The following is a 72,089-nucleotide window of genomic DNA, read 5'->3' on the forward strand; positions in this document are numbered from 1 at the left end:
CGTGAGCCGTCTAAAGGGAGTAGGCATAGGAGGACAAGCCCTCTCCTGGCTTGAGAGCTTTCTGTCCGGGCGCTCACAATCCGTCAGTCTGGGACCGTATCGTTCCCCCTCAAGAACACTCACGAAGGGGGTGCCACAGGGCTCATGCCTAAGCCCCACATTGTTTAATGTGTACGTGGCCCCCCTTGCCGAGATTGTGAGAAAATATGGATTCACCCCGGTGTCCTACGCTGACGACACCCAACTCCTCTATCCTTTCCACTCCCTAAACTCCAATGTCAGGGACAATTTCGCGGAAGGCATGAGGGCAATCTCCAACTGGATGGCTGTCAACCGTCTCCAGTGCAACGTCGGAAAGACGGAACTAATGCTATTTGGCAAAGCGTCCATACTATGGTCCCCCGACTGGTGGCCTCTAGATCTGGGCCCAGTACCCACCCCAAAACTCACAGTAAAGAATCTGGGGGTGAAGTTAGATCAAAATCTAACTTTGAAGGAACACGCCAGTGCAGTTGCAGGGGCATGCTTTCACACAATTGGTCTGCTAAGACGAGTCTTTCCATATTTATCTGATAACCACAGAAAGACCCTTGTGCAGACCATGGTGATAAGTAAAATTGATTACTGCAACGGGCTCCTGATACAAGCCAACGAGGATGCTATAAACCGCCTCCAGGTAGTCCAAAACACAGCGGCAAGACTGGTTTTGAACGCCCCCCCCAGAACCCCCTCCAAACCTCTGCTCCGAGAACTCCATTGGTTGCCAATACGACAACGCATCAAATTTAAAATCTGCTGCATTGTTCATAAATGCCTGTTCGGAAAAGCCCCCACTTATCTGACCCAAAAGCTACCCCTCTACAAACCTGACAGAGCATTACGTTCTAGCAATCAATTACTAATAAAAACTCCACTGGTAAAAAAACCCAGACAAGGTGGCAGAGCCTTCTCTCTGATAGGACCCAACCTATGGAACAACCTACCCCCCTGCATCAGACAAACCTCCAACCATTCCTCCTTCAGGAAAAAACTAAAAACTTGCTTGTTCCTGGAAGAATAAATAACTAGCCATCAGTCAACGACTCCACCCTCTGGTAACACCTGCCATACCTCATTGCGAGCAAAAGCGCGGAGATACCCCGTATAGGGTCGATTCTTGCGCTATACAAGAAATTAAATAAATAAATAAGGCGTCATCAACAATATGCAGGATCGCAGTTTCCGTACTATGCCCTGTTCTGAATCCAGATTGGCAATCATCTAATAATGAGAACTTCGCAATGTGTTGACTCAGTTGGCCCTGCACGCACTTCTCAATAAGTTTGGCCAGTAAAGGGATGTTGGTCACTGGTTTGTAGTTGTTCAGGTGATGTTACATCCGCTGTCGGTTTTTTGATGATGGGCACAACCTGACCAGTTTTTAGGCAGTCAGGGAGGATCCCTTGTGCCAGTGAAGCATTTATTATCTCAGTCCAGATCGGAACTAGAGTGTGGCTGATTTCTGTTACGCACTTTGCCGGTAGAGGGTCTTGGTAATGGTTGTTTGGTCTGAGCTCCGCTAGCGTTTTGGCGATCTTTTCCTGGTCGTATAATTCAAAAGTGTCCCAATTTGCCTTATTTTTTGTTTGGGGACCCTCTATAGTCACAATGGCCTCATTATCAGGAGAAGGAAGGGTCCGGAGGTTGTGAGCTCAGTTTCCAGCAGTTTGGTTTTCTCCGTGAAAAATGTGGAGAATTCTTCGCAACCTATGGGAGTTCCTGAGTTCTCTTGAACCGTTTTGGTTAGTTTATTTGACTGTTGTTTTAGAATCTCAAAGAGTTTACGTGGTCTGTTTGTGGCATTGTCCAGTTCAGCTCTTATAAATTCTTTTTTGGACTTGATTATCTTTTTGTTGTATTGATTTCTGGTATTTCTGAGGGCTTTCAGCTCAGGAGAGGAGGGATGTTGCCTCCATTTCCTTTCGGCCATTCTCAGTTTGCGCCGGTCTTCGTTCAGTGATTCGCTAAACCAAGGATTTTTTGGCTTCTCTGAGACTCTTTTCATTTTTTGTGGCATGGTGTCATTGACGATGGTTCCTATTGAGGTTATGTAGTGATCCGTCAACTCATTAACATTCTGACTGTTGTTAGGTGGTTTCAGGTCTTTCTCGCATCTTTCAACCAATTGTTCAATATTGGCCTCTTTTGTATCTCGGATCAGTTTTTTGGACTTGCGGGGTTGTATGGTCCTGCCCTTTTTCATTGTAGGTATCGTGAATGTTATAGCGTGATGGTCCGACCAGTCACACGGGTCTATAGCGAGGATTGATGCCTCTTTATTTCTTGAAATAATCCAGTCTAATGTCGCTCCTTGTGAGTGAGTAGGTTGGGTGCAAGCTTGTGTAAGGTTTAGCTCAATCAAGAAGTCTTTAAGCGAGTTAACCAGTTTGTCATTGTCGTCGTCCCAGTGGAGGTTGAAGTCGCCTAGGAATATATTATTGGCATCCGAGTTAGTGTTGGCCGTTATGATCTCTATTAGTTGCTCTGTGAACTTTGCGTTCTCTCCCAGTGGGTGGTAGAACGCATGTATATTGCATCTTTGATTATTTGTTGCTCTTATATTAAGACCAAGGTATTCACAAGATTCTAGGGGGTCAGATTGGAATTGACTGACTTCGATCTCTGACCGGTGAATGCAAGCGATACCTCCTCCCACTTTCCCTGGTCTGTCTAACCTAACGATATTATATTGTGGTGGTACTAAGAGATCGATGTTAGGAGATGATGATTCACTGAGCCATGTTTCCGTGAAGATGGCCAAGTCGATATCCTTGTTAATGATGAGAGCAGCTATGTCTGATGCATGCTTCGTTGCCGAACGACAGTTAAGTAGTAGGCACTTTAGGGGTTTCAGTGAGTTAGAAAGATTTCCATTATCGGAATTGGTTGCGTTTACCTGGATATGTCGTAAGTTGTGGTGGATTGCTTTCCTGTCATTCTTTCTGGACGTTCTATTAGAGTCAATAGGTACTATTTCGATATTCTCCTCTCTTCCCCGGGCCGGTTGTTCATACGATTGGAGTAAGGCCATGGGTTGGTCGTGGAAAAATCATATTATGTAAAAAAAGGAGAAATTGCTCCTTTTTTAGGTGTCCCCTCACTCACCAGGGTTGCCCCATGGTGGCATGCTTCATCATTGGGGCCATCCCAGTCCTCTACGGGCTGGGGCGTGCTACGACTTGCGAGCTACGTAGGAGCACTTTTCAGAAGACTATGTGTGGTGCATGTGTATTTGAGGAGTGGACTATGTGATGTATCTAAAAATACCTGCCCAGTAGGTTGACAATAAACTTTATTTTTGCCTCTAGGTGGTAATATTAAAAGCGGGGTGGATAGATAGGGCGCCCTAAACGTAATGTGTCAAGGTGTACCTATCAACTCCTATCGTCGACATGTTTCGTGCATACCCCAAGCACTTCTTCGGGACTACAGAGGGACCAGCCCTGTGTTCGCCACTCCTTAGTTCTCCAATGAGTTATTTTGGTATAATAATAAAATAAAGTGAAATTGCAGCAAACTATAATAAGTGCATGCAGTAATACCTACGTATTTAATCCAAACACATGGTTCCTGTAAGATAAAAGACAACTTGAAAAATCAAGGGGCGAGTTACCCCAAATTTTATCACACATAGATCGCATAGTAGGATGGTTGCGGAAAACGTAATTGCATTTCCCGTGATCCTTAACGGACGTTTTGACCGTGGTTGTTTTCATGCACAAAACGTGTCTGTTCTCATGCATCAAAACGTGATAAAAACACCTATCTGTGACACACCCAAGCATTCATCTATCACACACACTCATACTTGTTTTTACATACATGTCATGAGACCTAACTGGGCCCCATGGATTCGGAGGGGTTCAGTATCCCAGCAGATCTAATAGAGATAGGAGAGATGGGATATCGCAAATAGAAAACCAAAGGGTCGGTTTTGGTTAGCGATGGCAAATTGACCCGTTAAATTTAAGGGTTAACACCCTTCGTTCGTCTGATTTTCACTTACTTGTGTAGTGGATACCTCCCTCTTTTAGGCACCTACTTGTGTCCCCCCGGTCCGAATGTTACTCGACCGAGGGTTTAGTTGTGTTTATAAAGAAGTTCCCGATCCCGGTTACTTCCGCAAACGTGCCCACGCTCATTGAAGAGCTGGTGCGTATGGATCGTCCTCAGCGATCGCGGGTGGCGGCCATCTTGGGAGTGAAATTTGCTTTCTCGTTTTTTCAAAGGGACAAAAGGATATAGACAAGCAGTGATTTGGTCCCGAAAACAATTTGAAGGCTGTATAATTACTTATTCTGTATTGTCAGACATATATCCGATTTTAGAAAAAAAAATTGAAAAAACTTTTTCTTTGATCCAAACTTATTTTTCAACATGCCCTTCAAGTTCTTGGCAGTCCGTTTATATTACTCTCGAGGGTAGATTATTGATTATTGAAATGTCAACTGAGAAACCCTCAGGACATCAAATTGTATACAGGTACTCTTAGGTAGGTGGTGGTATACTCTCAGGTTTATAAAAAGTACCGGTCATATAAATCAAGATAGCCACAGTTTTTCTGTAAAGTATACCCGCAGTTGTTTTGCTCAGTTTATCTCATTACAGATACAGTTCAATTATCCTGGGAGGGCTCATTCATGTCAAGTGAATTGCCCCCATGGAATGTCATTGTTTAGTCCCACTATGTGAGAGCGAAGTCTGAACATCCAGCGTTGTTCTTTTTCAAGTAGTTTCTTTTCCATCTCTGCTCGTGGTTGTTGCGTTTCCAGGACCACCCACCGCATATCATTGGGGGTATGTCCTTTTTCCAGGAAATATGTAGTCATTTGGTATTTGAGTGTTTGCATCTGAAATTGCTGCGGTGTTCCACCATCCTTGTGTTAACCTTCCTGGTGGTCATACCGATGTAGTGTAAATTACAACTACATGTGATCATGTACACAACCCCTGACGTCTTGCAATTGGAAAAGGACTTCAAATTCCAAATCAGGCCGGTGTTACACGTTACTTGTTTAGTTGCATTAGTCAGATGGCACACACTGCAATTGGAACAAGGATAGTGTCCCAAAGGCAGTGGGTGTAGGCGTCGGATTGGACCTTCCATATTTTTTGGACGTGTTTTTTCCTTTTCGGTGGCTAAACATCGGTTGGGTGAGGTTGAGGCCACCACTATTCAACGTTTTCCAATGTTTTTTGACAATCTTTGTTACTTGCTGTGAGGCTACAGTATAGGTAGTGATACAGATGGGTCTTCTTTCAAAGTTATTTGCAGATTGTTCTCTGGGTTTTGACTCTAAGAGTGCATCTCTGTTGTTGTTTGATGCTCTCTTTTTTGCCTTTGAGACAATTGTTTGTGGATATTGCCTTTGGCGTAGTTTTGTGCATAGTTCTTCAGCCTGCATCTCATAATCACGTTTTTCAGAACAGTTTCGCCTTAGGCGTAAAAACTGTCCGAAAGGTAGATTTTCCCGGAGTTGTCGAGGGTGAAAACTTTCAAAGCTTAATAAACAGTTCCTCGACGTGGGTTTGAAGTGTGTTGTGGTTGTTAGTTTACCTTTATCCGCTCTGATATTCAAGTCAAGAAAGACCAACTGGTCTCTACTCATTGTAGAGGTACATTTTAGAAAGGGGTCTTGCAAATTCAGCCAATCCAGAAAAGAGTTTGCATCCATCTCATTGCCATTCCAGATGAGGATGACATCATCAATATAACGTCTCCACATCTGGATCTTTGTTGAGAAGGGATTGTTTGGAGTTAGGATTCATTTGTTCTCCAGCTGGTGGACATACAATCCAGCCACGCTCGGCGCGAAAGTGCTTCCCATGCTAGTTCCATGGGTCTGTCTATACATAGTTTGCTGAAAAAGGAAAAAGTTTTCGGTCAGTGCGAGGCGACAGCATTCTAACACCACATGTCTTGGTGTCTTGTATTGCCACTCGTTCTCAAACAGGATTTCCTCCAGGATTTGTAATGTTTCTCTGTGGGGCAAGCTCGTATAAAGGCTCTCCACATCGAGTCCAACCAATATCTGTGTAGTGGGATCAAAAGTGAGGTCCTTTATGAGGCATAGAACTGATTTGGTATCTTGCAGATATGTCTCTGTTTTTTGTACTAACGTTCTTAAAAAAGCATCTGCAAACTTTGACTAGCTGATTTTGGATTACTCTCTTCCCCCTCAAAGGTGTGCAAAGAAGCTGATATCCATCAAAATATTTGCTCTACTGTCGTCTATGTTGGAACTATTGGTCTATATGTCCAACTTCTTGCAGGATTGAAATTTAGTGACTAAGGAGGTCTTTAGAAGCTGCCTGGCCATGACTCCCAATTCTTCCCCATTAGATCTCAGCGGGGTCAGGACACAACATAGAGGAAAAATACTTGTAATGCAGGTACTCACGAGCCACACCATATTGCTAATAGAAGTCAACACTAAAGCCATTTGCTACAAATAATAAAAGCAAAGAACACATCTTACCCAACATGTCTCAACCCACTTAAACATCACAGCTACTCTTTGAACTGATGTAAGTTCCTGCCTGCAGAACCCTGGGGGGAACATGCTCTTCATCAACTGTTGGAAATGAAGCAGCTGGGATGCACTCAGTACACTAACTTATTCAAATATACAATTATACAAAAAAATTAATTAACCAAGTAGACTAGTTGCGTGCACCAGGTGAAAGGCCCTGCGAAGCCTTTGTATATACAATAGGGAAATCTACAGATCACTATCTGGAGAACCCAGTGCACTGCCTTTCAATCACTCAAGGGAGTGTGCAAACTATTAAACAATCTTTGACTTATTTATAATAACAGTTTCCAACAAGACATCCAATGTTCACACAAAATAATGATCAGTCTTCAAACGTAGTATTGATGCTTGTTTATTGATTGTTCATGGAGATTGTTGTCATCAGTCACAAAATCCGAAACAATGGCATCATATGTTCAACTTAGAAATCCCAATGCATTTCGGGCTTCATAACACGCCCTTCGCCAGGGAAATCTGTTAAATAATTATTACAAACCATTACTATGTACATTGTGGAAAGCTATGAACATTATTACGCTTACAATAAAGGCCAGAAAAACTGTACAAAGTTACTACCAGTGAAACCACCTTATGGATTATGTTGAAATCACGAAGTGCATAGATGCCAAACCACCATGAGAATAAGAATCTGCAGAAAGAGAGGTTATGAGTTGTCAAAAAGAGTAATAATCACGTGTTACCAAAGACCCAGACGAACCAAAAGGACAAACCGCTAAGGGACTGTGAAAAGTAAAAAACCTCAGTGAATACGTTGTAGGGAACAATAGGAAGAAAGAAAGAAGAACCTTACTCTATCGGAGTGACTCCACTCAGTCAGGCGTGTAAAGAATATATAACTATGGCCAAACTCGAAAAAAGCTTGAGATTGACCCGTGCCGGGGCGCTCCCTCATATAGCTTGAGTCAGCTGGAGAATGGAGAGAATTGCAACATGAAGGTAGGGTATGCTACGGGTGCAAAGTAAACTAGATAGAACCAATATCTGGGGGGACGCACCTGCCAGCCGTGTGTGTCGAGCCTCGGCGTGGTGTAGAAAATATGACGAATGAGAAATATCTGGGAAATGCAAACACACTAGTGAACTATTTGTATTACGGGTATCTTTCTGCGAGTGCAATGATTTAAAGCAGCGTGCCCGACTTACCAATACTTTCTAGGGGTTGTGTGGTCTGAATCAGAATCTCGGGCTGCGAAACAGGAATCTCAGTTAGGGAGACGATGTGAGACAACGGCGTTAAAGGGACTAAAGAAATCGAAAACGGACTACGGAAAGTGAAAGAAAATCGGCGGCCATCTTAGACTGGGAAAAAGAGTAAAGCGAGTGAAATGAGACAGAAGATGTGTTAGCATCAAGAGCTAGCAAGTAAAAAAACAAAAGGCACAGAAAACATGTGTGTAAAACATAAATTTGACTAAGATAAACTTATGCGGCATGCACTGCGAGATAAATCCAGCGTCAGACAGGAGGTCTTGGTTCAGTTAGTCTAGAGAAAATCCCTGGAATAGTATTAGAGATTACAGCGAATAGGGGACAGATGTACTTTCTATTTCCACAGGACCCGTAGGTTTATTGTGAAGGGACACACCAAATACCAAAGTATAGCGTTTACAATCTTTTATTAAAAATGAAAGTCTAATATTAAAATTTCAGAAGGAAATCAATCAATTTTCCTGAAAACATACAATCCATTTAAGAAAAATACAATGTCAACAAAGTAGATTACATTTCATACTAAAAATGTGTTAAAAAAACACATACATAACATATTCGGGATTTAAAAAGAAGATCATATGAGGATCTAGACATGAACCATATACATTACAATACAGAAATAGCAATAATGCAGAATACACAGAACAAAAAAACAACAACCCCACTAGTAACACTAACTCGAATATTGTGTCAACTGATCTATGGGATCCAATAGCCTTACTAGATTTGCAAAGTTATACCACAATTATTTGATTTTGTATACAGTTGGTATCTTCTAGGCTTTCTTGGATTCTCAATATTTTCCGGGCGTCAATGCGTTTCGGTGTTAGTACCCATGATATGGTTACACCTTCCACAGGACAATTAGTACTGGGGTCCAAAATTTCATAGAGAAAAAAGTTTTTTTCTTTCTGTGTATTAAAGAGATATCTATCATTATTGTTCACCTGGAGATTTTACATATTTTACGATGATAGCATTTGCATCTGCATTTCCGTATTAACACGCATTTACTCTTTACATGTCACAAGAGAACTGTTATATATATGCGGTTCCAAATGTCTATGGGTCTCACCACTGTCTATTTCACATTTTACATAGATCCATGTACTCTCCACATTTTACTTTTCTAGATATCACAACTTGAGGAGGGAAAATCACAGGGGTGCCAGCCACCTTTGTGCAAACCTTCCCACTATACGGCATATTTACAAATTCATACAATCTTACAAATGACCATCCCTTTGTAGGTATCCAAATCCTCTGCAATACTTTGATCAATGGTATTAGTGGGATGGGTGTATAGGGGAGCCCTTTAGTTCCAAATATCATATTCAGTGATGGAAAGGTGGGCGAGGGTCCCATTCCTAATCTCATCCGCAGTTTGTTGATAATTAATATTAACACCGGCAACAAATAGCCATTTAGTTTCTGATTTTCTGGTCAGGACATACAAATTACTAACCTGTAGGGACCTTGACAGTAGGGCCCAATAGTGTATTTACGTTCTCCCTTATTGGCCAGTTTCCCTGGGTTCTTGTGATATGGAATTGCTTTGCGGATTACTGATCATTTATATCTGTCAAACATAATTATTATGCCAGTTATATTTTAGTTTTCTATGACATTTTACTCTGCTCGTTAGTACTTAAACCTGATACCTACTGTCAAGATCCCTAAAGTTAGTAATTTGTATGTCCTGACCAGAAAAGCAGAAACTAAATGGCTATTTGTTGCCGGTGTTAATATTAATTATCAACGAACTGCGGATGAGATTAGGAAGGTTCTGGATACCTACAAAGGGATGGTCATTTGTAAGATTGTATGAATTTGTAAACATGCCGTTAATAATGATAGATATCTCTTTAATACACAGAAAGAAAAAAACGTTTTTCTCTATGAAATTTTGGACCCCAGTACTAATTGTCCTGAGGAAGGTGTAACCATATCAAGGGTACTAACACCGAAACGCGTCGACGCCCGGAAAATATTGAGAATCCAAGAAAGCCTAGAAGATACCAACTGTATACAAAATCAAATAATTGTGGTATAACTTTGCAAATCTAGTAAGGCTATTGGATCCCAAAGATCAGTTGACACAATATTCGAGCTAGTGTTACTAGTGGGGTTGTTGTTTTTTTGTTCTGTGTATTCTGCGTTATTGCTATTTCTGTATTGTAATGTATATGGTTCATGTCTAGATCCTCATATGATCTTCTTTTTAAATCCAGAATATGTTATGTATGTGTTTTTTTAAACAAATTTTTAGTATGAAATGTAATCTACTTTGTTGACATTGTATTTTTCTTAAATGGATTGTATGTTTTCAGGAGAATTGATTGATTTCCTTCTGAAATTTTAATATTAGACTTTCATTTTTAATAAAAGATTGTAAACGCTATATTTTGGTATTTGGTGTGTCCCTTCACAATAGACCTACGGGTCCTGTGGACATAGAAAGTACATCTGTCCCCTATTCACTGTAATCTCTAATACTATTCCAGGGATTTTCTCTAGACTAACCTGGTCAGATAGCACCCTGTTCCCTGGAACACGAGGGGTCTTCTCTCCTATTTTTAAGGTCTTGGTTCAGTTGCCGCATCAAAGAGATACCCATCAGCAATAAAGTTTTCAATACAAAAAATACACAGACACTACCAAAATTGTAGTCTATCATATAACTATCATATAACTGGCAAGTGTGGAAAATTCAACATGGAATATCAAACCAGAATGTTGACACTTGCCATGATAGCGAGAAATGAATACATTTCGAGGTCTGTCATTACAAGAAGCAAGCTAATTCAAATTTGTCATTAAGTCCCGTTGGGGTCAGGGATCGCATATACCAACCCCAATATGACTCACGTTGTGAGAGATACTGTCACGATCTGGGTGGTGTTCAACTATTTCAAGTGTGCCAGATCTCAATTGTACAATTAATCAAAAACGTATAAATTGGACAAACACAAATAAAATTGAGTGGTTCTCGATAATAGAGGAGACGTTGGATGAACTAGGAAACGTCCCAATAAACAAGATACAAGCATGGCATCTCTTCCTGGAGAAATTAAAAACAAAAATGAAATTACCAGATATAATAGCCAAGAGAGCTGGTCCAAATAGCAAACTGTCGAAAGAGTTGCAAGATTTAAGAAGGGAACTGCGAAGAACCCAAAAGAAGTTGCAGTCGAACGACAAAGATGGATGTCAATTGGATACATTCTTTTTCAAAGGAAAATATACAAAAAGAAGGTCTGGGAGTTCAAAAAAAGGACAAACAAGAGTTTTTGGTCCAAATTGCTTTTTAGCACCAAGCACCCGGATTCAAACATATTTTGGAAAATAATTAATCAATTAACTAGACCTCGAAATGTACTTACATGTAATGTGCAGGAAACAGAATGGGTTACCTTCCTCTCGTCATAATTTAAAGAAAATTTGGTAACAATCCCAGGGAACCAACACATTTTGATATATCCTAACAAAATGTTCATTGAGGAAGAATGTACCAGTCAGTTTTTAACAACAGATCCAAGTAAAACTTCCAATTCCTGCTGCAACGTATGGTACTTATTCTGCAGAAGAGATAACAAAAATAATTAAAAAGGGCAAAAGCAATGGGGCACCGGGGCCGAATGGCATACCGCAAGCTGTTTATAAACACGCACCTGAATACTGGAGCATACACCTCGAGAAACTTTTTGCAGACGTGCAGACTTACAATCTAGTCCCGGATAGCTGGCAAGGCTCGTTAATCATGCCCATATACAAAGGCGGAGAAAGAATCGACCCACTCAATTATCGACTAATTGCACTGTAGGATGTTGAAGCTAAATATTTTGCATCGCTACTTTTAAAATATCTAGTAAACTGGTCAGGAGAAAGAGATCTTATTCCTATTAATCAAACTGGGTTAAGAGAAGAGATCGGAACAATCTCGAACATTTTATCAATCACAATGGTTGCCGAAAGATGCCAGCGTACCAAACAGGATTTGCACTTGTGCTTTATAGATCTCCAAGCTGCCTTTGACAGTGTGGTCCGGAACCTGTTGTGGGCAAAGCTGAGAGAATGGGCAATATCTGAGAGCATATTAAGGGGCCTGTTATTATTCTACTCAGATACTTGGACGCAAGTAGAACTCGGGGATGGATCCTGTTTATCGAGAAAAGTATACACTACAATCGGATTAAAACAGGGTTGTGTCCTGGCCCCACATTTATTTAACCTATTTATTTCAGAACTTCCTAACAAACTAAACAACTGCAACGCTCACCCTCCTTCTTTTATTAGGCAACTCACAACTTACTCACCTGGCATATGCAGATGATATTGTGCTTCTGAGTTTAACAAAAGTTGGATTATTCAGGCTGCTAAAAGAACTCCCAGATTTCCTGTTGATAAGCGTGGCTCAAATCCACCCGAGTGACTTACCGCACTCACCTATAGTAATTATATAGGAAGTCAGACGGACAGTGGAGAAGAATAAACAAAGTCTTTATTAGGCCAAACAACACTCATATGAGAGGGCCCTGTCCGACCTCACTCCTGGGAGTGCGAACGAGAGGACTGACTCTCTACATCACAGCAATACATTATAATGCAACACAGTCCGTTAGGGTACGCCCCTTCTGGAAAATTACTGAAACCCAGACCAGCGAACAATGCCATCATACAGCAGGCATCTGCACCTGCAAGGGATACATCGCTATCTTTACTCAAGGCCACGGAGCTAGGCTTCAGCGTCTCTGGTGCATGAGAACATTACTGATAAAGAGACTTGTTAGTTTCGGCCACAGTAAGCCGAGAAACGAAAAATGCTGTCTTAGGGAAATTCTCTATTCCTGCGGGAGGGGCAGATGAGCGAGTGAGGCTCGCGGTCACAGAGGAATACACAAAATGGTGGCACACAAGCTAAGCTAAGGAACTAATATGTTCACACATACACTTGAATAATAAAATGGCAAGCGGAATACTTCAACACAGGTGCATATACGAACTTCATTAGTTAGCCATATGATGCTAACTTACATATGAGAAGGGACAGTTGGGGCATCGAAAAGTGAATTCTATCAGACCCTCCTTTTAGCATCATTGGCTAACTGCGGCCACATTTATTTGCCAAAAGGTAGTGCCGGCATATCCATTCTAGGGGCAGAACACATTATTTTTTTTTTCTTTTAGTCTAAAACATCCTCTGAAATAAACATCAACCAACTTGCATCAGCAGGAATTTCAGTAATCATTGAAGTAGCATATTGACCTGACACCTTCTTTCGTGGACGTAAATTCGTAGCACACATTGAACAGCATGGAGGGAGGCAATATACACAAAGGCAACATGTCAGTATGACACTCACCACACCAACCAAACCCATCAATATTTTCCAACCCCAAGAGGAGAAGGCACCCCAGAGCCACCCCTGTAAGGACCATGTCCCGTTATCTTGATGTAGTTCAGTCGCTAATCTATGTAATTTCTGTACTGCCAAGTTAACAGTCGGAGCTGAGTCAGGAATATATACACAGCAGGACGTCCCGATGACGCGACAGGCCCCGCCCCTATCTGCCAGGATGATGTCAAGCACCATCCTATTTTGAATCGGGAATAATCTCATAGCCTGAATCTCAACGGAAATGTTAGTCGTAATGTCAGCTTTGGTAAGGACTACCTTTCCCATTACCCTGGACAGTCGTCGAATGGCCCTACTGTTAAATATCGGACCCCAGAAAGGTAGCAGGCCCTTAGAAAAATCAGTCCATTGCTGGTACGAGGTGTCTGTCTGGTCAACGTCATCTACCTGGAGCTCCCTCCTTTTACGCTGCTCTTGCTGCTCTTGTGGACCGGGAAATCTACGATGAGTTCTGTGATAGTCAGAGGGGGCCACATATACGGGAGGAATCATATAGGCCAAGTAACACACCCCACCCCAACCCTCAGGCAACCACAAGTATCCATTATCTCCACACACAAAATAGATGCTGGGGGGTGTAACCAAAGAGGGGCTGAGAGGCAAACGTATCAATGCCGTCACGTTACAGGAGCTATTACCAACCTTAATGGGACCCCTTCCCTCTATGCAGAAAAATGGCGTGGGACCCACCACAGCCAGGGGTATCAGGGACTTGACACTGTCATTTCCCTTTGGGGGGTGTCTGTAAGACAAAGAGGAATTCAACCGCAGGAAGCTATCCCTCACTTTGTCAGTATCGTTTGGTACCAAAAACCGGCCCAACTTTTTCTCACACGTCTCTATAAATATCTGATCAAAACGTCCGTCAGTATATATTCGTCCAAGGGAAGAGGGAGGCAAAGGGCGTACCCGCATTGTCATAGTCGATCCCCTATTCTGCAGTCTAGGAGTCAGAAAATCTGGCTGCTGAAAATATTTGACAAGGCCTATGAGAGTATACCACCCCACACAACTATTCACAGGAGTCAAAGGGAGTGCTAGGAAACTATCTTTCTTATAGGCAGCCGAAGGGAGGAGCCCACAGACCCAGCAGTCAGTCAAATTGGTGGTGGCATGTGCATGGTGCAAAGTCTTAATAAAAACATTTTCTTTATAACCCTTCCTCAATATTCGTTCACCATAATCCACAGTAATCATGTTTTGTTCAGGAACGGCAGTAGGTGTGGGTGCAAACACATGAACGGGATAGGCTTTATCCAGGAAAAACAATATACCAAGAGTCACTATAAAAGCAATTAGAACAACAATGATGACCACTATTTTTCCTTTCCGGGAAAGGGCCAACCAAGGGGAATCAGGCACGGGTCTCGGGGGAGCCGCAAAGGGCTGCTCCTCATCAGGGATGGGGCGGCCAAAAGGATACATTCTCAAAGGCGTTCAAAATATATCAAAAATGTAAAAAAAGAAAAAAAAAACACTTCTACTAAAAGAATAGTCCCAGACAATCCGCAAAAACCGGCCAGAGGGGTTCTTCAACCCTAAAAAGGGATCTTCTCCCTGTGTCCTTCAAAGCCTCACAGACAGGCTTTTACCGTCCATACCTTGTTCCAACGTCGCTTAACACACAGCAATTGAAAACAGGGGAGCACTTAATCCGGGCCCCGCACCACTCTATAGTCTCATAGAACACAATCTTCGGCTAAACACCAGGGCTCTTACAAGTCCATCCCTACCACTAAATCTTCGTATTCAGAAAGTCCACTAAGCCCTTCTTCCAGTGTTTAGTCCATCACATTTGTCACTCTTATTTATTTTCTTCGGGCCACAGATTATAGCGAGTGCTCCCTGGCACTTCGGGATCAATGCGTTCTAAAAGGGATGTTCCTTCAATGGTCATGAATTTCACTTAGCAATATACATAGAATTATTTGAACAAGGTGACAGAATTATGTGACAGTGTTTACTTTATCATTATTTTTATTTTCATTTAGTGTAATTTCTCATTTTTCTTTTTTATAAGACAGGTATAGTTCATCATAAATACATTTTTACAGTGAATATTTTTTACTTATAAGAACAAACATAATTATTAACACACCAATGATTGAAAATATATACAAAGTTATGATACACAATTAATTTTAAGAAAACCACCTGATATCGAACACTCAACTCAATTCACTAACATACACACATACATACCACAATCAGCCTACGCTAACAAGAAGGAAAAAGGGAGGAAAAAACTGAGTATTAATTGACAGGATCAAAAAATGTCAATACTAGGGTCTCAGAAGAGATTCGAGACCCCTGCACAAGGTCGGTCGACGCGCGTTTCGGTGGGTAAACCACCTTTCTCAGGACCTTTTTTCTTTTTTGATTCAGGGATATCAGGGGACGATAAAAAACAACAAGAAGGTTTCTATTTCTTTGATGCTCTATTCCTACCAGCTGAAAGATTTTGAAGCAGGATGCATGACACGAGGCACCAATACGCGATACACGACAGGATTCGATGGTAGTGATTACTCCAGACTATTAAGAGGTGGATGTCTGATCTCCAGTAGATCCAATTGGCTTTCAATGATTAATAATGCCCTCAGCGACGCGATACAAGTAGATATACGATTGTTTCTTGAGGATCTCAACAATTGCCGTGTCTATATCCTTGCACGATATAAATGATCTTGCGTGTATTAATCCTGGGACGATATTAGAGAGTGTATCTTTTTTTTCCCCAGTAGAGTTTGTGGCGCTGTTCATTATCCTGCATACATCCGAACGTCTTTGATCACGGAGTCTACTTTCGTCTTCCTTGGCAATCGGCGGCAATTCATGACCATTGAAGGAACATCCCTTTTAGAACGAATTTTCTCTTTCCCCTCTGTTCCTTGGTCACAATTTATTCTTTGAGGGGGCCCCATCTTTCATACTTCGGGATCAATGAACAAGCCAGGTGTATCTATGGCAGATGCTGGACTCTCTGATGTCTCTTCACTAGTAGCAGCGGGAGTAGTAGAGCTCACTGAATTCTCAATTCTGCTTTGCTCTTCTCCAATCAGTGAAGCATCCGAGAAGGGAACATATCTGGGTATTTGCTCGTGTTCCTCGTCAGCAATGCCTTCCTTTACCCATTGATCATAGGGTAGCGGCAGCGGGACCTTTTTCACGTGTGAGGCGTGCGTCCACGCCTTCCTTCCTTCCACCCGAAGCGCCGTACGCGTCGTGAGGAGCACCTGACGCGGCTCCGACCACCTGGGCTCCAGACAGGACTTCCGTTGGTATCTTCGGACGACTACCCAGTCGCCTGCGTTGATGGAGTGTCCGGGCCCCTCCGGCAACGGCTTCAGGGTGTCTGCTACCTGCTGATGAATAGAACGAAGATCTTTAGTCAAAGCATACAAGTAGTCTGTCAACAAAGGGTACTGAATTTCGGAGAAGCACTTAGGCCTGGGCACTCCCCAGACATTGGGCGGTTGGCCAAATATCACTTCGTGGGGGGAGACGCCCGTTTTCGAATTCACTGTTACTCTCGTAGAAAGCAAGGCTAAAGGAAGGGCATCTGGCCAGCGGAGACCTGTACTCTCCTGTATTTTGGCCATTTTCAGTTTAAGCGTTCCATTAAACCGCTCCACAAGACCCGCTGCCTGAGGGTGTAGGGCCGAGTGGAATTTTTGGAAAATCTGTAAACCTTTACATATTTGTTTGACTAGTTCTGCATTAAAGGACGTACCGTTATCACTCCAGATCACCCTAGGTAATCCGAAACGAGAAAAATACTCCTTTATCAACATTTTTGCAGTAGAAATGGCCGTGCAGTCCTTAGTTGGAAAAGCCTCCACCCACCTGCTAAAAGCACATACAACCACAAGAACATATTTCAAGTTGTTAACCCTCTCCATTTCGATGTAATCCATTTGAATCACCTCAAAAGGGAAAGAGGGAGGTGCAAAATTTCCAGCTGGGACAGGGGTACCCTTCCCAGGATTGTGCCTCAAACACACCATGCACTGTCGGACCAAGTGGGTCGCCACTTTGGAGATATTCTTATTGCTCCACACTGGGTCCAACAATTTGCATATGCCTTTCGTGCTAATATGTGCAGGCCCGTGAGCCATCGTCACTACTGGGAGATCATATGCATTCGGGAGTAACCATCGTCTCTTATCAGTCATATCTGTCCAACATTCATCCGCATCCAATCGTCCCTGCCCATCCTTCCATGCCCTCAATTCATCTTCTGTCACTTTTCCTTGTATATTTTTTACACTCTGTACAGTATCTGAGAACATATTCACATCTGGGACCCATCTAGCTGGTCCTGCCACAAACATCCGTGGTAATTTTGTCCGAGCGGTCTCTTTTGCAGTTTCGTCTGCAAAGGCATTGCCTCGCCCTACGTCATCCACTATTGTCTTGTGTGCGCTACACTTTATCACAGCCAATCTTTTGGGTAACGATAGTGCCGCTAATAGTCGTAGTATCAGTGGGCCATGTTGTATGCGTTGGCCGTGTGAAGTCAGAAATCCCCGTTCTGCCCAGAGTCGCCCATAATTATGAGCCACGCCAAAGGCGTATTGGCTGTCAGTGTAAATATTCACGTCCAGTCCCTCACTCAATTCACATGCTCTCAATAGGGCTATTATCTAGCAGCTTGGGCCGAATTGTAAGGAATCCTAGATGTCTCTACTACTGTCTGTAACGTTGTTATTGCATATGCTGCTGTCGATGTACCATCTGGCAATTTGAAACAAGACCCGTCCACGTACAACTCCCCGTCCGGTTCGTCTAAGGGCCTGTCTGTCAGATCCACCCTCCCCTTTGTCTCTTCCTCGGTCCTAAACAGACAGTTGTGTATGTCATCGTCCTTTATATCTGTGGGGATAGGTAACAATGTGGCAGGATTCAATGTAGCACATCTTTTGATCGTCACATGAGGTGCAAAGAGAGTCATCTCATAACCGGTAAGACGAGCACTAGTTAAGTGCTGCGTCTGTGTTCTGTTTAGCAAAATGTCCACAGCATGCGGTACCATTACTGTGAGATCTGATCCCAATACGAGCCCTGCCGATTGTCTTATAGAGACCGCAGCAGCCGCCGTGGCTCTCAGACAACTCGGCAGTGCTCTTGCCACATTGTCAAGCATTGCGGAAAAGTAAGCGCAGGGTCTCTGTTTCCCCCCAAAACACTGAGTTAGGACAGACAACGCGCAACCTTCCGCCTCATGTACGTAAAGAACAAAAGGCTTCTGGTAATCAGGTGTTCCAAGAACGGGCGCAGAACATAAAGCATCTTTTAGTAGATCAAACGCTTCTTGACATGCAGGGGTCCAGGGTAGGGGCTCGCGCACTTCTTTGGTAGTCAGATACAATAGGGGTTTCGTTAGTAACGCATAGTTAGGTATCCACTGGCGACAATACGATGTTATGCCCAGAAACGCGTGCACCTCTCGCTGCGTGTTAGGTACCTTCATGTTAGTGATAGCTTTTATGCGCTCTGGCGTCAATCTCCTCCCCACTTTCGAAAGGAGGTGACCGAGGTAGGTGACTTCCGTTCGACAGTATTGAAACTTTGGAAGGGACACTTTATGCCCCCTTTTTGCCAAATGGTGTAGTAATTTGACAGTAGCATCCCGACAACCTGTCTCGTCGTCCGACGCTATCAGGATATCATCCACATACTGCAACATGACGTTGCCAGGTGGAAGTTCCAATTCATCCAATTGTGCCTTCAGAGCCTGACTATATATACTCGGACTTTCAGTGTACCCCTGGGGAATTCTCTTAAACCTGAAGCTTCGGCCAGCCAATGAGAATCCGAATAAATATCATCTGTCCTCGTGGACTGGAATACTGAAGAAAGCATTCTTCAGATCCAGAACAGAGAAATATTTGGCAGAAGGGGGGATCATCGTCAATATCATAGTGATATCCGAGACCACCGGGTATTGTGGCTCCACTACTCTATTCACGTGACGCAAATCAATCACAAACCTATATACATCAGGAGTATTATCTGTAGCATCAGGTGATCGTCTTTTAAGGATAGGTAGAATAGGGCTGTTACATATGTTCGAATCCGTCTCTTCCACTACACCAGACCGAATCAAATCTTGTATTATTTTTAACAGGGCCTTTTCTCCCTCCCTAGGAATCCTGTACTGTGGAACCCGGGGCAATTTCGCTCCCACCTTTACTCTAATTGTCACCGGGGCTATATCCATTTTACCTACATCTGTGTCATTCACAGCCCAGAGACTGCCGGGTATTCCTCGGAATTCAGGTGGTAATGGATCATCTTTGGAAAACACTGTAGTGGGCGAGCGACATTCGGGCCTAACGTAAGATACACACCATCCGGGGAACAATAGATAGTGGCGTGCAATCTCTTCAAAAGATCTAAGCCCAACAAATTTTCTCCACAATTCGAAGTCAATAGGAACGGTGAATCAACAGTAAAAGGACCAATCGTTAACGTGAGGGGTTTAGAAATGGGGCTAATCACCGGGGTACCTGCAAAACCCACAGAGATATTATTCTTGCCAGACAGAGCCGCCCCTGGGACCCGAGAATGAGCCACTGAACTTTTCATTGCACCCGTATCCACTAGAAATTTTTTTTGAGACCCCAATAAGTCTGCCTCGACATAGGGTCCCCTTTGATCAACTTCCACAGGCACTGGTCCCTCGCTCTGTCCTACGCTGTCCTAGTTGTGGGAGAATCCTGTCAGATCATCTACTGAGTAGTCATCATTGTAGTACTGACCGCCGCCCCTCTGCAACTGTTGTCTATCCGCACTGTTGTCAAAGTAATTGCCTCCCTGTCTCCCGCCTCCTTCTGACCGTGCAGCCTGTCTCCCATAATCACCACTACCTCTTCCTCGTCCTCGCCCTGGAGCGGCATTCGACTGAAGCAGTGGGCAATCCCTCCACCAATGCCCCTCCTGCTTACACTTCGCGCACTGATTCGGTCCCAGCCTTTCCCTACTCTCACCTCTCCCAAAGCCGCCACCACGACTCGGCGCCGCACCTCTTCCTCTGCCTCTAGCCACTTGCTGCAACAAAACCCTAGTCTTCAAATCCTTAGCCTTCTTTTCCTGCTTATCCTTGCTCTCGTTTTCTCTGTGCTCATAATACTGCGCCATACTGAGGATACCTGAAGGAGAGGACGTTGTCCACGTGCTCTCTGACGCTTGCAATCTCGCTGAAATTTCAGGCAATAAGTTCATAACAAACCTATTAACAAAAAGCCGCAACCCTCCGTCCTGTGACACATCTTGCCCACTAAAATCCATAAACGTTTCTTCAAACCTTGTAAAGAAGTCCGAGACTGCCTCATCCTTTTTCTGCTTACAAGCCGTCAACTTGTCCCAATCTACCTTCTTCGGGGGAATGAGAGAATGCATGTATTTTATTATGCGCCCCGGCAAGGCCAAAATCTCAGCTTTCGGCTTTTCTCCTGGCTTACGTTCCTTATCCCAGTCCTGTAATTCCTGCCACGTACCTCCCAACTCCTCCGAATGGTCTGTACCTTTTACCTGCCGCCACACGTCAACTGGGACCAAAAGCCCAAAAAACTATTCAACATCTGCCAAAGTCATTACAGTGGAAGACGCGGCTTCTGTCAGCTCTTTGTAGTAGGCAGTCGGATTTTTCCTAGAATCTGGGAGCTGAGCCTTCAATGATAATACCTCACTTCTCTTCCATGGGGTATACACCCATTGTTCCTGGAAATGTGCCTCTATCCTGTCCCTAGTGACAGCCTTCGTAACTGGATCTACCATTTCTGGGATCTCGGGATGAAAAATAGGGTGCACTTCACGCATTGGATGTATACCTGGAAAATGGGGCGCACCTGCAGCAGGCAATTCATTTCTATACTGTAGTAGAGCTTTTAAACTACGCATCACCTCCTTCACCCCAGTATTCGTTCTGAAAGCTCCACTCTGTATGTCCCGCAAAGTCGCCGGAGCCACACCTCCATACCCCTGTTCCCATAGCTGTATCAATACATTCGACATATGCCACAAAGCGTGTTGTTGCATTAAGGGCTCAAAATCTTTCATTGTGGACCAAATATCTTCAAACGAGTAAATATTATTCCTCGCCCACTGGCATGCCTGATTAGCCACTATACTCTTCTCATCTAAACCCACTGTAGAACGCGTAAGCAACTTCCGTACCTGTGTGAATAGTCCACTCCCTGCGCCTCGGCTCGGCGTTAACATCTCCTGGCTGGGGGTGGTACTAGCTGAGACAGTAGGGAGCGCTAAAGAGAATTGGGAGGGTGCAGGTGAAGTGGTCTGGAGTAAAGAAACAAGAGGTGTCGGGGGCGAGGAAACTGCGCTAGGTTGGGGGGCACTCGCTGATGGACCTGGGACCCCACTAATGGAGGCCGGAGCTGGCAAGGAGGGATACAAGGACTGCGGGGCGTAAGGGGGAGGGGGTCGAGTTTCCAAAATGTCTTCCATCTCATCTGGGTCATCTTCTCGTACTACATAACTTTTATTTTCTTTCAACCTGCAAAGCCTGTCTGCGCGCTCTAATCGCAGCGCGTTCTCATTCCCAACCTGTTCTCTCGCTTTCTGTGCCATTGTTTGCATGGACTTTTTAAAAGCCTCTTTCTCGTCTCTCATCTTTCTCTTCCTGGCTTCTTTCTGCCACACCCTTAAAGAATCGAACATGCTCTGACGGCTACGCCTAGCAAACAATTTGTCCTGTAAATAATCCAACTTGGCTTCATCAAAAGAACCCGTCAAGGGCCATTGCAAATCCACATTGTCAGCAGTGTATCGGTGCCACAAAGTTCCAAACAAAAGAGGGACCAATCCATGCTTGACGTACATATCAAAGCTTGGAGTGCCCTCAGGGGGTGCTGGTTGGCTCTTGGCCAGTCTAGTATCTGAGGGTCGACAACAACATCCAAAACATCGTAACTTGCTAAAACACGGCATTTTTAAAACACTTCTCTGTCAACAACTTCGTTACCTTGGATCACTTAGCTCGAGCTCATTCACACACACATATAATTATGCACTGGAAAATCACGCACACACATATACAATACCTCCAAACACGTGTTACCAAATGGGACAAGGCCCGTCGACCAAGTCCTGGGGAACCTGGACCCTACCGCAGACCGAACAGTACACTAACTGTTCTGAGGATGGGGAAACAAATCCGCTCCCCGTGCGGCACTATAGAGCACTGTGCACTTTACCACAGGAGACCCAGGTCTCACCTCCACTGAACCACCACTCTAGGAGTTCAGGGTAAGCACCGGAGTCCACCCGCAATGAGCCGCGCCTTCACCACAGTACCACCCGGTCGGATCACTACAAACAATATAACTAGACGTTCCCCCCAACCTCGTCAAGTCTGTCAGAGCGCCTACTCGCACTCTGAGTTCCCCGGAGCACACTAGCCCCAAGAGCACACCGGCTCCTTCAAACCTCTGGAGACACCCTAGTCTCCCGGAACACTCCAGTTCCTGAAACAATCACAGGTGGACCACTCACCTTCCGTAGGCGGCACCGACCTCTACCGTTCTCCACCTCCGGCTGCCAGGACCAACACGGTCAGCTTCGAGTTCCGCCTTCTGGACCCCGGCGTAAGATCCGAACCGGGACCTCTCCCGATCAGCAGGGTGGGGCAGCGCTGCGAGAACCAAGCTCGGCATCAGATGGGTACCCGGGCCCACCGTGCCGACCAGCGGGTCCCCGGTCTTCTGCTACCCCCTTACGGGTGAGAAAGATCCTTATCGCTGGGTCCCTATTCGGGCGCCATCTGATAAGCGTGGCTCAAATCCACCCGAGTGACTTACCGCACTCACCTATAGTAATTATATAGGAAGTCAGCCGGACAGTGGAGAAGAATAAACAAAGTCTTTATTAGGCCAAACAACACTCATATGAGAGGGCCCTGTCCGACCTCACTCCTGGGAGTGCGAACGAGAGGACTGACTCTCTACATCACAGCAATACATTATAATGCAACACAGTCCGTTAGGGTACGTCCCTTCTGGAAAATTACTGAAACCCAGACCAGCGAACAATGCCATCATACAGCAGGCATCTGCACCTGCAAGGGATACATCGCTATCTTTACTCAAGGCCACGGAGCTAGGCTTCAGCGTCTCTGGTGCATGAGAACATTACTGATAAAGAGACTTGTTAGTTTCGGCCACAGTAAGCCGAGAAACGAAAAATGCTGTCTTAGGGAAATTCTCTATTCCTGCGGGAGGGGCAGATGAGCGAGTGAGGCTCGTGGTCACAGAGGAATACACAAAATGGTGGCACACAAGCTAAGCTAAGGAACTAATATGTTCACACATACACTTGAATAATAAAATGGCAAGCGGAATACTTCAACACAGGTGCATATACGAACTTTATTAGTTAGCCATATGATGCTAACTTACATATGAGAAGGGACAGTTGGGGCATCGAAAAGTGAATTCTATCACTGTCTACAAACAAGCTGGCTCTTAATTCATCAAAAACCAAAACAATGATAATTACCAATCGATGATCTGTACACCACAATATCCGGTTAGAAGGAAAACGTTTGGAATAGGTATCCTGCTATAAAATACCTGGGATATTATATTGACGATAAGCTTTCCTTAAAAGGGCAGAAGAATTATTTGACACAAAGACCAGGCGCTTTAATATTTGCTCTTAGCACTTTGTCAAAAAAACTGGAAGGTCCATCGTTAAAACCGCTTTTAACTGTGATTGCTAGCAAAGTGCTTCCCACCTTAGCCTACGCAAGTGTTGCAATGCATGGTAAGGACTCCGAATTTCTTAACTTAGTAACTAAAATGTATAAAAAGGTTTTCCAACTCCCCAGGTCAGCCTCACCAGCGCAATTGCACTTAGAATTCGGTCTAATGAATGAATCATTGGGAAGATTGTATACATGCATCAAGGTTTGGTATCGAATTAAGAAAATGCCAGTGATAATAACCTCAATAAATTTCTATGGAAGGAACTGGAAATGCAAAAAAAATCACAGGCAAATAAATACCTGTCACGTGCACTGGAGCTAACATGCTCTTCCAACTTGTGGGATACAAATTTGCCATTCATTTCCTTTAAACAGGCATTAAATAAAGCGGGCAAATGTCATTCGTTGATCACTGATAAAGAATTTTTTTCGCATCGTTCACACTCATGGTCTGTGATCAATAGTTACAAAACTCTTACTCCGGCAGCTTATTTGGACACAACTTACTCTATTTTTATCAAAAAAAGATTGATGGCCTTGCGCTTCAGCAAATTTCCAACTCTTGCCGATGAACCAACATGGAAGCACACTGAATCTGATGTTTCTCATCTTTGTGGTAAAACAAAAGAAGATATAATTCACACAATATGTCATTGTGAGAATCTGAACAAGGAGCAAGCGTTTTTTAAAAGAAAATCTTCCAGGTAAAGAGAATACGCACATGCAGGACTGCAGTCATTGGCGACTTGGACTCAACAGCTCCCCAAATGAATTGTAAGATGGTAAAGTTTTTGTTGGCCTTTGAAAAATGTTTGAAAGCAAGCCCGTCAACGATCACATAATATCATTAGGACTTATAAGGACAGAGGACAAACCCTGCAGGAAGTTCTTATTTTAAGGATTTTAGGAAAAGATATTTTTTGGGGAATTATTTTTACTGAAATTAATGCTTATTTGATTTCTCCTTTTAGGTCATTTTATTTTAATTTTGGTCGAAAACTGTAAAGGAAATTTGTTATGGTTTTAATTAACTAAGCAATAAAGTTTAAATTCAAATTCAATTGTGCAATGTTGTGCTTGCTACTGTGTCAGTGTTGCGCAACAGGGGAGCTTGCTGTATTAGTTCTTATGCGACTCTTGTGCTCGGTTATGCTCGTGCGCAAGGCTCGGTCAGTTTTGCCAACATAAAATAAGTCACAAGGACATTTTATGTAGTAAACTACATGATGGCTATTGCATGTGGCGTTGAACTTCAGTGGAATTATTTTGCCTGACCTAGGATGATGTAGCGTTTTACCAGTGATTGCGTTATTGCAATTAGAGCAGTTCATACACTTCATCATGCCTCTAAAGGCGGCTTGAGGTTTGAGTTGAGGTTTATTCAGAATTTCTTTAAGATTTTGTGATCTCTTATACGCAAACATAGGTGGTTCAGAAAACATCCCTTGAAAGTCAGGTTCAGATTGTAATAGAGACCATCTGTTGAGTATGAAGGGTTTTAGCAATCTGGATTGAAATGCAGGTCCTCACGAGCCAAACCATATTGCTAATAGAAGTCAACACTAAAGCCATTTGCTACAAATAATAAAAGCAAAGAACACATCTTACCCGACATGTCTCAACCCACTTAAACATCGCAGCTACTCTTTAAACTGATGTAAGTTCCTGCCTGTAGAACCCTGGGGGGAACATGCTCTTCATCAACTGTTGGCATTTATGTCTACAGTCATGCTTCTAAAAAATCCTTTGACGTCGTTGACAATTTCATTAAAGTCTTAATGCAAGTCAAACATGGAGAGAAAGCTGGAGTCATTATGGCTCTCTAAGGCCCCAAAAAATGGTGGCTGATCAAAAGGATAATAGTCTCAGGGTTGCACTGAAAGTTTTCACTTCAATTTTCAAGTGACCAAACAATATAGGCATACATGGACAGGAAGAGATAAACGATATAAAAGAAGTTAAAAAAAAATTGGGAACCTGAGCCATCCACGGCCCCTCAACTAATGAAATTGATGACCAATAGCCAACTGAGTGGCAAGCATCTCTATCACAGTAGGATCTTGCTGAGAAAGTAATCTCCTTTGTCGCTGGGAGCTATACTTCCCTTCTTGGTAAAAACTTACTAATGAAAAAGTTGAAAGGACAGTTCTGATTCTGAATGTAATGTTTCCCGCACCTGAAGACCTTGTGACTTTGGAAGAACATCAGAAGAAGGAATTTGACAGATGCAAGACAAGCTGAAAAAGGGATTCTCATAGAATAGCCTAGCCCAAGGGATACGTTCTGTCTAATTTAGTCTAGATTATAAATAGATGTAAATACAACTGAGATCATTCCTCTGCCTTTTTCTACACACTTTCGGGCAAAGGAATAGGATGATAACTGATAGACTACTTACCTCAGAGGCGATTTAATTGATTGGCTCAGCTGTGAGATAAGGCGCAGGCTGGTCCGAATGAGAAAGCTAAGGAAATGGAAAATTGTACATATTTTAAAGATGCTAATATTTACTGGAAGTTGTCCACTAACACTTTGTGGACACAAAACCAACGCGGGCCTAGTTGCCCATCTCTCCTCACTCCTCAACCCATTAATGGGAAAATCCAGGAGTAAGAAGAAGATCAACACATGGTATGATTCTAACTGTAGGAAAGCAAAGGGGGCTCTCTTGGCTGCAATTAAAGCCTCGAATCGACCACTAATTAAAATCAAGGGGGTTGAGTATCAGAATCTGCAGTCTGAGGCCAAACAGATGTGGGAAAATACTAAATGGGATGATATGAAAAACGCATTAGGCAGTAGGGACATGAGAACATTTTGGTCCATAGTCCGTTCTGGTACCAAGGAAGGGCAAATTGTTTCTGCTCCTAATATTGCACCAGAGAGCTGGGTGGACCACTATCAAAACCTATTTGCCGCCCCGGCCGAAGAAATCCTTCTAGTTGAACCTTCAGATCAGTTATCACCCCAAAACCTGCTCTCTATCAGATATCGGGATCATTCCACCACCTATGAATCTTTAGAGTTCAAAATAAGTTTGAAGGAGATAGAGGTAGCTATAAACAGGCTCCCAGTAGGTAAGGCGCCTGGCCTTGATAAAATCCCTGGTGACCTTTATAAAGATCAAACTGGGATATGGGTCCCTTACCTCTATCTGCTATTTAGTGCTATTTTATAGGGCGCCAAATTACCTGCCACTTGGGTTGGAGCCGAGATTATACCAGTCTTTAAAAAAGGTTCCCCTCTTCTTCCGCTCAATTATCGTCCGATCAGTCTGATTGATGTGAGCCAAAAATTATTCTCACGTATCGTTCTTGATCGGCTCCAGAATTGGATGGAAGAACGGCAGATTGTGAGGCCCTTTCAGGCGGGTTTCAGGGAAAAGACGTCCACGATCAACCAGCTATTAAGGCTCCAACTACTTTACTGGAAGACCGTGAGAGTAGAGGGTGGCAGCCTCTACTTAATTTTCATTGACCTCAAAACTGCCTTTGATCTGGTGCCCCGTAAAATCTTGTGGGATGTTTTGGAGGACATGGGGGTACCTATTGATCTCCTTAACATCATTAGGAGACTCCATTCAGATAACTTTGCCCAAGTCAGGAGTGGTAAATGGGGCAGTCTTACATCTAAAATACCAGTCAATAGAGGAGTCAGACAAGGGTGCGTACTGGCACCTACTTTATTTTGTCTCTTCATTAATGCTTTGATTGCCCACCTTAAAGGTGTAAAAGACATTGACGCCCCAAAAATGAGAGGAGAACGGGTGGTGGCATTAATGTTTGCAGACGACACTCTTCTGTTGTCAAAATCTCCCATGGGAATTCAACGTGCCCTGGATAGCTTTGCGAACTTTTGTCATATAAGGGGGTTGGAGATCAATACACAGAAAACCAAATTCATGGTCTGCAATCCAACTAAGACCCGCTGTCCCAATCCCTCTTTGAATGGAGTAGCTTTGGACAGGGTCACTGTTTTTGACTACCTGGGCACTCTTACAGACAAAATGGACTGGGCCCCTCAATTGGCAAAGGCTAAACTGAGACTAGCCCAGATTACGGGTGGTATTTTAAAATTACACCGAGAGTGCCAGATGGGTGGTATTAGTAAGACCGAAAATCAATTCCTAAGATCCTTGTTAGCCCTCCCATCTAGTACTCCCCTCACCTCGTTGAGAATGGACCTGGGTATTAGACCTTTAGAAGAGGAAGTTGCTGTACGCCCTATTGTTTATTGGCGCAGGTTGTGGGTTACCCCTGAACTATTTCCTTTTAGAACAACTTTGGAAGAGTTAATAATTCTTCCTGGGTCAGAGAGAATACCTTGGCTTGTTTTTATAAAAAAGGAATGTCTGAGATTAGACTTGCCTGGCCTCTGGTATAATCCTCTTGTTGTCTGCGCCCAGCTGTCTCGTCTTGAATTGATCAAGTTGGACCGCAATAAAAGACTAGAGGCCATCCTTGGTAATTCTTCTCTGGGCCCACTTACAGTTCAGTTTCTTAATCTTAAAGATGCGTATATAGTGGAACCATTCTTAGATGAAATCTTCCCTCCTACAGCGAGGAAATATTATCTTCAATTTAGATATGGAACTCTTCCGGTAAGGACCTTCGCCAACAAATGTTCGACTACTAAAACGATAGAATGTCCAGCGTGCGGGGCAAATGAAGAATCTGAGGCCCATGTTTTCTTTTTTTGCCCAACTTACAAATCCATACGGCAACGTTGGCTTATCCGACTCTGTAAAAACTTGGGATTCAGACATTATAAAGAGGCCCTCAGAACACTTAAGAGTAATACTTCTACCCCAGTCGTACTCTCAGTTTCACGCTTTATTGACGCCATGTGGTGAATGAGAAGATCTTATCTGTAGAAGGAAATGATTCATGTACAGCACTTAACTCTTTTTAATGTTGTATAGTTTTTTAAATTTTTATATTTGTATTTATTATTAGTGCTCCTTGTACAGTGTTCTTAAGAAATGTTTAGGATGGTTACTATGTATCTTTTATGATCTTTTGATCGAAATAAAGATTAATTGACTGACTGACAAAACCTACAGGAGCCATTATTATGACAAAACATTGTCTAGCAAAAGCTCACATCTAAGAACTATCCTTAAATAGACAAACAGCAGTACTTCTTCCTCCCCCTTCACCCTGGAAGTTATTCTTACCACCCTGTCTCCCAACATTTGAATTTCCCTTTCGTTATCAGAAACTGGGACATAGGCACTAAGAGTATGGACACCCACTGAAACTGAAGTGACAAAGGGACAATGGCAAGGAGGAATGGGTACACAGGGACACTTCCAGACATTGACAAGGAGAAGCTGACTCAGGGTCAAGGAGACAAAGACACAAAGACAGTGCCACTCACAACATGGACCCTGCGAAACAATGGGCATGAGATCTTGGACATCAGCACTAAGAAGGTTACGGCCTCAGTAAAACAACCCTTTGCTCAGGAAACAATGGCAGATGCTGCTTTTTGAAAATGGCAGCAAGCCTCTATGATTGTGGGAATGAAAATTGAAGTCACCAGTCATATAAATGAATGCAGCTCTGTTCCAAAAGCTTTATTTTTGTTTTGTCTTTTCACAGTCTGGCTCTACCCCTTCTCTTTCACACACCATCTTCATGTACACTGTGTTTAACTATTCTTCAAAGACAAAGGAAAGTGACAATGTAGAATGTACTATATTAGTAAATACCCTTCTACTATCGGCCAGGAAAGTAGGGTGGTTTTCCTCACCAGCTGTATGGCACATCTTGTACACTTGGGAAGAGTAAAGGCTAACTTAAGGGGTTGGCATGGCTACCCCTCTGAAAATAACACATTTTTTCTATTTAAACTTTATCTACCCAATGGTATCCACAGGCCACATGCGATGGGAGTCTGCCTCAGCCAGGTCATTCCAGCAATTACTTTATCCAACAACACTGAAAATGCTGAAATATATAAGTTCAAGCTTACAATGAGAAGTGTGACGCTAAAAAGCCCTAGAATCAAAAGTGTTTGCTAAAAATGAACAACTGTCTTAAGGTGACTTTCATGTCAGGGTACTACTGGACCACTCTATCAGCTCTATCTGCAGTCCTACTAAGCAATTGTTATATTGTCATTGGAACATATAGCCTCCTGTACATATATGGCTGGACTCCAGAGAATGTTAAAACTGTTCAATTAAAGTTGTGATGCTCAGCTGAGAGGTGTTGGTACTTTCCCTGACCACTGGAGCAGCCCTGTTGAGATGCATTGATATGATGAATGAAAGTATAACATACCCACTCAGAAACACTGAGTTGCTGAGATGCACTAGTACTCCTCAATATGAACCTGGAACCCCAACTGACATATATTACTGCTGTCCATAAAACATATATTATCACTTCTGGAAAGTGTTAATCTTTTCCAGCTACAAGTTGTTTCTTCAGAATATGTTTCTTTGGAGACTCCCTGACATGGGATCCATTGATGTGGCTTATTATTGTTTTTTTCCCCAACAAAATGTGGAATAAATAAATAAAAAAGTATGGCAACCTAATGAGAAGTGATGATACTAATATTGTAGTAATATGAAGGGTTCCTAAAGTGAATCCCATTTAGGGATCTGGTCAGCTATCTGGTAGCAATATGACTCAGCAGGCCACAAGTAACTCCCTCGCTTCTTTTGCCCTTATGTCTCTTTCCTTTTAGTGATAGTTTTATTCTAGACTCAATTATTTTCTGACAGTGGCTGCAAATGGAATGAGCCTAGAGGGATCACTGAAATAATATCGAGGGACAAAATATCGACTTGCAAAAATATCGTGGACAAAATATCGACAGTCAAAATATCGAATTTGTATCTACAAACAGGTAAGTACAAAAATATCGAGTACAAAATATCGTTTACAATAATATAGATGTAAAAAATATCGACTTTATTAAAAATAGTGTTAAATTAAATTAATATTAAAATTTAATTATTAAAATATACTTAAAAATACTTACATTAACTTATAATAATTAAATAATAAATGAAAATAATAAAAGAAATTACAATCTTATTTGTTAAAACATATATATATAGTAACATACTATAATTAAATAATATACTATTATATTACCGTACGATACCAGAAGTGTAAAAAATACTATTCCCACTCCAAAGAGTGCAAGCGTAGGGAAAGCGTTGGATAGCGTAGGGGTTAAAATTACTATTCCCACTCCAGTGGGTGCAACAGTAGGGAAAACTGACCCTGAACCCTAAAAATACCCCTTTACCCAAAAACCCAAAACTGACCCTGAACCCTAAAAATACCCCTTTACCCAAAAACCCAAAACTGACCCTGAACCCTAAAAATACCCCTTTACCCAAAAACTGAAAACTGACCCTGAACCCTAAAAATACCCCTTTACCCAAAAACTGAAAACTGACCCTGAACCCTAAAAATACCCCTTTGCCCAAAAACTGAAAACTGACCCTGAACCCTAAAAATACCCCTTTACCCAAAAACTGAAAACTGACCCTGAACCCTAAAAATACCCCTTTACCCAAAAACTGAAAACTGACCCTGAACCCTAAAAATACTCCTTTACCCAAAATTAATTAATATTATTTAATTACCAATTAATTATTAATTAACAATAACAATAAAGTAAATATATTAGCACATTAGCTGTAATTAATTTAATTTGATAATTAATATTATGTTTTTACCAGTTAATTAATTAACAATAACTAAAAATTATATATATAAATAAATTACTCAAATTAATGTAATTAACTAATTAATATTATTTAATTACCATTTAATTACTAATTAAAAATATGTACAAAATTATATTAATTCATTAACTAATTAATATTACCAATTAATTAATAATTACAAATATTTACAAACATATATTAATTAATTAATTATTATTAAATTACTCCCCACCCTTATCCCCTATTAACCCAACATCCCGCTCCTAAACATTAACTACAATTTATATTACTATTAATAAAAAAAAGTAATTTTTTTAACCTTTTTTCTACATATTATTGACATTTTTTACTTTGACTATTTATATATATTTTGTCGATATTTTTGTACTCGATATTTTTTTGACATTATTTTAATCGATATTTTGACCAACGATATTTTTGTTATCGATATTTTATTATTATCGATATTTTTAACTCGATATTTTGTCCATTCGATATTTTTGAGTCGATATTTTGTCTTTGCACCAGCCTAGAGATCCAGTATTTATAAGCTACACATTTCTCCAAATGATCTTGCAGTATATTCTCTATATCCACCTTAAAGTTATATTTATATTCTATCCTTTTGCAACTAGTGGACCTTTCCAAACGCGATTTAAAACCCATTGTTTACTGAAGTTAACCAAATATTATTTGAGGTAGAATAATTAAAATAGTTTAAAATATAAAATTAAGTGCTCTGTGCACTTTAATATCCCGCAATAATATTATATTATTTCAACATATTTCTGAAAAAATGTCACCTCCCCACGAAGACCCTTTTTATTTTTTAAACAATGTTAATTATGAAATATGTTAGCAGAACAGAATGCGTACAGAAAATCAAAAATCACCTGTTCAGTACAATACACAATGCATGACGCTTTCTATGCTATCTTTTTTATGGGCCATACATCCCAAAAACTAAAACCCTGGGTAGGGGCCTGTGTCACATAAGGTTTGCTTGCGTAACCAGGGCTGTAACAAATCCTTTGCATTTGTTGTCTGCAAACTTGTCGAGGCTAGTTTTTCTTCCACCCGACCTCTCCCCAGTTCACACCATCACCACCTTTTTGGGTCAAGCTACCAGTCATTCTTTCAGAGTAATCCCTATTTTAATCTCCAGAAAAAAATGCTGCCTGTGTCCCCATGTAAATATATTTCTTTGACTCTTAAATTTGCAACTTCGAGGGCTTATGCATCCTACAAGAACTGTATTACAAAATAAGAGCACATTTTATTTTAATATCTTTAAAATGTTGACGTAGAAAATAAAAAAAGAGCAAAAACCTTGTTTGAGGGTGTGATTTACCTGAGAAGTGAAGAAGAAATATATGGCTTTATAGGCAGCATTGCACAAGAAGATAGATCAAATAGAGGTGGCTGTGATATTGCTAAACCTGAATTTTGAGGTTCTAAGTTGGCATCACGTTGTGAGAAAAAAAGGTACAGAAACAAAGATACAAACAATGGAAAAACAAACAAAGTAATTAAATGAGAAATTGGCATGACACAAGATGTAGCAGCTCTAAACAAGTTCACAGAATTTAAGCAGCGAGTCCTAAAAAAAAGGAAAGTAATAATATTTGCTCCAAGCTGGAACAGAAGACTAGGGTGTGTTGGGTAGAAAGGAGACACTTTTAGTACTAATCCTTGTTTCCAAAAACGAATACCTAGGACATGCTCAAGTCTGAAAGACATACAGATTTGTTCCACGAAGGAAATGGTGTTAGGCACGCTGTCCAATAATCACTATTTTGCTTAACAAGATCCTACTAATCATATCACTGAGCTGGCGTGGAAGCAAAACAAAGAATAAGAAGACATTGTGGTCATGGAGTTGTGTTCTTTTTTTATCCACAACACTCTCTTAAGAAATATATGTTCGGAGAAAAGACAAACAGAAAATCCAAAAAGGCCACGGTGAGCCAGTCTGTTGAAGGAGACCATATTTCTTTAAATAGATAACCAATGGGGAAAGGTTGCGGGCAAGAAAAATATCAACCACAGGAAACTGAACCCGTGGTAGGTGAGTTTTTTTAGAAGCCTGTGAAGCTACAAAGATTCAGAGACATAGATTTCCTCAATTAACTATATTGATAAGTTGGATTATAATGAGGTGTCTTCTACAGAGGAACATGTTTCCTGCTTTATTCTTGCCAATATAATACGAGGATGATTTTTTTGTACCTTGTATGAGAAACCTTTCAATCTAATTACAAATAGAGCAGAACATCTGCCTTATAAGTCCATCCAATCATTAGATGTTTCCAAAATCAATTTCAAATGTCTTAATCTCTGTGAAATTACACACCTTATCAAGACTAAGGGGTTGATTTATATCTTGGCGGATCAGGTCCTGCCATCACTTTTTTTACTGTTTCACCACCTGCTTACTTGGCGGTCCACCCACTCTATTTAGATGCCAGCAGGTCCATGGATGAAAGACCACCCAAGTGCCACTGACTCCACCAGGAATTTTCACCCATGTCTACAGCGTCATAGGCAGAAGCAGCTGTCAGCGGGAGACCAGCCACAATTACAGCCGGGCCAAACATGATGCGCCTTTCCGTTGAGGAAATTGCGGCAAGGATGCCTCCTACTTTGAGTTGGTGGAATCGAAGGAAATGAGGTAAAAACGTACCATTTCTCTGTTTCTCACTTCCATTTCCATCTTGAACCTCATTATCCTGGTCCTCCCTTTGCTGCTACTAAATGACCACGGCGCTAATCAACTCCTTTGTCGCTGGAATCTAAAGTAAGTCTTTTACCACTTGTCCTACTATGAATAGTGTGACAATTGTTTTAGTATTGTGTATGTTTACATTGCTCTTACGCACTTTTTTATGTGTAATACATTAGTGTACATTTTACAAGTTATCAAGATAAAATGAACACACCTGAATTGACACAATAAATATTATGTTGATATGGTGATTGTGTGTGTTGTGCTTGTGTTTGTGTTGTCGGTGAGTGTGCATTTAACCCTTTAAGTGCTGCCGTCGGCCAACGGTCGTCACGAGCACTACCTTGCCAGTACTGCGCACGACCGTTGGCCGACGGGTCAGCATTCGTTATTCGAAAGTTCAGCACTGGGCGCTGAACGTTCGACGCTCGGAAGGTGTTAATAGTGTGTGTTGTTTGTTTGTTATGCAATATGTAAGAAAAGAGGCATAACACATTAGCTACATATATTTTTGAAGCAAATACAACATATACATGTATCGACACATGAATCAGTAGTATTTACCAGTCTCCACTCTACCAGCAACTCACTCCATCAGCAAACACCCGCTATAATAAGGCCAGCACAACAGGGACATCTAAATAGGCTCAGCGCAAACCCTCCGACCTGACGGTGATTGAGTACTGTTTGCCAGTAGAGGAGTCTGCCGCCTTGACCATGGTGCACTGCTTAAGCAACAGGAAACAGTCTGTTGATGTGGACAGCAGTTCAGCCAGCGCACATCTAAATACGGCGGGTAGGATACCGTCAGCTTGGTGGTGTACTTGGATGCTCCACCGCGGAGGGACGACTGGAGCCCCTAAAACAGGACCTAATTGTCCCAAAGCCCTACTGACAGTTCACAAAATAGTCTTTGCCACACTGCCAAAGCAACAGCAATAAAATACACCACAGGTCTTCATGAAATACCACAAAACCCTCAAATCCTTTGGCAAAATCGTTGATCACTGATAAAGATTTTTTTCGCATCGTTCACACTCATGGTCTGTGATGAATAGTTACAAAACTCTTACTCCGGCAGCTTATTTGGACACAACTTACTCTATTTTTATCAAAAAAAGATTGATGGCCTTGCGCTTCGGCAAATTTCCAACTCTTGCCGATGAACCAACTTGGAAGCACACTGAATCTGATGTTTCTCGTCTTTGTGGTAAAACAAAAGAAGATATAATTCACATAATATTGTAGTGTAGTTCCTATTTTCCCAATAGGCCCTGCGCATTGGAATAACATAAACAGTAGTATCGACGTAGAAGTGCGGATCTTCCAGGTCTCCACTGACTATGCTAAACTTAATTGGGTTTGTTACCAACTAGCTCAGAGGTCACTGGAAACTTTCTTGACTGAATAGGAAGTGATCAGCTTCCCTGGCACAGCCAAGAAGAGATTCAGTTTTCCAACAACCGTGCAACATGACAACTTTGCTCCTCAGATAAGAGTCAATCTCTAGGGTCGTGTGAAACAATAGACAGTTATTTTACTCAGTCAGTGGTTGTGCAGATTACTTTCACAATATGTAGAGAATAGAGAGACGGGCGTTTTCAATAAAAGGTAACATTTATTGAACAGTCTTTCTTCTCATACAAGAGAAATGAATTGCCACAATTGCAAGACTTGTTATTATAAAAAGTACGTACAGCAAAATGAGTATTACGAAATAATACTGTAAAAGCATTGATATGGTTTCTTAGCCATACAATGGTTTAAAATTAATAAAACATATATATATATATATGTATATATATATACATTCATATATACATTTAGCTAACGTACTCAGCTGGTGCTTCTAACTACGCCTACCCCAGTGTACCTGACCTAAGCCTAATACTTGGGAGGGGAGTAAGTAAGTAGCAGTTTAAGTTAAGTTGGTTATGCCAAGGTTTGCTTCAAGAATTCTCTCTAAGGGTTTAGTCAACACCATACCTCTGGAATAGAATGATGGAGGTCTGGTATCTCCTTTCAGGGACTCGATATCCCAGTCACTCGCAAGAGTAGGCTGGAAACGCCGGAGCTGGATTTCTCGGCAGGAGAAAAGACAGCGTCTCTCTCAGCGCGTCGAGGAAGAGGAGGGGCAGCATCCGCGGGCAGCTTGCATCTGCTGGGCTCTTGCAGGGGGACGGCTGTTCAGCTCCTAAGTTCACCACACCATCGTTCGCTCGTTAGCAGCGATAGCAGTAGCGATAGTAGCTTCAGCGATGGTATCATCAGCAGCAGCTTCAGCGTTTGCTTAAGGCAACGTTGGTAATATTTATACCTGTAAGGTGCCTTGTTTGACGTAAGTTTTTGGACATAAGACGTCAATAAAGATGTCACTAGGAAGTGATCGTCTATCAGTGCTCATTAGAGTTCTATTAATCAAAACATAGCAAGCGGGGCTTTCCCAGGTTGCTGAGTTTTATCTTGTTGAAGAACTCGGAGTGTTAATCTAGGAATCTTAGATAGTGGTCTCCGCTGTGTCATTTGCACTAATGAGCTGCGAAGGAAGTTGCAGAGGAAGCGATTCTGAAATATGGCTCTGTTCGTGTGAGGCCAGAGACGAGTTTCTGAATATTGCATTTGATCGGTTATGCCAATATAGGGGTACAAAGGGATTATAGCCGTATAGGGGCATAAGGTCACAGTATCGATCAGGGTCCTAGATTAGAACGCGACAATATGTCATTGTGAGAAGCTGAACAAGGAGCAAGCGTTTTTGTTAAAGAAAATCTCCAGGTAAAGAGAATACGCACATGCAGGTCTGCAGTCATTGGCGGCTTGGACTCAACAGCCCCCCAAATGAATTGTAAGATGGTAAAGTTTTTGTTGGCCTTTGAAAAATGTTTGAAAGCAAGCCCGTCAACGATCACATAATATCATTAAGACTTATAAGAACAGAGGACAAACCCTGCAGGAAGTTCTTATTTTAAGGATTTTAGGAAAAGATATTTTTTGGGGAAATATTTTTACTGAAATTAATGCTTATTTGATTTCTCCTTTTAGGTCATTTTATTTTAATTTTGGTCGAAAACTGTAAAGGAAATTTGTTATGGTTTTAAATAACTAAACAATAAAGTTTCAATTCAAATTAAAATTCAATTGTGTAATGTTGTACTTGCTACTGTGCCAGTGTTGTGCAACAGGGGAGCTTGCTGTATTAGTTCTTATGCGACTCTTGTGCTCGGTTATGCGCGTGTGCAAGGCTCGGTCAGTTTTGCCAACATAAAATAAGTCACAAGGACATTTTATGTAGTAAACTACATGATGGCTATTGCATGTGGCGCTGAACTTCAGTGAAATTAGTTTGCCTGACCTAGGATGATGTAGCGTTTTACCCGTGATTGCATTATTGCAATTATAGCAGTTCATACACTTCATCATGCCTCTAAAGGCGGCTTGAGGTTTGAGTTGAGGTTTATTCAGAATTTCTTTAAGATTTTGCGACCTCTTATACGCAAACATAGGTGGTTCAGAAAACATCCCTTGAAAGTCAGGTTCAGATTGTAATAGAGACCATCTGTTGAGTATGATGGATTTTAGCAATCTAGATTGAAATGCAGGTCCTCACGAGCCAAACCATATTGCTAATAGAAGTCAACACTAAAGCCATTTGCTACAAATAATAAAAGCAAAGAACACATCTTACCCGACATGTCTCAACCCACTTAAACATCACAGCTACTTTTTAAACTGATGTAAGTTCCTGCCTGCAGAACCCTGGGGGGAACATGTTCTTCATCAACTATTGGCATTTATGTCTACAGTCATGCTTCTAAAAAATCCTTTGACGTTGTTGACAATTTCATTAAATTCTTAATGCAAGTAAAAAATGGAGAGAAAGCTGGAGTCAATATGGCTCTCTAAGGCCCCCAAAAAATGGTGGCTGATCAAAAGGATCATAGTCTCAGGGTTGCACTGAAAGTTTTCACTTCAATTTTCAAGTGACCAAACAATATAGGTATACATGGACAGGAAGAGATAAACGATATAAAAGAAGTTTTTAAAACAAAATTGGGAACCTGAGCCATCCACGGCCCCTCAACTAATGAAATTGATGACCAATAGCCAACTGAGTGGCAAGCATCTCTATCACAGTAGGATCTTGCTGAGAAAGTAACCCCCTTTGTCGCTGGGAGCTATACTTCCCTTCTTGGTAAAAACTTACTAATGAAAAAGTTGAAAGGACAGTTCTGATTCTGAATGTAATGTTTCCCGCACCTGAAGACCATGTGACTTTGGAAGAACATCAGAAGAAGGAATTTAACAGATGCAAGACAAGCTGAAAAAGGGATTCTCATAGAATAGACTAGCCCAAGGGATACGTTCTGTCTAATTCAGTCTAGATTACAAATAGATGAAAATACAACTGAGATCATTCCTCTGCCTTTTTCTACACACTTTTGGGCAAAGGAATAGGATGATAACTGATAGATTACTTACCTCAGAGGCGATTTAATTGATTGGCTCAGCTGTGAGATAAGGCGCAGGCTGGTCCGACTGAGCAAGCTAAGGAAATGGAAAATTGTACATATTTTAAAGATGCTAATATTTACTGGAAGTTGTCCACTAACACTTTGTTTACAGAAAACCAACGCGGGCCTAGTTGCCTCCTCTCTCCTCACTCCTCAACCCATTAATGGGAAAATCCAGGAGTAAGAAGAAGATCAACTCCTGGTATGATTCTAGCTGTAGGAAAGCAAAGGGGGCTCTCTTGGCTGCAATTAAAGCCTTGAATCGACCACTAATTAAAATCAAGGGGGTTGAGTATCAGAATCTACAGTATGAGGCCAAACAGATGTGGGAAAATACTAAATGGGATGATATGAAAAACGCATTAGGCAGTAGGGACATGAGAACATTTTGGTCCATAGTCCGTTCTGGTACCAAGGAATCGCAAATTGTTTCTGCTCCTAATATTGCACCTGAGAGCTGGGTGGACCACTATCAAAACTTATATGCCGCCCCGGCCGAAGAAATCCTTCTAGTTGAACCTTCAGATCAGTTATCACCCTAAAACCTGCTCCCTATCAGATATCGGGATCATTCCACTGATGGAGTAAGGATTCGCACATAAAGCGACTTGCTCTCTTTCATGAACCTCGCTAACTTGTAATCGCATTAAACAACCCTGTTTGTCATTAATATTTCACTTTTTCCAGTACACGCGGGTGTCCCAGAGACACTTGCCTATGTGTCTATTAATACCAATCACGCTTGCATACTACAGAATGGCCGCTTCGCAGAAATCCAGTCTGCGCATGCGTTGGTCATACCCATGTGATGTGACGCACTCACAGTTTTGGAGGGAGAAGTTCGCTCATGCGCATTGTAGCTAATATGGCCGCTTGTCTCTAAACACGCTTTCTGCTTGCCCATGCTGCTTTGCATTTCTATCTATTCCCGCTTAACCTTTAACTGCTATAGTTATTATGAAGTAAGGGGTGCAGTGTAGATTATCATGGTGTACAGTGTATTCATTTTTTCTGTGTTACTAATTTGTTTTCGCTTACTTTTCATGTACCGCGTATCTGGGGGCCTGGGAGTTGGGGAGCTTCTCCATCTTAGAAGTCTATGTGGACCCGATCACGTGATATGGGGACCGGGCTTTGAATCAGTGGAACTCAGCCAGCTGGCTAACGAAGCTGAAGACGCTCCTCGGAAGATCACCTCTAACCCCGGGAGAAGATGCTGAATTTCACCTAAAACTGTTACATTGTTTCTTTCCACTGTGTACTCTATTGTCCTCTTCTACACGTATGCCTGGGAACAGGAATGTAAGGGGTGGGTACTGACATATAAATATTAATTGTGGGAACACAGAATTTTAGGTGGTGACAATGACCTAACCACCTCTCCTGACCAATCAAAAGTTGGGACCCTGTCACTTGCAACATTTGTGGGTGGTCTGGGGACCCGAAAAGGGTATATCTAGCCTAGTTTAGTTAGGGAATGTTGTCCGACTTGTCCGAATAGCTGACCTGTCACCGACCCCACGACTCTATAGGTGATTGATACAGAGAGCTGCGGAGCCCTCTGTCTGAATTTCCACAAACTCCAAGGGGTGGAAATAGTCCTAAGTGCTGGCGAAGCACTTTGCTGGGAGATTCGAGAATCCAATCGGGGTTACTGGCGGATTCCGTGCAGAGAGGGGGTAGCGCAGGCGTTGCATCCGAAGCTGCAGGTGTTGGTCGTGCCCTTTGGTGAGCCCAGTCCTGACCCAAAGTCCTGAGGGGTATCCTGTCCTGATTTTCCGTGAGCTGTACCTGCTCACCTACAGGCATCCTAAATCCTTGAGGGTCCTTGTCCTCGTCTATTCCCGAAGCTGACCCGTGGCCAGGGTTAGTCCTGATTCCTGTCCTAGGTAAATATATCCGTGGGTGTCCGTATGCTATCCTCTCCTTCCTGCTCTTTAATAAAGCCTCTATGCCCATGATATTCTCTCTGTTCTCTCTAAATGTCGCATTTGCAAACCGATTATTAGTATGTTCCACTTTTTCCTCCCTGTAGGGCATAATGAAACTGTTTTTGCTTAAATAAAGTGTGATGACCATTGTTAATGTTTAGGATCTAAGTTAGACAGACTAAGGTTAGGGTTTGACTCACTTATAGGTTTTAGGAATTCACTGACTAATGTGGTTTAAACTTACCTTCCCTAGTATAAGCCTGACATTTAATAGCATGTTCCCTGTTACCCTCCTCTCTTAGAATTCCCATTCGCACTCAATGGTGTTTGCCCTTATCCATAGTTATATCATTCTGGTAATCCTGATTATTGATGTTTTGAGCGGTAATCAGACAAAATATCGAAAAAAAAATATCGGAAAGACAAAATATCGAAGTAAAAATATCAAAGGTCAAAAATATAGGTAAGCAAAAATATCGGATACAAAAATATCGTAATAGGTAAGTATGCAAAAATATCGAAAAAAAAATATCGAGTGTCAAAATATCGTAAAAAAAAATATCGTGTAGTAATGAAAATAATCAATAGTATAGGAAAAAGTAAAATAATTGTTTATAAAAAGTATTTAAAAATGTGTATTATTATAAATAAAACAATTATAAATAAATTATTTAAAAAAACATATCTATGTTTAGGAGCGGGTTATTGGGTTTATAGGGGATAAGGGTGGGAAGTAATTTATTAATAATTAATTAATATATGTTATAAAATAATACTAAATTATACCTATTTGTTAATTAATTATAATTAATTAGTTAATTAATTAAGCTTATATAGTCTATATTATTAATTACTAATTAATTGGTAATTAATAAATATTAATTAAGAAATTATAAATATATACTTACATAATTCAATGTAGATACATGTTTATTTAGTATTTCTACATTTAGTTCAAATTATTTTTTAAAAATTTACATTTCTAGGTTTAGGAGCGGGTTATTGGGTTTATAGGGGATAAGGGTGGGAAGTAATTTATTATTAATTAATTAAATAGTTATTGTAAATAAATATTTCTACATTATACCTAATTGGTAATTAATTATTATTAATTATAATTAATTAGTTAATTATTTAAGCTCATATAGTCTATAATATTAATTACTAATTAATTGGTAATTAATAAATATTAATTAAGAAATGTTAAATATATATTTAAATAATTCTATGTAGATACATGTTTATTTTGTATTTCTACATTTATTAGAAAAGGTTTTTTAATAAATAATATATCTATGTTTAGGAGCGGGTTATTGAGTTTATAGGGGATAAGGGTGGGAAGTTATTTATTAATAATTAATTCATTAATTTATAAATGTAAATAAATATTTTTACATTATACCTAATTGATAATAATTATTATTAATTAGTTAATTAATTAATAATATATAGTCTAAATTATTATTTACTAAATCATTGCTAATTAATTTATTGTTATTGCAAAAAATTATAATAATGTACTTAATTTATTTTTGTTAAAGGGGTATTTGTTGGGTTCTGGGTCAGTTTTCAGTTTGTAGTTAAAGGGGTATTTGTTGGGTTTAGGGTCAGTTTTTAGTTTTTGGTTAAAGGGGTATTTGTTGGGTTTAGGGTCAGTTTTCAGTTTTTGTTTAAAGGGGTATTTGTTGGGTTTAGGGTCAGTTTTCAGTTTTTGGGTAAAGGGGTAGTTTGTTGGGTTCAGGGTCAGTTTTCAGTTTGTAGTTAAAGGGGTATTTGTTGGGTTTAGGGTCAGTTTTTAGTTTTTGGGTAAAGGGGTATTTGTTGGGTTTAGGGTCAGTTTTCAGTTTTTGGATAAAGGGGTATTTGTTGAGTTCAGGGTCAGTTTTCAGTTTTTGGATAAAGGGGTATTTGTTGGGTTCAGGGTCAGTTTTCAGTTTTTTTGGTAAAGGGCTAATTTTAGGGTTCAGGGTTAGTTTTTAGTTTTGGGGTAAAGGGGTATTTTTAGAGTTCTGGGTCAGTTTTTGGTTTTTGGCTAAAGGGGTATTTTTTAGGGTTCAGGGTCAGTTTTCAGTTTTTGGGTAAAGGGGTATTTGTTTGGTTCTGGGTCAGTTTTCAGTTTTTGGGTAAAGGGTTATTTGTTGAGTTAAGGGTCAGTTTTTAGTTTTTGGGTAAAGGGGTATTTGTTGGGTTCAGGGTCAGTTTTCAGTTTGTGGGTAAAGGCATATTTTTAGGGTTCAGGGTCAGTTTTTAGTTTTTGGGTAAAGGGGTCTTTGTTGAGTTCAGGGTCAGTTTTTAGTTTATGGGTAAAGGGGTATTTGTTGGGTTCAGGGTCAGTTTTTAGTTTTTGGGTAAAGGGGTATTTGTTGGGTTCAGGGTCAGTTTTCAGTTTGTGGGTAAAGGGGTCATTGTTGGGTTCTGGGTCAGTTTTCAGTTTTTAGGTTAAGGTCTATTTTTGGGGTTCTGGGTCAGTGTTCTGTTTTTGGGTAAAGGAGGGTTCAGGGTCAATTTTGTGTTTTTGGTACCTAGTTCTACAGGATAAAAATATATTTATTTTACATTTGATCAATTAAAGGAATTTATACATATATAACATTACACCAACTTTAATTTACTGTAGAGTACAGTTGGAATAATCTATTCTAATTAATTAGTGTATAGCACATATTAACATTTTATGTAGAATGGAGTAGGAATATTAATAGTTATGTTATTACTGTGCAACACATACTCTAATTTAATGTACACTGGATTTGGTATATGAATCATTACATTATTAGAGTCCAACATATACTCACATGTAATATACAGTTAATTATTTTTTATTACATTGATACTTTTTTGTAAGATAATAATACAAATTAATCACCATGATTGTATAAACTTTTATTTTATTAACGTTTTAACAAATAAAATAAATTCATAATACAATTTTTTTATTTACATTTCATTTGAAAAATACTTTCATAAACACACTTAATAACAACTATACAGAACCATTATTATTTTTCTTCTTTTTCATATGAAATTAACATTCTTTATTATCTCTTTTACATATTGTTATGTCAGAAAATAAATGCAAATAACACAAATATTTTTCTGTTCAGCTTTTTTCTGCTTCATTTGTGAAGATCAAATTTTTAAAATATAAAACAACATTTTTCCTATTTTTTACTATTTTTTCATTTTGTTACAATGTACTTACATTTTTTAACATTGTTAACATAAACATTATTGTTTTAATCATATTTAATTATTACATTCATGTACATTTTTTTCATGATTTCTTTGTAGGGGAAAAATATACATTTTTTCTCTATAACATAAATTAATACTTTTTTCTAACACTTTTGGTTCTGAATAGATATTATATTTTCTACTTGGGACTATTTTATTCATTTTTGGTGCTTTATTTTTTAACCGGGTTAGGTCGTTTTGGGTTATTTGGAAGAAGGGCTGATCGCGGGTGGGAGACACTTCACGTCGCTGCAGGTAAGGTTCATTTTATATGTTATATGTGTATTATTATTATGTTTTTAGACTAGTGAGCTTATATTTAGTGTTGTTGAATGTGAGGGAGCTATGTTTTACATTTAGAAATAAGATATTTACGTATGGTATATACACGTCGTGTTAGTTAGTTAACTAATTATTTATAGAGTTCATTTAAGTCTTTTAGGGTATATCTAACATTAAATCATCAATGTTAATATGTTGGTATCTAATTATTAGCTAATTATTGTGGGTGGGAATGTCTGTTTTCTATGTTTTTTTCATAGGTGTACGCAACATCGGAAGTTCCGTTTTTTTTAAGGAAGTGTTAGTTTTTTTCATCCAACACTGATTTACAAACACTTCTTTACATTTTTCGGGTTTTCCGGAGCGATTCTTTCTTTTTTTCTACTTTTTCGGGTTTTTTATGGTACTTCGATGGCTAAGGACTGAGTGGATTTCGTCATTTTGGAACAGTTGTATTTTTACATTTTTTTTGGGTTACTTTTGCACTACCTGGATTACTTTGGTGGTGATGGACGTTATTGGATTGACAACATAATTGGTAAGTCTTTGCTTTCTATTATTTTTGTGGGTGGGTAATGTCATATTTATTATGGAATTGATTTTAACTTATTATTTTGTTGTAATGTGTGCATATATAAAAAATAATATCATTATATATTGCATACATTAAATACTTTAGAAGCTCACGTTACATATTTTTACATACTTAGGTGCTACTGTTGGTGTTTTATAACAGTTTTGGAATTATTTACAGTAGTGTTTTGGCTATGATGTTTAGGTATTCTATGCCTTTCGTATTAGGGTAAAGTTTAACTTGTTCTTCCAGGTACTTGTGCATTTGTTTATTTTGCTTGGAGGTTTTAGGGACAATTTCGGTTACAGATTGGTCCATTCTAAATTCTTGATAGCTCTGTTCTTTCTGTAGGCATTTTATGAATTTTTCAAGAGTAGGTTTGCTTCTGCCAGTTGATTGGACAAATGCATTGTGCCAACCTTCAACGGCATTGTTAGTTTTTGACTCCCCGTTAAGGGTACTATTGTACACATTCCACCAGGGAATGAGGAATTTTGGATTTCTTCTGTGGCCAGATCTGTGGAGTCTGCCTACCCAGGTGTCTTCAAAGTAATCAAGAAAAGGAGTTAATCTAGCTTCGTTTTGTTTGTAAAATGGACTGTCTATAATAATATTGTAATGTTCAGCTACATCTGTTGTAGGGACATAGGCAAGTGCTATAAGTTTTTTGATTTGAAACGCAAATGATGAATTTGTAGCATATTCGACACTTAGGGTAGTTTTTTGAAGGTGTCGCCATAAACACTGATTGAAATGATAATAGCACCCTTGAATGGAGGTATGGGGGTGTATTTTTAGAATAGTTGAGAGCATTGCATGCTCAAAATCAAGAATGATTTTGTCAGGAGAGAAATCATTCGTTTTTTGTTTTATGACATTTAATAATTCCATATATGTAGAATTGTTTTTGTTAGGCAATAGTGCATATAACAAAGGGATGTTGCAGTTGTGATAGAGGCCATGTATTGTGTATAATTGAAAGAATGGTTTGGGACAGATGTTAAATGTCCCATCCATCATCCAATATTGGCTTTGCTGCAGTTTCACTAAATTCATACTGGTACCAAAAATTATAATCCTATTCTCATTGCTTTCGTTGTCATAAATTATAAAGGGTTGTTTATTTAAAGTTATTATTTCGTTAGCAGTAAAATTAATATCCTGATATGTTCTGGGACATGGTGTTGAAGAAGTTGTAGCTTTTTTGGTTCGTGCTATAGTTCTTTTTAATGATAGGATATTTGGCATTTGGGTTGTGGCTGTTTTGGGAATTTTTGGAATGGCTTCTTTTAAAATTACATTAGTTTGCTTTTGGGATCCAGTACTAGCTTCTTTTATACTTTCCATAGCTGTTCTAACTTCTATTTCTGTAGTATTAGGTGGATGATTATGTTCCCTAGTATACAGTACTGTAGCTTCTTTTGTTGTTGCTCTGCCATAGCACTTGTTCGAATAATATTTGCAACATTTCCAATTCACTTTCATGCCATATTGTTTTTCCTGTGTGTACGTGTAACCCATGTAGCATAGTAATAATTTTCCTTATTGGCTGGTCACAAATTCGGCTCCTTCGGTCATTTTGTACTTTGTATATCTATAAAATATATATATAATAGTTAATGTCAATTTAAATGTGATTAATAATCTATGTTAGTGATAAGTAGGAATGTTTATACTTCCGTGTTTTAGAATGTACAGCAAAATTTAGGAGTTTCTTGCTTCTTTAGTTGAGGATACATGGTTGTGATGTTGTTGTAGCTGTTATGAGAAACATGAAAGTAGTATATTATTAATTAATGTTTAGGTAAAATAGCAATTTTAGAGCTCATTTTTACTACAAAAGTGTATCTTCATCATTCACATTGTGAAGATACTTACATATTTTTTGTGGTTGGTATTTGGCAGTATAATTGTTTCTTCAGCTTCTGTAGAATAGTTTGTAGTGTTATCTTTAAAAAATAAGGAACATATGAGTTAGTTTAATCACCATGTTGGTAGGTTTTTTGAAACATGTGGTAAATATGTTATTTAATATACTTACTTAGTGATTTGTATTACTATTGTTTAGAATGTGAAGTTCTGTATGTTGTCTGTATATATATTCACTGTGTTTGCTCTGTAAATAAACAATATATCATAGAAATTTATTAGAACAGTTATAAATGTTAGTATTGTTTTTACACATTTATTGCAGTTGCCTAATACTTACTTACTAAAATGTTTTTTAGAAATAGTACTGAGGTCCTTAGTTAATTAGTAGTGCAGTTTTCAGAAGTCGAATCTACAGAGAAAAAAATATATGTTGAGCACAATTGATTATTTTTGTGTGTTTAGATTTTTGAACACATAATTAAACAATGTGACCTAACTTACATAGTTATTCGAATCTGTATTCCTATGCTTTCTTCACAGTTAGTTTGAGCAGAAAAATCAGTTGTCGTAGTATCTAAAAACATAATAATATTTTATTATTTAGCATGTTAAGTAGTATGAATAGCAAAGGGCCACTGGGTATTTAGCAGGTAAATAATTCGTACTACTAAATTATGCAGTTTCTTTTTTATGTACTTACTTAGGAAAAAGTACTGTAGAAATAGTTCTGATGTTCTTAGTTCAGTAGTAGAGCAGATTTTAGTAGTATAATCTATAGAAAAAAATAAATATGTGGGGGACAAATGATTATTTCAGTGTGTTTAGATTTATGTGGACATAATGAAACAATGTGAAATTACTTACATATATTTTTGATTCTGTATTCCTATGCTTTGTTCACAGTTATTTTGAGTAGAATATTCAGTTCTCGTAGTATCTTAAAGAAATAGTAATAGATAATTTTTTAGCATGTTAACTGCAATGAATAGCAAAGGGGTACTGGGTATTTAGCAGGTAATTAAGTATTACTAGCAAATAAAGCAGTTTCTATGTTAATTTACTTACTTAGTAAAAAGTATTGTAGATGTAGTACTGATGTCCTTAGTTCTGTAGTAGTGCAGTTTTCATTAGCACAATCTACAGAAAAATAAAAGGATGGTGTGCAAAAGTCATTATTTCAGTGTGTTTAGATTAATGTGCACATAATGAAACAATGTCAAATTACTTACATAGTTTTCAGAATCTGTATTCCTATGTTTTGTTCACAAATATTTGGAGTAGAATTATCAGTAGTGGTAGTATCTAAAAAAAATATTTTTATATTGTTATTTAGAAAGTTAAGTAGTATGAATAGCAAAGGGTTACTGGGTATTTAGCAGGTAAGTAAATACAATTAGCAAATAATGCACTATCTATTTTATTTACTTACTTAGAAGATGTAATAGTAGGTTTATAGTCTCGTTCTTCTACTTGTTGTGCAGCAATTCGGATAGAGATGAATCTCCTTCTGTGACTTTTGGCAAGTAGTTTGTGCTTACGTTTTCATTGCTTATATAGGGGAGTGTCAGTAGTAATTACTTTACTATTGGTTCATTAAAAAAATTAGGGTTGTGATTGGTTAGTTAGTAGATTTGAATTTCTGTTGAGATTAAATAGTATTAGAATTGAAAAACCAACAATAATTATAAAAGTATACAGAGTACCATAGAATATTTTTATATGTGTAGGTGACATTTTTTTACCAATATAACAAATTATATGAATTTATAGTGTGTGTATAGTAGAAATTAAAGTGTTGTATGTTATTTTTGATGTGAAAACATATAAAGCGTTAATTAATTATGTAAAGAAATGTTTTAAAAAAGTCGATATAGTTAATAATCCGATATTTATGTGCACGATATATTTGATTTCGATATTTTTGTAAATGTCATTATATTTTGCAGATAGCGATATTTTTGTCTTCCGATATTAATGTAGTCGATATCACAGTAAACGATGTTTTTGTATATCGATATTAAAAAATCGATATTTGTGTAGATATATAGTTAAGTATAGGATCCCGATATTTTTGACATCGATAATTTTGTTCCGATATTTTTGTACATCGATATTCTAGTTTTCGATATTTTGTCAGACATTCGTTTTGATTTGCATCTGCCTTATACGCTTGTCATTTTGAATTTTACTTCTTACATAAAACTCTTAAAACCCATTCAGGTGTTTCTGGTTATTAAAGAAAACAAAGTGTTTGATACATGAATAAATTAAATGTTTAGATTTATCTTGTTACCTATCCTCTAATAGCTCCTGATCCGTCAGGAAGAGTAAGTACCTGTGGTAAGTCAGGTGCCATGGTAATAGGGTTTCAGAATACACCCTCAAAGTACTGATAGTAGTGCGTAAACTTGCCCGTCTCCCAAATATAGTATCACAATCACGTCATGGGCCCAAGTGTGTGAAAATCTGGCAAACTCAGAGCCGGGTGACCTGCGCGCTCTATCAGTATTTTCTGGTAGCAGAGGATGGTTAGGACTAGTTAAGATAGGTAGATAAGATAGTTGCTGTTGAACCGTGAAAAATAAAATGTGCTGCTGAATATTTTTGCTGCTATAAAAAGGATTGTTATTTCATTTAAATGTCATAGAATAAGTTGTTATATCTCATGAAATATTAAGTATATTACTAACCAATTGTGAGTGATTGTTTTCGTGTTGTGGGGATCCCCGGGGAAATAAAATAGCAGGCGGTGAGTAGAATCCACTTGGCTGTGAGGTCACTGGCTAGGAGGGAAATTAGTGCATGGTTAGGCAGAACTGGAAGCACTAATTAGGACTTTCATAAATTCTTTGATGTGTAAATGCTAGCTACCAATAACGTGGTGAAACTCGGGTTGTGATATCACCTAGTAAGGGTCACAGGCGGCAGGAGTAATAGGTTCTTTGGAGCTTGAATGACAGCAGGGGAGGACATTGGTGAAAATTGACTTAGTATATATCCCGGAAAGAAGTGGATTAGTCAAAAGAGTAGCAGGTTCTCTATTACTTGTGTGAAAAGGATAGGCAGAAGGGATCTATCCGTAGTGAATGAAAAGTAGACAAAAGTGGTTTACTTGCAGTAAAAGAAAAACCCTCTTTCTTTTTAAAACCCTCAAGCACAGTGGCGAACGTTATACGTTGTTAACTAAAATCCGCATTTGCACTTTAAGTAAAATTCAAAGTTTCCGTTACCTTGTGATGGAGGGAGTCGGTCGCAAGGCTGCACTGACGTCACTCCGTGCCGCGCTGGTATTGATTGAGCCAGCGGGAGCGTAGCGAAGCCAGAATTGTAAGGGAGGGGTGAGTGCCGAAGAGTGAGACCGCGTCTCACGAAGGGGCCGCGCACCCATTGGTCAACAGATTTTGCAACCTCAGTGCTGATTGGTTGCCGGGAGTTGAAAGACGCGCTAGCATTGGTATCCCAGAAGTAAACAAAATTAATCAATCCGAGCTTGAGGATAGTTTGGAGAGGTGTATGTGGTATCCTGAATTTTTACCTAATCCGCAAAACCTAGGTTTTCATAAGGAGCAGATGCTTAGAGGTAGACCTTATAATATGTACGGAGGAAAGAGAAAATTGACTCTTGCCGAAAAGATCAAGAATTATTTCAAGAAAGACAAACCCATTAGAACTAGGGAGGGTGTGATCATTCCACCTCCTAATACTCCCGCATCCTTTATGATGTTTGACAAAGGGTATCATACCTGTGTGTGGTTGGAAAATTGGGTAAAGTACACTGAGGATGACGGAGTCCTAGCATTTCCCCTTAATGGTACTTTTAATGGTAGAATCTTGTTTAACTTGAGAACCTGAATGAATGAATTACACCCCCGACCCAGGTTAACGCAGTACGAAGGTTTAGAGGAATGGGAGATTGAGGCTCTAGAGCGAGACAGACCCCGAATGGATAAGGGAGTGAGCAAGTGGTATCCAAAGTTACAGCGAGAAACAAAAGAGCAGAAGATGAAGCAGTGGAGACAGAATATGATGGCTGAGGGACTGTTTCCGATGTTTGGGGTAGCCGAACCAGGGGAAGGAAAAAAGACAGAGAAAACTCGACACCTAATGACCATGGGGGATTCAGAGGATGAGTATCTGGAGGATTTGTTAATGAAAAATCCACCTCATTATGCTGAAGCGTCAGGAACCCTAAGTTCGAAAAATCCCTTTCTCCACCATCCTAGAAGTAGAAGGGCCAGCGAGACAGATGTAACTGGTACTGGTAGCAGACCCAGTAATAGCGATTACTTTTGCAGACCTAGTACCGCAGTCCCCAATTACCGACCCTTTGGTGAAGATAGACCAGGGTCAGCCATCCCCACTGCCCCGGATATATACCCTCCTTTGGTGCCCCAAATAATGCATGACAACTCGTCAGAAAGAGTTTTACAAGAACGAGAAAGGGATGCCCTGATTAAGCAGCGAAATGACCTAATTCAGACTATAGCTCAGATACATCCCAGTCCTGACGCCCTGACAATCCCTGTAACTATTGGTCCTGCTATACCCCTTTACGGGGATAGGCAGGCTAGTCCAAAAACTCCAGTCATTACTCCAATCCCAGCACCCCCAAGAAAAGAGCCACTCGTCATTGATGACCAGGCGAGTGAATGTGAGTCTGTAATCTCCCTAATGGATCTGCCCATACGGGAGCCTGGGAACAGTGAATCTCGGGCAGGGAGTCAGGCTAAGGCAAGGGAAGTCCTAATCGAAACAACATCAGGAATCCGGAGTGCCACGGTGGTGACTCCAGAGGAACTAGATAGATGGAATAAAGAAATGGACCGAGAAACTTCCCCGCCCAAACCTTTGGATATTTACCGGCTAAGAATAGAAATAGAGGAACTAATGGCCGGAAATGTGGGATTAGACAGATTGAATACCCTTAACGAAGAAGAGTTGCTGTTTATCAGCAAGAGTCTTACACGGAACACTAGAGTGCTCCATAAAAAATTAATGGACACTGCTGCGGATATGGGAATTGATGTAAGTCGATCCAAAGTCTTGCAGAAACCCTATAGAGCAGAATTCTCCGATAAAGATCTGGAGAACATGAATGTATCAGGTAAGAAAATACAGATAAAGGAATTGCTGAACATACTGCAGAAATGGGGAGATCTAGATAAATGGAAAGCCAGGTGGGCAAAGAAAAAGGAAGATAGTAAGGTCAAACCAAAAGCTTCTGAATACGTGTTAAAAGAAGTAGGCCCAGCAGAAAAACTGTACCCCATGAGAGAAGTGCCAGGTGGAAAATATGTACATGTCCCGTGGTCCCGACAAGACATTGTGTCTTTTACCAATGACTTCCCAAAATTGAGAGAGAAGCCAGTGGAATGGTATAGGCAGGTGGAGAGATTTGTGAAAGTCCAAAAGTGTCTCCTGAAGGACCTGGATGGGTTCTTTGATATTGTAGTTCCTGTAGATTTATGGACCGATTGCAAGATAGCAATTGATTGGCCCAGTGACGAATGTGCAAGGGACTCCCGAACTGGAGCTCCTTCCCCAGATGTAATGAGAAAATATGACCAAGTCATACAATACCTAAAAGGAAAGGTACCAGCGAAAGAAACTGATTGGACCCGAATAGATAGAACTACCCAGGATCATAATGAAACAGTGCATTCTTATTATGAAAGATTATTCAAGGTATTCAAAACCTACAGTGGCACCGATAATATTGAAATGAAGGATATGACTCATTTCATTTATCGATTCGTGTTGGGTTTGAGGCTGGAAATATCTCAGTGGATTAGAGACAATAAAATTTGTTGGCAGGGAAAGCCCATAGATGATGTCCTCAAGTACGCTAAGTACTGCGAGGATGAAATGGAGAACAAAAAGAAGGCCCTGAAGGAAAAGTGATGTGGGCACGGATGTATGACGTTACAACGCATACTTTTACCACGCATACCATTACAACGCGGTATTTACACTGCATACCGTTACAACGCATACCGTTACAACGCATAGCGCTTAGAGGTGCTGGATAGTAGTAAGTATAATTTTATATTCCAACTCCAGTCCCCGTGGACACTAGGGAAGGTGTTGGATATAAAATTATACTTATTCCCTATCCTAGAGCGCCCCCCAGCGCAATGCGTTGTAATGGTAGGCGTGGTAATGCCTGCGTTGTAGTGGTAGTGCGTGGTAAAAACTTCGTTGTAAATGTTGTATACCGTGGGCACAGGTAAAATTGGCCGAGCAACAAGAGAAACAGTTAAGTAAATTGAATAGTAATGCCCCAAACACTAACTCTGGGGAAGGAGGGAAACCTCGAGTAAAAATGAGTAAAGAGGAGGCCAAAAAGAAGTTTCCCTGTCACGGGTGCGGTCAGATAGGGCACTGGAGAGACGAGTGTCCACATTTGCAGGCTGGTAATGCCCCCATAAATGGTTTAAATCCACAGGTGCAGAAAGAGGGGCCACGAAAGAATCAGCAACAGGTAAATCCACCTCCATTACCTCGAGCTCCTAGACCTAATTATAAGAATCAGGCTCAACAGAATGAAAGGGTTGAGGTATGGGAAGGAGGGAATGAGAGAAATACAGCAACTTCACAATTCCTGTTAAATGATACATTCCTCTGTGATGAACAATACTGACGGGGCCTGAGGGGGGAGGAAGGGGAGTGCGTGCTTGGCGCCTCCCTGCCGGTAGACCAGACAGGGCCATACATTGAAGGAAAGGTTGAAGGATATGATGTCACCTTTCTGTTGGACACTGGTGCTACCCGTTCGACTGTGAGAACAGCGGACGTTCCCAACCTACCCCTCTCGGGAGAAGCGATCCAAGTAGTGGGCGTATCAAATCAGATAATTAGTACACCTGTAACTGAACCGATGGAGAGTTCTATAGGGAATTTCAAAGAGATGCACAGATTTGTGGTCTGTGATTCTAGCCCAGTGAATCTACTGGGACGAGATTTGTTGTGCAAAATGAACTGTACCATCTTTTGCACACCAAAAGGCGTCGAGATTCAGACCCCAGATGAAGATGGCCTGTACAAACTAATGTTGCTAAGACCTGATGCAGCAGTTAAAGCTCTGACCATTCACAACTTACCTGAAGAACTCCAACAAAGGGTGATACCAGAGGTATGGGATTTCACTGGGAAAGATGTAGGATTAATGGCAAATGTGGACTCAGTTAAAATAGCCATTAAACCCAATGCTACCTACCCAAAAACTAGACAGTATAAAATGAGTGCAGAAGTAAAGGCTGGAGTCGCCCTGGAGGTAAACCGGTTGCTGGAAGCAGACATTATACAGGAAGTAATGAGCAGTCCTTGTAATTCACCCATAATTGGAATTAAGACGCTGTCTTGACAGGCTTTTTGGCTCTATTTTGGAGTGTTAAAGACTTTAAGCTTACTCACATCTAGGATATGTATTCTTAGCTTGTGTTGGCTCTTTTAAGCCTTTCTTCCAGACCTAGAAGAGGATAGCTGCTTTATATGATGATAGATCCCTTACTCTAATCCATCTATTGCCTATTGGCTTTGCCTTTCATTATTTTGCCTATAGTAGAGGGTGGATCCTGTGGTCCTGACTTTATATTATGGTTTGTGTAGGTACTCTGACAGAGCTAAGGGTTATTTCATCCTTCTCAGGCCTACAAGGCCCAGAACTAGAGAGACTCCATTTTGCTTTCTATCCCTGCAGAGATGAGATGCTTCAAGGGGAAAGGTAATGTTTATAGTTAAAGCTGTTGTTCACTTGGAGAGAACCGGTCTGGGCCAGCCCTTATCGGTAGGTTGTATTATTCTCTGTGTGGAAGACACAACAAAAGGCCGGCCGGCTGGGTGTGTGTCCTTGACGCGGAGTGGTGCAGGGATCTGATGGGCGGCGGGCTGATGGCTGGAACTTTCCATGAGGAAACAGCATTCCATAATAGTGAAGTGCAGAGGCGGAGTTAGTTAGTCGAGTTGAGCTGGAGTGGTAGAAGCAGTTGAGTTGAATTGGAGGAGCGGAGAGTGTTGGTAGAGTTGAACGAGTGGAGTTGCAGGAGGAGAAGAGACAGAAGATGCTTGGAACAGAGAGAAGACAAACAGACAGTCAGTGAGCTGGAACTGAAGGAAGCAGTCAGAAGCAGTTACTTATCAGGAGGAGTTGTGAATAGCTGGAGTCTGAAGTAATGCCTTTTAGAAGAGACTGAAGTTATATCGTGGATTAATCTGTGGGAGCAGCTGGAGTTAATTGGACATTGGCACAGAGACATTTAAACAGAGTGAAAAAGCTAGTGGAACGAACGATTATCAGAGCGGCAGAAACCATTAGATTGAAGTCGGAAGGTGGAGACAGTCCGTGGGGGAGGAGTCCAGTGCAAAGTGATCAGCGCAGATGTGTATCCAAGAGTGCAGGAGAGAATCTAAGACGAGCTAAGGCACAGACGAGAGAGGAGCCCAGATGACAGCTAGAGCAAGACTTCATACTCCCAAGGTGACCTCGTTCCTTACTTTATAAATATTAACCTTGTCCTTATACTGTATGTCTAATCCTTTTCTTTCAGCGGTGTGTTAAAGTTCCTGTTAGTTATAGAGACCCCGCAGATCTGTGTATTTGTCTATTCCTATTTTATTGTTATTGTAATAAAGATACCCCAGTTCTTAGTGAACCAGTGTGCATGTGTTGTTCTTAAGATAGAGCTAACCTTTCTTCTAACCAGATGCTGTGTAGCAACTGATGGATCAAAAGGGAGTAGGAGCGCTTAAATCAGGGAATAACTCTTGCATACAGTGTGTATATCTCTTGTCCCTACACAGTGAAGGTAACCTTGTCTCCTAGTCAGGTATTACTGTTTGAACAGATGCTACCCCTGATCAGGTAAGTGATAACTGAATAATTAGGGAGAGAGAGGAGCCCTTGAACTGACAGATAATTGATATACTAAGTAATTCGGCCATCCCATAATATTATTGTAGTAGCAAACCTTTAGTGGATAGTGAGAGAGACTTCCCAACATAGAGAGATAGAGAGAGCTGAAGGTATTCATAGGAAAGTGGTCGTCATTGGTAAGTGGCGTTAGTGAAAGCACTGATTGTGGTCAGTGTGTAGATCCGCCGGATTGTGGATCGGGTTGTAAGTGAGTGAGCACCGGGGGGATACGGTGTGTCGGTCCGCCGGATTGTGGGCCAGATAAAGAGAGAGAGCACTAGGGCTGCAGCCTAGTGTGTAGACACGCCGGATTGCGTGTCGAGTGAGCACTGAGGGAGATCAGTGTGTAATGGTAGATAATCAGAACTGCCCCAGGGTAGATTAGTCTGGACCCATGTGGTCGCGAGACTATGAGGTATGAGTGTGGTGTAGGGCATGGATGTCCTCAGTAATCAGTGAGTATTCTTAGTATTCCTATAGATTTAGTGGTGTTTCTGATGATATGAGCTTGTATATTGCGAGTTCCCCATCCTCAGGTAGGTACCCAGGTGCCTGGATAGATGGTCCTGAGGAGGGAGGTGGTTACGTTCCGGCTGGGTTGGAGGGGCTCCAAGGAGCTGATCCCATCTGGTCCGAAAATCCGGTCGTTACAGAAGCCTAGCGGAAAGTACAGGGTATTGCAGGACCTGCGAAAGGTAAACCAGATCGTTGTACCTTGCTGTCCAATTGTGCCAAACCCTGCAGTGATCCTGTACCAGATTCCATGGAATGCGGAATGGTTCACTGTCATAGATTTGTGCCATGCGTTCTTTTCCATCCCATTGCACCCAGACAGCAAATTTCTTTTCTCGTTTGAGTTTGACAGTCATGTCTACGTCTGGAATCGTGACCCTCAGGGGTACACAGAAAGCCCCTCAATATTTAATCAGATTCTAAAAAGATGCCTTGAATCCCTAGTTCTACCAAAGGAGTCTGTCCTGGTTCAGTACATAGACGATCTTCTAGTGGCGTCTAAAAGTCAAAGCGACTGTGTTACTGATACCATTGCCTTATTAAATCATTTGGGCAAAGGAGGACATAAAGTATCGCCTGACAAATTGCAGTACTGTAAGAAGTCTGTGAAATATCTGGGGGGAAAAAGGTGTCAGGAAAGTCACTTCCGAAAGAATTAGAATAATTCGAGATATGGAATTACCCAGAACCCAGAAGGAAGTCAGAATGTTCCTAGGAGTCGTGGGATACTGCAGACAGTGGATTGTGGGATTTGCTGTTTTGACCAAACCTTTGATAAAAATGACCAAGAAAGGAGTAGATGATCCAGTTAGCTGGGATGACGAAAGCATGACAGCCTGGATAAAATTACGAAATTGTCTGTGCTCTGCTCCTGCACTGGGAATGCCTGATTACTCCAAGAATTTTGAATTATTCTATGATTAGGCTTTCCTGTTTTCAGTTTCTATTTTTGGTAAATTCTGGTGGTGTTTTGTCAGTGCTTTCCAGTGATTTCAATACCTCAAAAAAACAGTGCTTTTCAGTGGTTACTCATTTTCGCGCCATAAAAAACAACTGACACAGTGTTTTACCGGTGTTTATGGAACGCTTTGCTTTTATTATTGCTTGCTTGCTTGATTGATGCATGATATATGGACAGTGTACTTACAGTGTATATGAGGTCCAAATACAATCTTACAAGTCAAACTTATTGTAGTACACCATACAATATTTCTTCAGTGAGTCTTTGGTCATTCGTGCTCTCTCTTCATTGGCAATTGAGACTGGCAACGCCAAAACAGCCAGTACATAATTTGCCAACTCTGGCCACTGACGTAGCTTTCCATGCCAATACTGGGGCACCTCCCTATGATACGTAACCCAAAGCTCATATTACAATAATCCCACCGCATAAACAGTAAAATTGAGTTTCCCACCAACATTTCAAATTATCGTCTTGGTTTAACTGCAAGATCACGTGGATGGAGCAGCAGCCGCCACCAAAATATTTGACTACACAAGCAGCTTCCAACATTAATGGGGAAGGGATGATAATGTGCAGGGCACACATTGAGGCGTGCTCAAATGGATAATATTCAAATGACAATAAAATGCATTGTCTAGTCAACTAAGTAGACGAGGCCTGTGTTTGGGGCTTGCATGCAGATAACATGCCATTCTGTTATGCTTTATTTTGTCATCTATTGACATCTGTCATAAACTACACAATTTCAAGGAAGCAAATGCAAATAACACTGGTCACAGCAAAAAGGGCACATGCTACAATAGGAGAGACAGCAAAACTGATGCATAGGGGAATTAAGAAATTCTCCAAGGGGTGCCTCCAATGCCCTGATCACATACCAAAATAAATCCTAAAGATACACCGAAATAAAAGTTTGTGGTTCTCAAAGGTGGGGGAGGGTTACCCGGCATGATGTAGAATATGTGCTTGTTATGTCACTATCCCCAATGGTTTGGCAAGACACATCTGTCACGAACATATGTCTACTGATGTGCTGGACATATGTTCTACCTACCTAGTGACCTAACCAGATGGGAATATTCTATCCGCACAGACACTCATATTGTATTTACTACATGCATGCATATCTGTACACAAAGCCCGTGCATTTCCACGTTTACATTCAAATCAATTTTAGAATGCAAAAAATGTATGCCAACACCATTAACCGTCACATATGGTAAGATGTTATTTTACAGAACTTCGTGCAACACAAGAGAGTGACCATGCATTCCTTGATCATATCATGAGACACATTTTTAGGCCGGATATCGCTGCAATCAAAATGTACAGCTAAGGAAAATCGGAATATTTAAAGTTCTGCAAAACAATAGAAGCGATGCGGTCACGTGACTGGGGGAAAAATACAGAAGGGGTGGCCTACGCAAACAGGAAACAACTGTCAAGGGAAAACACAGAAGGCTTGCCGTTCAGGGAATCAAATGAGCGGGCTAACCAATGCATATTGCACATGGAATGCAATTGATTATTTTATTTTATTTTATTTTTAGAGTTTTATATAGCGCAAACCAGACCCACGCCAGGGTATCAGAGCGCTTTACATAGGGTGTACTGAGAAACAATGAAAATGGGAACATTCAAAATAAGTAACAAGGAGAAACAACAATGAGAAAGCCTATTTTGAAAAACATTACAAAGATCATTCAAGTTCGTGTGGGTCATAAGTTCTTGTGGCAGCAATGATTAGAGTGTTCAACCAACACCTAAATACCTTCGAGGCAAACCAACCATGTAATCAATGGCAAATATGCACAAACCAATGGTTGGAAAAGAAACTTCCAATTAAAAAAAATCTACGAATATTTCACAAAAAACACCGTAGTCAGACAAATTTATAGAACTGTTGTGAACTAAAATGTATACAGGTGGAAACTAAAGGCCGCCTATGGCTGTTTTTATCATTTCACATTTCCTTCCACAAACAACGTATATAACTTGCCAGACTTGAGATGCTTGTTGCACGTTAAATACAACACGATTTACACTGCAGGGCACATAGCGCTTTAAACAAAGATTTCATTCATTAGAACAGATCTGTGCCACTGTATTCCCAACAAAAAAACACGCTCACGTGAATTAGAAAAAATAAATGAATTACCTTTGTTTTTTGGGGGCAGAGTGCTCGAGCTCTAGCTGTTTTCCATGTAAGAGTGTAGCTGCAGGGGCTCTAAGAAAGGCCAAAGAACAACAAAGCCTCGATAAGTAAATGGTCTTTTTAAAGACCTGCGGGTGCGACCAACAGTAAGACAGACAGCAGACTGGTGGGGCTCTGTGTGTGCCCGGGAAGCTGAATCAGCCCATCGACCACAGAATGATGAGAGGCAGAGCAGACCCTGGAAAATGTGATCGATCTGGCACTGACTCCTCGGGCCCTGTAACCCGATGAACCCGCAGAGCATACTGCTGGGGCTTTGCCAGAAGTCGGGGTGCGTTCTTCCCAGATGCAATTGAAGCTGTTGTGGAGTAAGTTTCCCGCAGGAACCACAGGGCAGACCTTTTCAGGACATTTAATCCCAACTCCGGCAAAGCGAGAAGACAACCTGTTAAGAGACGCAGCAGCAGATGCCTGACGGAAACCCTTATAGGAATAAAACCCACTGCAATCGAGGTACCCGTTCGCAGGCCTGCTTCGCAGTCCCACGCAAACGTTTACCCACGCGGGGCTGGGAGGGGCGAGGAAGGGAGCAGAGGCAGGCTGTGGCCTGCCTGTGCTCTCTGGGGCAGCATGGGTGCCCCCAATAAATGTCCCAGCTTCCATTTACCAATAAGAAATACCCCTAAAGTGTTCCGCTCAGTTCTCAGCTGTGTAAGGCACCATGACAACAGTCAGCCACGACCTGCGAACTGTCGGCGGTAAAGATAATGCCTTAAGTGAATACTCTAGTGTCTGACTCCATACCTGCCCCTGGCAGGAGGAGTGCTATCAGACCGTGCCCCTGTCTGTCGGTCTGTCAATCATGTGAGCCTCTCGCTTTCTGTAACTAGCTGCCATCCTCACAAGATTTGGCCTGTCTTGACTCTGGCTTAGGAAACGTGTTACAGTTATAAGACTCACAAATAAAGAATACATACTTAACTTTTCTCTCTTGAAATCTGTCTCTTCTTGTTTACTTCCTATCTGCCCACCCACTGCTTGCCTTCTACTTCTATTTTGTTTCATCATTTTTTATCTATATTGCCTTCTGTATTTCTTCTTTCTTGTAGTCATCTATCTATCTGATTACCCGTCTAGGTCTCTGGTTATCTATCTGTATATCCAGCTCTCTGTGTACTATCCCTCCATCTACCCCTCACGCCCCATGCTTTCTCCCCATATTTCTCGATCTTCCCTCTTTCTCCCCAGCCCTATTTATGACTTCACCCTATCTCCTCCTGTTTCTGTATGAGAATGTGCCCAGAGCAGGCGGGCAGCAAGAGCCAAATTTCGGGGTGGGGGAGGGGGCGCTAATTCTTCCAACCACGGGCAAAGTGGCTGTGAGAAGGGATGACCACACAACAAAAGCCTAATTTACAACTAAATGGTCTTTTAACGACCTGTTAAGTCCTCTGGCGCGCCTGCAATTAAATGCTTGCCAGCCCGTGAAGCTGTGTCAGCCCGGGCTGACAGGCACGACAGGGGGGGAGGGGGCTGAAGCCCAGTGAGCCCAATGGGTGTTGCGCGCCCGGCCCAGAACATCCACCCATCCTATGTGTGCCTCTGCCTACCAGACCTATGCACGTGTGTTTCTGTATCCCCACATTTACCAGTCTATCTATCTATCTTGCCTGCCTGTCTCTTCTCTATCTACCAAGCTATCTACCTCTCTTCCCCTTTCTTCGTGTACCGTTTATCTGTCGTCCTGCAGCCCCATGGCTCTCAGCAGTGCAGGGCCCGCGCTCTCTGTGCATGTGCCTGCCTGCACACCTCTGTATTGAAAGATGGGCTGTGCTTGGCTGAGGCAACGTGTGGGAGCGATGGTTGCAGCATTTCTAGCCCCCGCAGCTCCATGAACTTCTCATGAACTGTGCCTGATATTGAGACCCTGGCCCCCCCATTCTGCCGCATCCTTGCCAAGCCCGCAAAGTCATGCGGGGTGCTATCTGAGACCACCCGAGATAATGCCGCGGGGCCGGGCATCCCGATATTAGTAGCCTCACACGAGAATCTAAAGGGGGCAGCCCTGGCAGGCAGGTAACAATGCCTGAAATCAAGCGCCTATGCAGTCCTGGCAACTCAGAGGCACTCTGCAGTGAGCCGAAATCACTGGCACACTCCTGAGTGAGCAGTGAAACAGAGGAAGGGGGCTCCTCGGATGGCTGCTATGCTGACCCTGAAAACATTTCCAAAACGCACTTTTGAAGAGCAGGGCGAGTTTATACAGCTTCACCTCGGGTTACCAAGTCAGATCAGAACAAGCTCTTTGCAGAAGTAAACTTTAGAGGTCGGGTTAGGAGCCGAGCAGCTGCAAGGGTTTGAAATGTGGGTCTGTTTGACTAATGAAGAGACAAATGACTGCGCTTTCTATCCAGCGTTGAACCTTCCAACCCTTAGGCCCACAGGCAGGAATGCTGCAGTCTGTCCCTGCACCCAAATATTAAATTTATACCAGCACGCATGAAAAGCCGTCGCTGGGACTTTACACACAAAGCACTCACAGGAATCGCCGGCAAGAACAGATCAAATGCACTGCGAAGAGAAAGCGGCCGCCCCTTGCACACTGGTTGTAAACAGCGTGACATAATAGAAAATGTCTTTCGGTTTAGTTGTCCCTGTAAGTATACACTTGGTACTATGATAACATGCTTTCAGGTTTCTGAAGTTCGTGCGACTCTTTTACTTAAGCAGTAGCAAGAATGCCTCTTAAAAGAGAAAACCGTCTGCGGTACCAACCTGGTTTGTACTCCTTTGGCTCCCTCAAGTGGCCAAGCGGTGCAACAAATATGTAAAAAATCAGTGACACTCGGTTTTAAACCAGGTCAGCTGATTTTCAGTCGGTAGGGTATTATCGTTTAGAGTCGGTTAAAACCGAAATCCGGACAGCCTATCTATGATGCACGAGACAATTGTGCGCTCTCAGTCCTAACACAAGAACATGGTCTGACTAGACGTCCAGTGGCCTACTTTTCAGCCACTCTGGACCCAGTGGCTGCTGGGTTACCCGGGTGTCTGAAAGCAGTGGCTGCTACTTGCACGAGTCTGGAACAAAGTGAAAACATTGTCATGGGACATCCTGTAACGGTTTATGTTCCACATTCAGTTTTGATCCTGTTAACTCGAACCAAGACCCAGTATCTCACACCTAGTCGGCTGACTAAGTATGAGAGAATTCTTATTGGTGCAGAGAATGTGATAATTTCCCGATGCAATATATTAAACCCTGCAACTCTGTTGCCGCTCACCCAAAATGCAGAAGTGGAGGGCGAAATTGAGCATAATTGCATTGACTTAACTGAGTTTAGCACCAAACCACGACCTGATATAAAAGAAACGGCCCTTCCCATAGAGGACCTTGTGATGTTTGTGGCTGGCTCCTGTTTGAGACATGAGGATGGCGGGTTGAGTGCTGCATATGCTGTAGTCACACTGGAAACGACCCTAGAGGCATCCTATCTAAGTGAAATCAAATCTGCTCAAGTAGCCAAGCTGATCGCGTTGGCCAGAGCTTGTAAGCAAGGGAAAAATAAAAGAGTAACCGTATACACTGACAGTCAATATGGTTACAGGGTTGTTCATGACTTCGGCCAGCTATGGTTGCAAAGAGAATTCATGACTTCCTCAGGTACCCCTATCAGAAATGGAAAAGTGGTACAAAACCTACTGGAAGCAATCCAGTTACCCAAAGAATTGGCGGTAGTCAAATGTGCTGCTCACAAATCTGGAAATGATGATGTGACAGCCGGTAATAGATATGCTGACCAAATTGCCCAGTACTGCGCCCGATACAAAATGTCCCTAAAAATCAAATTATGGGGAGGCGGAAACAGCTGCCAACTTATGGTGTTTGAGAATGTATCTACTTGGAGGGAATTGAGAGAGTTGCAGCAAGCAGCAGAGGATGAGGAGAAGCAAAGATGGGAGACTGAGGAATGTCAGCTCAGGGAAAGAGATGGCGTTATGATTGATAAAGCGGGTGTGCCTGTGTTGCCAGATAGCATGGCTACCCCAATGGCCAGGATGATACATGGAGACACCCATATTGGGAGGGATGCAATGTGCCGTATGTTTCATCAAGTGTTCTATAACTCAAAGTTCAGGAACATTGCGGATATGCTTTGTCAGAGGTGCCTAGTGTGTCAGCAGTTCAACGCAGGGAAGAGGACTGTAGTAGAACAGAGTACAATTGGAAGGGCAGAAGGGCCCTTTGTCAGACTACAGGCAGACTTTATTCAGTTGCCCATTTGTAAAGGATACAAATATGTCCTGGTAATAGTTTGCCTATTCTCAAGGTGGGTGGAAGCATACCCAGCAAAGAAAAATGATGCCCTTACTGTAGCCAAATTGTTACTCAGGGAGCTAATACCTAGGTATGGTTTTCCAGAGACAATTGAAACAGACAGAGGTGGGCACTTTGCCAACGACATCTTAAAAGAGCTCTATACAGCCTTCAAGATTGAGCCTAAGCTACACTGTGCATACCGTCCAGAGGCTTCTGGAATAGTCGAACAAGTGAATGGCACTATAAAGTCAAGATTGGCCAAGATGTGTAATTCCACAAAATTGAACTGGATAGAAGCTTTGCCCTTTGTCGTGATGGGATTGAGGAGCATTCCAAACCGAAAGACAGGCCTGAGCCCCCATGAAGTACTAATGGGAAGAGTGATGCGACAGGCATGGGTACCTGGACACAAACTGCTGAGTATTTCTGATGATTTGGTGCTAGAATACTGCAGGCAGCTGGGTGACCAAGTGCGTTCTATCTCTCACCAGATTGGGGAGACTGCTGTCGAATGGCCAACCACTCCAGCCCATAAACTGAAACCTGGGGATTGGGTGGTATTGAAGAAGCATACCCGGAAGAGTTGCCTTGGACCAAAGTGGGGGAAACCGAGGCAAGTGATCCTTGTAACTACCACTGCTGTAAAGTGCGCCGGCGTGCCGAAGTGGATTCATGCCAGCCATACCAAGAAGGTAACCGAAGAAGAGGCGACTGAGGCTGAAGGTGGTGCAGCTGAGGAGACTCCAGACGAGGGTCCGTATCTAGCTGACGTAATACGAGCACCAGTCAAGACGAATGGTTCCCAGCCGACGACCTGATTCTTGATCCAATAAGAACCAGAAAATATTCCTACCTATATAGAGAGTGGGATAGTGAGGACGAGAAAGGGCTAGAAGAAGAAGGTCAGGTTATCGAGATTCACGTCAGACCTGATCAGGGATTAGGTCAAGTAGGGACAGACCAAGTCATCGATACTCCTCCAAAGACTCCGGAGACTGAAAAGGGACAGATAGTAATTAAAGCTGAAGTTCATGCGGAAGAAAATCAAGGGTTCGAAGTGCATGAACAGGAACAGATAGACATAGACGAACGTGTTCAGGAAACAGAGTCCAAATCAGTTGAAACTCAAAGTCAAATACAAAAGATACCTGAACAAGGCCAGCTTAGAAACCAGGCAGAAGAAATTGACGAAAGACCTGGAAATAGTCAGACAGGAAGAGAAAAGGACACTGCCAAAACAATAGTGCCACAACAGAGCGAAAATAAAAGAACTCACGAAGAGGGCCAAGTTACCTCGACAACTTAAAGGCTCAAGAAGAAAAGTGAACCCAGATACATAAAGAGACTAAAACTAAGATTGAAAACAGTAGAAGAGAAAATAGAAGACCGAAAAAGAGCTGTTAGCGAAAAACAGAGAACAGGAGCTCAACAAAACAGACGCAGTACCAGAGTAAAAAGACTAAATAGAAACTATCGGAGTCCTGAGTGGACCTATTTGGTGTTGGAAGAGATTGACGATTCTGAAGTGAATGACCGAAGCGATCAAGATTCGGTCGAGGATCTGAGTCCTGAGGAAGAAGACCCACCGTGAAAGTGAAACTGCGCAAGCCTCTTGTGTTGAGAAACTAAAGAGGGGTTGGAAAGCCACCTGTAAGCTAAAATGTCTGATTCAAATGTGAATGGAAGACCTAGAGGGAATTGTTGTAAAACTTGCTGTAAAATATGCTTCTGCAGCGTAGCAATAGTTATAGTAGTATGGATAGGACTAACAGTCTTTATACCTTTTATGATAAGTAAAGATACTAACCTGTACCCTACCAAACCCATGACCCCAGACACAGAAGTTGTACATACTGAAGAAACACCACGAAGTGTAGAGAGACGTGACAACTCAGTCAGCCTGAGACAAACACGACCTGACTTAGAAGCACCAGATGAGGAAGGACTACATTTTCACAAAATGAGAAACAGATCACATTTGAATGTAATTGCAAATCTTTTAGTGCACTATGTAGAAGCTATGGAAATAGAAGATTGTTATGTTTGCATGAAGCTACCTACTTCCGTAGCTGAGGGCGTGACCTATCACCATTTACCCCTGACCTATGGAATTTCCTGTAGTATATTAGCAAGCTTATTTTATAGAAGCACTTTACAGTACTACTATTCAAACACTGACATGATTTTTTCTGAACTGCCTATTCGGTGACACCTGAACCTTGTGCATATCAGAAGTGAAGTGACTTGTTACATGGGAGAATACTTTCTGACTATAGGTGACATAGATTTGAATGAAGCTCGAAGAGATAATTTGACTTGTTCATTACATGAGCAAGAGAAAATGTTTTTGAAAATGGCAGAAAAAAGAAGGGAGAGTTTCCAAAGAAAGGCCAATGATAAGAGACATAAAACTTCTAAATGGGCTGAAAACATGGAGGGCACCTCAAATGGCGAAGCAAGTCCTGCGTTGTTGCTGGATTTTGAACGGAAAGGGAAACTCTGTCTTCATAGAGAAAAGTCTAGTTATTATAACAATGTATTCATTGGTTCCAGTGAATGCGAACATAATTACAAGGTAATTGGAGGTTGGGGTTTCAAAAATGGGTCAGAACCTGTGTTTCCCGGAATTTATTATATATGTGGAAACAAGGCTTATTTCAAATTGCCGGATCACTGGTATGGAAGCTGCTATTTTGGCATTGTCTTCCCGAAAATATACCATGTGAACAACGCCGCTGGAAGCAATGAAAATACGAATGGTTTAGCACGCAGTAGACGTGAAAGTGTATGAGAAATTATAGGTGATATATTTAGTGCACTGATACCTGGAGTGGGAGTGGTTCTGAATACTCACTGTATCTGCAAACTATCTACAGTAGTGGATCGGTTGTCAACTGACACTGCTGCTGGATTCCTGCTGGTCAATACTGAAATGGTTGCGATCAGATCAATGGTTTTACAGAATCGCCTTGCTCTTGATACCTTACTGGCAAAAGAGGGCGGAGTCTGCAGAATGTTGAAGGCGCAACATTGTTGCACTTACATTCCTGATGAAAGCGTAGAAATTAAGAAATATGTACAAAACATAACTAATTTGGAAAAAGAACTCAAACCACTGGAGGTTGATAGTGCCTGGAAGAGACTAACTGATGGTCTCTCCTCTGTAGGTAGTTGGTTTTCTAACATAGGTCATAGTATTGTAGGGAAAATACTGATGCCAATAGCTGGAATAAGTCTGATTGTGTTCATAATAATAATTTGCTGCAAATGTCAAAAGTGTAGAAAGAAGTATACGGTAAATAAGAAAGGAGTCAAGAGAAATATTGACAAACTTGAGTTAGAGGAATTAAGAAACCAGATTTATAAAAAGGCCAAGAGTTTCCATCCTAATAAGGATGCTGAGAAGAGGCTCAACAACAAATTTGTAGAGATCGAAATGAGTGAGATGTAAGAAAGAAGTTGGCATCTGTTTCCATTAATAGTGATGATAGTAAATATCATCAAAGAGGGGATTGATGGAGTAAGGATTCGCACATAAAGCGACTTGCTCTCTTTCATGAACCTCGCTAACTTGTAATCGCATTAAACAACCCTGTTTGTCATTAATATTTCACTTTTTCCAGTACACGCGGGTGTCCCAGAGACGCTTGCCTATGTGTCTATTAATACCAATCACGCTTGCATACTACAGAATGGCCGCTTCGCAGAAATCCAGTCTGCGCATGCGTCGGTCATACCCATGTGATGTGACGCACTCGCAGTTTTGGAGGGAGAAGTTCGCTCATGCGCATTGTAGCTAATATGGCCGCTTGTCTCTAAACATGCTTTCTGCTTGCCCATGCTGCTTTGCATTTCCATCTATTCCCGCTTAACCTTTAACTGCTATAGTTATTATGAAGTAAGGGGTGCAGTGTAGATTATCATGGTGTACAGTGTATTCATTTTTTCTGTGTTACTAATTTGGTTCGCTTACTTTTCATGTACCGCGTATCTGGGGGCCTGGGAGTTGGGGAGCTTCTCCATCTTAGAAGTCTATGTGGACCCGATCACGTGATATGGGGACCGGGCTTTGCATCAGTGGAACTCAGCCAGCTGGCTAACGAAGCTGAAGATGCTCCTGGGAAGATCACCTCTAACCCCGGGAGAAGATGCTGAATTTCACCTAAAACTGTTACATTGTTTCTTTCCACTGTGTACTCTATTGTCCTCTTCTACACATATGCCTGGGAACAGGAATGTAAGGGGTGGGTACTGACATATAAATATTAATTGTGGGAACACAGAATTTTAGGTGGTGACAATGACCTAACCACCTCTCCTGACCAATCAAAAGTTGGGACCCTGTCACTTGCAACATTTGTGGGTGGTCTGGGGACCCGAAAAGGGTATATCTAGCCTAGTTTAGTTAGGGAAAGTTGTCCGACTTGTCCGAATAGCTGACCTGTCACCGGCCCCACGAGTCTATAGGTGATTGATACAGAGAGCTGCGGAGCCCTCTGTCCGAATTTCCACAAACTCCAAGGGGTGGAAATAGTCCTAAGTGCTGGCGAAGCACTTTGCTGGGAGATTCGAGAACCCAATCGGGGTTACTGGCGGATTCCGTGCAGAGAGGGGGTAGCGCAGGCGTTGCATCCGAAGCTGCAGGTGTTGGTCGTGCCCTTTGGTGAGCCCAGTCCTGACCCAAAGTCCTGAGGGGTATCCTGTCCTGATTTTCCGTGAGCTGTACCTGCTCACCTACTGGCATCCTAAATCCTTGAGGGTCCTTGTCCTCGTCTATTCCCGAAGCTGACCCGTGGCCAGGGTTAGTCCTCATTCCTGTCCTAGGTAAATATATCCGTGGGTGTCCGTATGCTATCCTCTCCTTCCTGCTCTTTAATAAAGCCTCTATGCCCATGATATTCTCTCTGTTCTCTCTAAATGTCGCATTTGCAAACCGATTATTAGTATGTTCCACTTTTTCCTCCCTGTAGGGCATAATGAAACTGTTTTTGCTTAAATAAAGTGTGATGACCATTGTTAATGCTTAGGATCTAAGTTAGACAGACTAAGGTTAGGGTTTGACTCACTTATAGGTTTTAGGAATTCACTGACTAATGTGGTTTAAACTTACCTTCCCTAGTATAAGCCTGACATTTAATAGCATGTTCCCTGTTACCCTCCTCTCTTAGAATTCCCATTCGCACTCAATGGTGTTTGCCCTTATCCATAGTTATATCATTCTGGTAATCCTGATTATTGATGTTTTGATTTGCATCTGCCTTATACTCTTGTCATTTTGAATTTTACTTCTTACATAAAACTCTTAAAACCCCTTCAGGTGTCTCTGGTTATTAAAGAAAACAAAGTGTTTGGTACATGAATAAATTAAATGTTTAGATTTATCTTGTTACCTATCCTCTAATAGCTCCTGATCCGTCAGGAAGAGTAAGTACCTGTGGTAAGTCAGGTGCCATGGTAATAGGGTTTCAGAATACACCCTCAAAGTACTGATAGTAGTGCGTAAACTTGCCCGTCTCCCAAATATAGTATCACAATCACGTCATGGGCCCAAGTGCGTGAAAATCTGGCAAACTCAGGGCCGGGTGACCTGCGCGCTCTATCACCACCACCTATGAATCTTTAGAGTCCAAAATAAGTCTGAAGGAGATAGAGGTAGCTATAAATAGGCTCCCAGTAGGTAAGGCGCCTGGCCTTGATAAAATCCCTGGTGACCTTTATAAAGATCAAACTGGGATATGGGTCCCTTACCTCTATCTGCTATTTCATGCCAGTTTACAGGGCGCCAAATTACCTGCCACATGGGTTGGAGCCGAGATTATACCAGTCTTCAAAGAAGGTTCCCCTCTTCTTCCGCTCAATTATCGTCCGATCAGTCTGATTAATGTGAGCCAAAAATTATTCTCACGTATCATTCTTGATCGGCTCCAGAAATGGATGGAAGAACTGCAGATTCTCAGCCCCTTTCAGGTGGGTTTCAGGGAAAAGACGTCCACGATCGACCAGCTATTAAGGCTTCAACTACTTTACTGGAAGACCGTGAGAGTAGAGGGTGGCAGCCTCTACTTAATTTTCGTCGACCTCAAAACTGCCTTTGATATGGTGCCCCGTAAAATCTTGTGGGATGTTTTGGAGGACATGGGGGTACCTATTGATCTCCTTAACATCATTAGGAGACTACATTCAGATAACTTTGCCCAAGTCAGGAGTGGTAAATGGGGCAGTCTTACATCTAAAATCCCAGTCAATAGAGGAGTCAGACAAGGGTGCGTACTGGCACCTACTTTATTTTGTCTCTTCATTAATGCTTTGATTGCCTACCTTAAAGTTGTAAAAGACATTGATGCCCCAAAAATGAGAGGAGAACAGGTGGTGGCATTAATGTTTGCAGACGACACTTCTGTTTTCAAAATCTCCCATGGGAATTCAACGTGCCCTGGATAGCTTTGCAAACTTTTGTCATATAAGGGGGTTGGTGATCAATACACAGAAAACCAAATTCATGATCTGCAATCCAACTAAAACCCGTTGTCCCAATCCCTCTTTGAATGGCGTAGCTTTGGATAGGGTCACTGTTTTTGACTACCTGGGTATCACTCTTACAGACAAAATGGACTGGGCCCCTCAATTGGCAAAGGCTAAACTGAGACTAGCCCAGATTACGGGTGGTATTTTAAAATTACACCGAGAGTCCTCTTCTAAGCCAGTAGCATCGATTAATGAAATCCATAAAGCCCAAGCCAGGGGAGCAATCCTATATGGAGCTGAATTGTGGGGCCATTGCCAGATGGGTGGTATTAGTAAGACCGAACATCAATTCCTAAGATCCTTGTTAGCCCTCCCATCTAGTACTCCCCTCACCCCGTTGAGAATGGACCTGGGTATTAGACCTTTAGAAGAGAAAGTTGCTTTACGCCCTATTGTTTATTGGCACAGGTTGTGGGTGACCCCTGAACTATTTCATTTTAGCAAAAAAGTTGGTGGAAGGATCCCCTGGTAACTTTCACAGGGAGGGGAGTAAATGTTACAGAAAATCAGACCCTGCGATTTTTAAGGAATAAATTCCAGTTACTGATTAAACTAGACTAGAACATTTTGATTCTCAGTTATAGATGAGGCCCGTCCTCTTTTGATGTTAAACTCAAGTCCTAACTTTAATTTTACAACAGAGGGGACTTGAACACGAACATAGATTTAACAATGAGTCAGGTTGGAAATCCTCTGTTAAAGCTAAAGGAGGCCCTAAAAGTTTTATTTTTGGATATAGATGAGGCCCCGTTTGGTTTTGCTATCCATTCAAGTCCTAACTTATATTATATACCAAAAAAAGGAGGGCTTGAATACAAAGTAAATACTGAGAAGATAAAGGAGTAAATTAGCTGTAAAACATAGCATTTCTGAAATCGAGACAATAGATCTAAAGTAGGATTAATAATCCGTGCATCGTACGTAGTAAGCTCATTAGATACATTTGCTTATATCCACAGGTACACAATTTGAGGAGCAAAATATCGATTTTGAAGTAGTTATATATGACTCACTATTTCCATCAGATGAAATACGATACTTAAATCCGGTGAGTACGCTCAAAATAAAGATAGACTAAGAAAGAGGGTACTAAACACAGAAATTTAGACTGCAATGTTGTTCTCTATTTCGACCCCTTTTAGCAATTCTAAATTGAAGAAAGAATCCACAAGTCGCATAAGACTATACCTGATATTGCATAACGGTGGCTTCAACGTGCCCAATTTTAAAGGCTGAAATTCTCACCCAGGTAAACATGCGCTCCTTGATAACAAGTGGTTCTAATATCAAGAGCCAACTATAGTTATGATACTCTGTGTTCTCTCTTTAGATATTAAGCCTGTCAGTCCGCAAGAGGAATAAAACATAAGTGAAGCCAAAGCGGTACCGCATAAAAACCGAACTACAAAGTCGGCCCATATAAATCTCCAGTTGAAGGTATTTATTAACCGGAGGTGGTACAACAATAAGAATGACCGGGGGCGTGGCTTGGGCGCCGATGGCGATGGTCGCCTGAGAGCTCGGCTCCGGGACTGAGCCCGGAATTATCCTGTAAATCGGAGGCTGCGGGGCACCCCAGACCCCGCATTCTGCTGAGCGGACCGACGGAGACCTGCCGGGGCCCCTGGTGGGGCTCGGACGAGGGTTGATCCGGAGTGGAACCGAAGTTTGCGGAGTTGCGGAGTGCGACCCAACACGGCGCCCGGACTTCTTTGTCCCCCTGGTCGGACCAATTGACTCGGAGGAGCGTCGCGAGCAGCGACTTGCGCCCGGCTTTGCCATCCCCGGCTGCTCTGTGCACTAGATATCAATTGGATCGGACTTTTTACAACGGGTCTGCACTCGGCTGGGTGACTGGGCGGATGCCCACGGTATAGGGGACCCCGGGAGCGGACGCCCTGTGATCCAGGCGGTGGCCCAACTC

The sequence above is a fragment of the Lissotriton vulgaris genome, chromosome 10, assembly GCF_964263255.1.
Source record: "Lissotriton vulgaris chromosome 10, aLisVul1.2, whole genome shotgun sequence".
NCBI classification, from domain to species: domain Eukaryota; kingdom Metazoa; phylum Chordata; class Amphibia; order Caudata; family Salamandridae; genus Lissotriton; species Lissotriton vulgaris.